Below are 66,128 nucleotides of genomic sequence, written 5' to 3' on the forward strand. Positions count from 1 at the left end.
CAGTAACAGTACAAATAAATATACGATTACGGTTTATATGCAAATTTATTTTTTAATATTTCTTTACTTATAAAGATGAAGATAGATGATTTGGGAGAGTAATGAAAAATTGATAAAGAAATACTATTTTCATAAAATATAGAGGAAAATAGATAATTTGATATGAAATTATTATTATTATTATTTTTTTGAGATAGGAAATGTGAGAGTTTTTGAAAAGTGGTCATGTATAATAAAAAAAAGTAAGTTCTTATATTAGCCTATGAAAATAATATATAATTAAAGATAAATTTTATGCAAATTTATTTATTTATTTTAATTGAGGAATGCATATAGGATAAAGACAAAGATACATAACCTTATTGTAACAGATGATATACAAGAATCAATTTGCATGTAACAGTCGGGAATAATATGGGTTCATTTGGATAGAACTGCCACATGTATTGCCACATCAGCATAAACTTAAAAAAACTTCGTGTATTTCATTTTTCTTTTTTTCCTTTCATTTTCTTTTGCTTTGCTTTCTTGGGAAACAAACATGATTAGAAACCCATAATTGAAAAATTCAACTTCATTTTCCTGCATTTTCCAGAAATCAAACAAGGAAAAACAATATTAATGAAAAAGCAAAAATTGCAAAACTAACAACAAACCCATTTATGAAAGAAACTTCATATACACAATATTTATGTTGATTGTAGAAATTTAAAGGCCCTCCACAAAGTCCACTATTATTTTCATAGCTCACAGGCGTAATTTTATTGATGCTGATAAAGTTTAATACTAGGCATAACAACAAATTGTTAGTAACACTAAAGAATTTTATGGACTATTTTGATCTTTGGGTTGGATTGGGTTTAAAGAAGAAATATAAAATGATGCTAACAAGCACGACACTTTTGTCCATAAAATCATGCTAACAAGCACGACAATTTATGAACTTTTTGTCCATTAGCACAAGTTGGCTATTACCATTACATACGATTATTTTCTTTCTAATTTAAACTAGTGAGTACTCTGTGTAATGCACTTCAAAAAAAAAAAAAAAAAGATTTCTTATCTCCTTTATTTTTGTATGAATATGAATATGAAAATTAATAATTATTGTAGTTATTAATAATCTTTTATTTTTTGTTTAAATGTGAAAGTTAATATTTATGATGATTATTAACTGTCTTTTTTTTTTTTTTTTTTTCAATTATAGAATTTAATAATTATGATAGTTGTTAATATGTAATTATGGTACTTATTAATGTTTTGTGTCAAGATTCTAATGGAGCATTTAAATATAGAATATAATTTAAACTAATTCAAAAATATTTATTAGAATAATGTCCTCTAAAAGAGTTTGGTTTCAAGGAAGTCAATTCCATACTGTACCGGTCGGTACGGTCGATATATATATCGTACCGGTTAGTGTACCAGTACCGATTACCCTCTTATTTCATACCGGAAAAAATACCGGCTGTACCAGCCGCGTATTGGTTGTACCAGCGAAATCTAGCTGTTTCGGCTGGTAAATGGATGCCGAAACACGAAAAGTCTCATTTGTGAGGAAAGAAAATAGAGAAGAAGGAGAAAAGGAAGAAGACAACGACGAATCGGGGGTGGCACCGAGAAGCAACTGCTTCTTCTTCTTCTTCTTCTTTCCTTTTTTTTTTTCTTCTTCTTCTTTGTCGGTCTATCCGTCTCCTTCTTTCTTTTTTTTTTTTTTTTTGCTGATCCTTTTTTTCTTCTTCTTCTCTGTCGGTTTGTCCATCTCCCTCTCTTTTTTTTTTTTAGCTAAACTTTGGCATGTATGTGGTTTTAAAATTAAAATAAAAAAAAAAAAAAAAAAAACAAACAAACAAACAAACAAACAAATAAATAAACAAACTTTTAAAAGCACTTGGATTATCAACAAAAATAAAACTTTTAAAAGTACCATACCAAAATAGAAAGTGTGAGAATTGTGGGTATTCTTCTGAATAAATATTTTCATCTTCTTTTTTTCTTTTCTTTTTTGGATAAACTACATAATTAGTCCTTAACATTTACACTATATCTCAATATAATCTCTACCGTTTCAAATTTGTCAATTTAGTCCCTAACATTTTAGTTTTGTATCAAAATAGTCTCAACTGTTAAGTGATAAAATAGAAAATGTTGACATGGCTAATAATCAATACACATGCATTGTTACGTCAACATAAGCTTTTAAAAAACTAGTTTCATGTGTCCTTCAAATTTTTTTTTTTTTTCCTTTCATTTTCTTTTGCTTTGCTTTCTTGGGAAACAAACAGGATTATAAACCCAGAATTGAAAAATTAAACTTCATTTTCCTTGCACTTTCCTAGCAACCAGACCAAGGAAAAACAAAACTTTGAAACTTAAGCCATTCACCCAATTTCCTTGTTCTTCTTGCTCGTTGTCAACACTATCATGCTTGTTGGAATCAAAATTTTCCTCTTCTTTAATTAAGCTCAACCAATGATAAAATCTTTTACCCTTGCCCTTCCTACACCATCAAAGTGTCGTGCTTGTTAGCATCATTTTATATTTCTTCTTCAAACCCAGTCCAACCCAAAGATCAAAATAGTCCATAAAATTCTTTAGTGTTACTAACAATTTGTTGTTAGGCCTAGTATTAAACTTTATCAGCATCAATAAAATTACGCCTGTGAGCTATGAAAATAATAGTGGACTTTGTGGAGGGCCTTTAAATTTCTACAATCAACATAAATATTGTGTATATGAAGTTTCTTTCAGAAATGGGTTTGTTGTTAGTTTTGCAATTTTTGCTTTTTCATTAATATTGCTTTTCCCTTGTTTGATTTCTGGGAAAATGCAGGAAAATGAAGTTGAATTTTTCAATTATGGGTCTCTAATCATGTTTGTTTCCCAAGAAAGCAAAGCAAAAGAAAATGAAAGGAAAAAAAGAAAAATGAAAGACACAAAGTTTTTTTAAGTTTATGCTGATGTGGCAATACATGTGGCAGTTCTATCCAAACGAACCCATATTATTCCTGACTGTTACATGCAAATTGATTCTTGTATATCATCCGTTACAATAAGGTTATGTATCTTTGTCTTTATCCTATATGCATTCCTCAATTAAAATAAATAAATAAATTTGCATAAAATTTATCTTTAATTATATATTATTTTCATAGGCTAATATAAGAACTTACTTTTTTTTATTATACATGACCACTTTTCAAAAACTCTCACATTTCCTATCTCAAAAAAATAATAATAATAATAATAATTTCATGTCAAATTATCTATTTTCCTCTATATTTTATGAAAATAGTATTTCTTTATCAATTTTTCATTACTCTCCCAAATCATCTATCTTTATCTTTATAAGTAAAGAAATATTAAAAAATAAATTTGCATATAAACCGTAATCGTATATATATTTGCACTGTTACTGTAACTAGAATCTTATTTTGTACAACTTTTCATAAGCTAATATGGGAGTTTTTTGGGGTTGTTGGGCAAATTGTGGGACTCATTCTATTGTAGATGGATTGGTGTGAATGCTTTTAAATACACCTGAATTACATTAATGCACTACTCCCTGTTGTCAATAAATTTGTTTAATGGGATCTATAATCTATTATAATGTGAGAAAAGAGAGTATTATTTTTGTTTCGTGTTCTTCAAGAATAATTACTCCATATAGGGTGATATTTATAAACATACACTCAGATCCTGCACATTTTCATCTTCACCATCTCCAAATGAAAATCATGGCATCTCATCATCACTCGCTTCTCTCTTTTGCTACATTGGCAACTACGTTCTCCATTGTCTTTCTTTGTAGCTTCTCTCTCACTGAAGCTCTCAATGGGGGCTTTAGTGTGGATCTCATCCACCGTGACTCCCCAAACTCTCCCTTCTATAACCCTTCAGAAACTTCATCGCAACGCATAGCTAATGCCTTGCATCGTTCTGTTAACCGTGTCAATCATTTTAAGCCAAAGTCCTCAGTCTCTACCAATTCACTCCAAACAGATTTAATCTCGAATAGCGGTGAATTCCTTATAAAATACTCTGTTGGTACACCACCAGTCCCAATGCTAAGCATTGTTGATACTGGTAGTGATTTGATTTGGATACAGTGCACACCTTGCACCAAGTGCTACAACCAAACAGCTCCACTTTTTGATCCTAAAAAGTCCGAAACCTACAAAAAAGTTTCTTGCTCTTCATGTCAATGTAAGTCTCTAGAAAGAACCAAGTGCTCAAATGATGGAAAAAATTGCCAATATTCTATGTCTTATGGCGATTCTTCATTCACAAATGGAGAACTTGCTATGGACACTCTCACTCTAGGATCAACTGCAAGTCAGTCTGTGCTTTTTCCTAAGACTATCATAGGATGTGGACATGATAATCATGGATCATTTGGTAAAGAAGGTTCTGGCATTGTTGGCCTCGGAGGCGGCGTGGTTTCCCTTGTTTCCCAATTGCATTCTTCTATTGGTGGCAAGTTCTCCCACTGCTTGATACCATTAAATTCAAAAGGCAAAAACTCAAGCAAATTGAATTTCGGTAGCAATGCGGTGGTTTCGGGTTCTGGAGTCGTATCTACTCCCATAGTTCAGAACCCCCAAAACCCGGTCACCTACTACTTCTTAACACTCGAAGCAATGAGTGTTGGCAGAAAAAGATTGGAGTTAAGCGATTCTTCTACGTTCGAAGATTTAAAGGGAAATATTATCATTGATTCGGGCACAACAGTGACAATATTGCCAGAATATTTCTACTCCAAGTTTGAATTAGCAGTAGAAGAAGCAGTTCATTTAAAGCGCAGTGATGACCCGAGTCTAATTCTAAGTCTTTGCTACAAGACCTCAAAAGATGATATAGGTGCACCAAGAATCACAGCACATTTTACCGGTGCAGATGTAATGTTGAGTCCAAAAACCACCTTCATTAGACTAAGTGAGAAATTTTTGTGCTTGGCTTTTGGGGCTGGTGAAACACTTTCCATCTTCGGTAACTTGGCCCAGTCCAACTTGTTGGTAGGCTATGACCTAGTGAAGAAAACTGTATCTTTCAAGCCAACAGATTGCACCAAGCTCTAAGCTGGAAATTAAAATGATTGCATCCTTTTTCTTTGGTTTTTTTTTTTTTTTTTTTTTTAAATAGGTAAAATGCTCGCCCACCCAACCTCCTTCCATAAGGGACCTAAATCACATCAATACCAAAAATCAATTTTTATCGTACATGATAAGAGCAAGTATTATGGAGAAAATCAATTTTTATCATACATGATAAAAGCAAGTATTATGTTGTTGATCCAAAAGTTCAAATCTTTCATTATTATATACATATTGTAGGGTCAAGATTTTTAGCTCAAACCCAAAAGATATGGGATGTAAGCCCAGTAAACCCAATACAATAAATTTGTAGAGAATGGGTGAAATAACTGGGCTGTTTGTGAACTAAGCAACAGTTAATCAAGACTTTCAAAGATGAATAAGTGCAAAAACCAACTTCAAACTTCAATAAATTGATGTCCGAGGAGATTAAAAGCTAATTCAATTCTTAGAGCTATAGTAAATCTTCCTTCTTTCTCACTCTCCATTTTCTCCGATCCCCCTCCCTATGAAAGGTCTCTTACATCTATATAGTTTTCTTTTTAGACCATCTTGATCGTCCACTTGTTCTTTATCTAAGCATTCACTTGAGTACATATCCCATCAGGTACCTTCTTTGGTTCTCCATGAGCGGTGGTAGCTGAGACTACACTATTTAGGAGTCTTCTCCACATAAATGCAGCCAAAAAAGTTGATGCAGTGCATTTAATGCGGTTGTAGCAGCTTTTCCTTTAGATATTTCTCTATTCTTATTATCTTTATACATGCTTGAAGTTCATCCTTATCATTGGAACTGCCAAGAAGGTCACTTAAACTACCCAGGTATTTGCTTGACCGATATCCCTTATATCCGAGGACATACTCCTCGGACTAGATTCCTCTATCATTTCCTTGCATAGTTCTCCAGTCCGGGGCCTTTCCCAATCATTTGCTCCTCCTCGAACGTACTCGTATCTTCAAATAGGGCCCAAGGCCCAATATATAAATTTGGGCTTTTATCCCCACAATAGCCCCTTAAAATTTTAATTTTTCCCTCGCATTCGAGGAAAAAAAAGGGGATTTTGATCTGCCACAAATAAAGGCTAAAAATGTAAAAATTACCTAAGTTTACACGTGTAGGAGCATAGATTTAGGCGCTTCATTATTGCTGCTAACGTTTCGATATTTACGAAGCGTTATTGATTGCTCCAAGCGGCGCTATATCTTTGGCATCCAACAGTGAACCACTGATCCAACGAATGACATTTTTCCTCAGGATTTGGGCGGGATAACTCCCACTCATTTTCTGGCCCCTATATAAAACCTCAAAGGAGATCATTTTTCCTTTACTTTACAAACTCTCAGACTCTCCAACGAACTCAAGCATTTAAACTCACAAAGTTTCTCAAATCATCAATCTCATTTCTTTAAAAACCCACAAGAATCCTTCTATGGATTCAAGGATCATTCTTTAACCCAGTTTGTGTAAGTTTCAATTTCTTCAAACCTTTCGTTCCTCCTCGGCCTTTGAATTTTCATTTCCCAATTATCGCTTTTAGTATTTCTTCTTTTTTACTTATCCGAGATGGGTAGATTTAAGTATTTAGTTGATAGCCCTGCCTTGATAGAAACATTTAAGGAGATGTATCACATACCACAAGACGTAAACTTGCGGTATTGTTGCCTAGAAGGACTACTACTTGACCGAAGAGAGGGAGAAGTCATAATCCCTATGATAGCGTTCATCGAAGGGGGAATGACTCTTCCTATGGGTCCTGTTACGAAAAACTACACAGGCTTTCTCCTGATTAGTGCGCACCTAACGTCTTTAGGATTCTAGGAGTGATTGACACTTTGAATCGTCACTTAGGCTTGGAGCTCACCTGGCTTGATGTAGTCTATATGTACGAGTGTCATAAACAAAAGGGGGTGGGATTTTATCTTAAATCTCGATCTGACATTATTATGCTCATCTCCTATCTTCCTAAGTCTAACAAGAGAATGAAAAACGACTATCTGATCGTCTCGGGCGCATGGCATGACGGTCTTCATTGCCCAACCCAACCAGGAGAGCCAGGTGGGATATCCTAGATTTAGGTTTCCCAACAATAGATGTAGGGCCCTCGTCATTTAGCATTGTTTTTCTTCTCTTTGTATCAGTGTTTTTAAGTTTCTGATTATGCTTAATTCTATTGTGGTGTTAACAGATAAAACACACGTTGCTCCTCGGCTTAGTCTGACTAACATTGCTACACTCAATTATCTACTGAGATTAGAGATTTTTGTAAGTGAAGATGGGCAATTTCGGGCCGCCCATCTTATTCTAGGTTTCAAGCCGCTCTCAGACGCATTCAACTGATTGGCAACGCTATAAGGCAAGGAGACTATCGGATAAACCGAATAGACGTCTCTCGGCCTAATTTTTTAGCTCTGTTCGATCTTTCTCCCGTACCACATCCGAACCTACAGGGTGTACCACTATTCATCCAGCCAGTTTAACAGATTCCCTTTGAAGCAGTCACAACAAGGGAAAGAGTTGCTTCCGCGACCTCTTCACTTGAGGAACAGATTGATAAGTTCCAGTTTGAAGAAGAAGCACCAAGAGAGGTTCAGGTGATTCCTCTTTCGAACGCCGAAGAGGAGACTGACAGACAATCCAGCGTCCACGCTCTTGCTTTAATAACTTCTGTTCCAGACAACTCATCGGAAGAGGAAGAGTAAATGGCTGTGAGTTTAAGAGACCTCATGAAGACAAGGAACAAAGAAACAGTGCCCACAGAAATCACCAAGTCTCAGCCCACTGTTAATATTCCTCCACCCCCTCCTCAGCTCCCTGTTAACCTCGGCCTAAAGCCAATCCCTGAGCTAAAAAAAGAAAAGGCCTAATACAGCTCTTGAGGAAAGTGGGGAGGAGCCTTCAAAAGGAAATAAATAGCAGAGAGTGGCTAAAGACCAACGGGGAAAAAAGGCTTTGTCTGTTGAGAGCCGAGACGACACTCTCATTACTGATGTCCGCTGAGGACAGCGCACTGGTCCCCTAAGCTAGAGTTGGATGGTGTTCCCTTCCCTTGGGACACCACAGTCAAAAATTATCAAGGGAGGAAGGCAGGTCTCATTGCTAAGGCCCTAGAGCAACCACTTCTCCTACCAAAGGATATGGAGGCTTACAGACGCTTCAATCAGCATGAACTCTTCCTATCCCTTAAGAGGGACTTGGCCATGGTAAGGGAATTGATCTACTTTTCCAATTAAATTGTTGGTCCTTTTTATTTGCCCTTTTTCTTTATTTTATACTAAAAATTTTTATTCTGTTATGTAGATTACCCAGTAAATTTATGTGGCCGAGGAATGGAATAAAAATGCTCATAATGAAGCCCAGGCAGAAGCTTATTCTCGGTCTGAGGTTGAAAAATCTCTGGGTAATCTGAAGGAAGACTATTCTAAGTTGTCCAAACAGCTAAAAGAAATGACCAAAGAAAGAAATAGTCTTGATGCAGGCCTTAAGAATGCTGAAAAGCAGGCCAAAGATCAACACAAGCAATTGCACATGACTAAGATTAATCTGGAGACAGAGAGACAAATAGTCAAAGATCTTTGAGCTGAGCTTCAAAAAGCCAAGGATGCTGCCCAATTGTTCAAAGAGGCAGCCGAGGCTGAAAAGCAGGCAGCATACAAGCTTGGGGTGGAAGAGACTCAAGTCAGACTCACAGAGGAATTTTCTACAGTTTGTAGGGATTACTGTGATATAACATGGGGTAAAGCCCTCAATGCTGCTGAGGTCCCTACAGAATCTGACTTAAGGCAACCTAGGAGCGTCTACTACGATCCTGAAATTCATGAACTCCCAGGTCCTGACTCCTCTCCCTCGAAACAACTCCCAGAGGCCTCGGAACAGCCTTTAGTCAACCAAGTCCCTCCTGCCCTTCCTGAAGCTCCCAAGGAGTCTAGTCAAGCTGGTGGTCATGGCAAACAAGCTGAGGATCTTCAAGGTAAGGGTAAGGATTTGGGTAAAAAGAAAACTCCTCTTGAACTTAAAGACCAAGCCCCAGACATTGCTGCCACCCAGTCCAGCCAGACTGTTGACCCAGTTGTCGTCACAAAGAAGGCTTTGATATTTAGGACTTTTATTTCATATCTGTATCAGTTTTTTTTTTTTTTTTTTTTTAGTTAACACTGTAAGGTACTGAAAAGTACTTTCTTTTTTATCAATGAAATTGTTCTTCTTTTATTTTCTATATCTTCATTGCACATATTATAAGATTTATTGTTATTGCAAATAACGCTAACCTATAGTTACTGTAACCTAAGCAGACTTAATAACAATATCTTGCTAATGATACAAATAACTTATACAAATACTGGAAAAAGTGGGTTGTATAAGAATCATTAATAAATATAGGAAGCAATGAATGGTATGAAGGTCTTATATATTTTCTGGTATGTAAGTAAATAATTAAATGCTTTACTTGAGTTGGTTTTTGTATAACACTTACAAAGAATACTACTGAGCACTGATTCCGAACTAAGTACATGACCGAAGAGGCCTATCATAAGTTAGAGTCTATTTAAATATCTCCGAGGGCTTCAGGTGTAATTGAATTTAAATTTAAACACTAATAAGAATTGTGAGAGAGTGTTAACTAACCCATATCATCTGGTCCAAAGACTTCAGGCATGATTAGATTTAAGTTTAAACAATAATAAGAATTGTAAAGGAGTGTTAACTAACCCATATTATCTTGTTCGAGGACTTCAGGCATGATTGGATTTAAGTTTAAACACTTATAAGAATTGCAAATGAGTGTTAATTAACCCATATCATCTAGTCCGAGGACTTCAAGCATGATTGGATTTAAGTTTAAACACTTATAAGAATTGCGAAGGAGTGTTAACTAACCCATATCATCTGGTCCGAGGACTTCAGACATGATTGGATTTAAGTTTAAACACTTACCCTGAAACCTTTATGTAATAGACAAACATATTGATCAAAGAAAAAACTCGATTAATAATAATACCTTTTAAGGTTGTTTACATTCCAGGGGCGGGTATTACATGACCATCTAAGTCTTCCAAAAAAATATGCCACAATGTCAGCCCCTGAGGTAATACGATATGACCCTTCCCAATTGGGTCCTAACTTTCCCCAAGCTGGTTTCTTTGTAGTGCCCACAACTTTTCTTGAGCACTAAATCACCAGGTTCTAAAGGCCTTAGCCTTATGTTGGCATCATAACCCTGCCTGAGATTTTGTTGGTAATATGCCAATTCGACCATTGTATTTTCCCTTCTTTCCTCGATCAGATCCAAACTCTTCTCTAGCTGTTCATTATTGCTAATCGGATTGAATGAGCTAGTCTTCAACGTTAGAAATCCAGGCTCTAAAGGGATAACAGCTTCAACCCCATAAGTCATTGAAAATGGGGTCTCCCCAGTAGACCTACAAGGCGTAGTTCTATATGTCCAGAGTACATGTAGTAGTTCTTCCACCCATTTGCCCTTCGCGTCATCTAGTCTTTTCTTCAGTCCATTTAGTATGACATTGTTAATAGCTTCTGCTTGCCCATTTCCTTAAGGATAAGCAGGAGTGAAATATCTATTTGAAATTTCGAATTCTCAACAATAACTTTTGAACGCTTTGCTATCAAACTGAAGACCATTGTCCGAAATGAGGGTGTGAGGGATCCCAAATCGAGTGACAATGTTTTTTCAGAAAAATTTCTTCGCATCTACTTCTCTAATATTAGTTAAGGGTTCAGCCTCAACCCATTTAGTGAAGTAATATGTGCCGACCAGAAGATACTTCTTGTTTCCTACTGCTTTAGGGAATGAACCCATGATATCTAAGCCCCATTGAACAAAAGGCCATGAGCTGGATAATGGATTAAGGATTTCACCTAGTTGGTGTATGTTTAGTGTAAACCGTTGACATTGATCGCACTTTTTAACATATTCATGGGCCTCCTTCTGCATATTTGGTCACTAATAGCCTTGGGTAATGGCTCTGTAAGCCAAGGATCTACCTACAGTATGGCTTCCACAGATTCCTTCATGTAACTCCTCGAGAAGTGATTCAGCTGCTTCAGAATGCATGCACAACAAATACGGCCCTAAATAGGAACGTTTGTATAATTTCTGATTCTCAGATAGCCAAAATCTAGTTGCCTTCCTCCGAACTTTGTCAGCTTCCAACCTTTCTTCAGGCAAAATATCCTCCTTTAAGAATTGAATTATAGAGTCCATCCAGTTGGGCTCGGCTCTGATTTAATGAACTTGGACTACCTTTCTTCTTATCTCCGTAGGCTTATGCAAGTCCTCGACGAGGATAACCCTAGGCAGATCCTGCGCCAAAGAGGTAGCGAGCGTGGCCAAAGAATCAGCATGTGCATTACCGTTTTTGGGGATGTGTAGCAAATTAAAAGATTCAAATTCTAGCTGCAAACATTTAACTTGGCTCAAGTATCCTTGCATTCTTTCATCTTTCGCCTCAAATTCCCCTTGTACTTGACTGATGACTAGCCTTGAGTCCAAGAACATTTTTATTAACTTTCCTCCCATTCTTTGAACCATAGCCATTCCCATTAGTAAAGCTTCATATTCAGCCTCATTATTTATGGCCGTGAAGCTTAGTCTTAATGACTTTTCAATAACGATCTTCTCTGGAGATATTAACACTAGCCCCACTCCAGAACCTTTCTGACTTACTGCACCGTCTACATACACCTCCCAGAATGAGGAGCCCTGCTGAGAGATCATGCCAACCGATTTTTCATCCATGTTCTATGCCGATTCTAGTTTTTCTATCAAGGGATCAGTGAACTCAGCCACCAGATCCACGAGGACTTGACCCTTTGTAGAGGTTCGACGCATATACTTGATGTCAAAAGCCTCTAGGAGAGTGCCCCATTTAGCTATTCTCCCTTTGTAGTCGGTACTTCTAAGTATGGTTTTAAGGAGGAGTCGGATAAGAACAACAACCGTACGTGCTTGAAAATAATGAGGCAGCTTCCATGTACCAAGCACTACTGCCAGGATAGCTTTCTCCAATGGTAAGTAACGAATCCCGGCTTCATGCAGCGACTTACTCACATAATAGACTGGTCTTTGCACACCACAATTCACTCGTATCAATACCAAGCTTACAGCATAAGGAGCTACAGTAATGTAGGCAAACAAGACTTCATCTGGCTCAGGACTGGACATGATTGGTGGCCGAGCTAGGTAGTCTTTAAGTTGCTGGAAAACTAAAGCACATTCTTCAGTCCACTAAAATCCTTTCCATTTATTGATCAGGAAGAAGAAAGGCCTACACCTATCTGCTGATCGAGAGATAAATCGGTTTAGAGCGGTAGCCATTCCAGTCAATTTTTGGACCTCTTTGGGATTCTAAGGAGGTTGTAAATTGTTGATGGCCTTTATCTGATCTAGGTTGACCTCAATTCTCCTGTGTGTTACCATATAACCCAAGAATTTGCCTGATCCCACACCAAACGAGTATTTGGATGCATTTAAACACAATTTGTATCTTCTGAGAATTTCAAAAATGCTTCCAAGATCTTTCACATGCTCAAAAACAACCTTGCTCTTCACCACTATGTCATCTATATAAATCTCAATACTCTTACCCAGCTGTGGTTCAAACATCCTCGTCATCATTCCTTGATAGGTAGACTCTGCGTTTTTCAAACCAAATGCCATCACTTTGTAGTGGTAGTTCCTAATAGAAGTGACAAAAGCAGTCTTCTCCTAATCATCCAGGACTAGTGGTATTTGGTGATAACCTTAGAAAGCATCTAGGAAACTCATCCGAGGATGGCCAACAGTTGCATCCACTAGCTAGCCTATTTTAGGCATAGGGAACGAATCCTTAGGGCAAGCCTTATTTAAGTCAGTGAAGTCTACGCACACTCGTCATTTCTCATTCTTCTTCTTCACCACCACAGTATTCGCTAGCCATTTAGGATAAAAAACTTCTTTAATAGCTTTAGCTTGTTTGAGCTTTGTTACTTCCTCTTGCACCGCATCAGCGTGCTTCTTGGATGGGCGCCGAGAAGGCTATTTCCTAGGGGTGATCAATGGGTTGACCTTCAAATGGTGACATATGAATTCTGGATCCACTCCCAGGCTTCGTAAGCATTCCAAGCAAATACATCAATATTTCTTTTAAGGAATTCTATAAGCTCTTCCTTTTCCTGAGGAGGTAACTGAGATCCAACTTAAAAGAACTTCTCTGGATCGTCTCCGATAGCAACTTTTATCAAATCTTCACACCTCACACCCTCGGCCGAATCATTGATGGGTAACGCCAGAGGTTTTAACTGCTATAAATCCTTTCTAGTGTGGGCCGAGGATTCAGCTTCGGGCCTATGCTGAATGGCAGCCACTAAGCATTATCTAGCCATAGATTGATCTCCTAAAATTTCATTAACTTGGCCTCCAGATGGATACTTAACCTTCTGATGCAGAGTAGAGGAAACAGCCCCTAGTGTATGAAGCCAAGGTCTAGCCACAATTGCAGTATATGGTGAATACATGTCTACGACAATAAAATCCACATCTACTACCTCTAGACCAATCTGCACAGGTAGTTGTATTTGGCCCTTCGGGATAACAACTCTTCCTTCGAAACTCACCAGGGGGAACTATAGGGCGTTACGTCCTCAGGTTTTAAATTCAGCCCCTTATAGGGATCAGGATACATTATCTCGGCTCCACTGCCCTGGTCCACCATTACCCTCTTCACATCATACCCCCCAATTCTGAGGGTGATTACCAAAGCATCGTCATGGGGTTGGATGGTTCTAATTTTATCTTCATCTGAGAAACCTAGAACTAGTGGAACATCTGTTTTAGCCTTCTTCAGCTTTTAATTAATGTCTCCTGTGGGTAGACGAGCTACGGACATTATCCTAGATGGGTAAGATCCAGTTCTCCCAGGCGCGGTGAAGATAACATTGATAGTTCTCAAGGGGGGTCTTGAAGAAATATCTCTTTGAGATTCTAGGCTTGCTTGACTCCCCTGACCACTAGAATGATGCAAGAGTTGTTTTAACTTACCCTCTCGGACAAGCTGTTCCAAGTGATCGTAAAGACTTCTACAATCTTCTATGGCATGTCCATGATCTTGGTGATACTGGCAGTAGAGGTTATGATTACGTCTTTCAGGACTGCCCACCATCTTGTTCGGTCATTTGAAGAATTGTTCATTTTTAATCTTCTCCAAAACTTGATGCACTGACTCTCGGAATACTACGTTAACTGCTTAAGGATTCGCTGATCTTGACTATCCAACAAAATCTCTCCGTGGTTTATTGTTACTGTAACAATCCGACCTGAAATCCTTCCTCTCCTGAGGGATAATCTTATCCTTCCCTTTTCCCTGCTGTTGATATACTTCAACTCTTTTATACTTATCAATCCTATCCATCAATTGATGAACACTAGTGACAGGTTTTCCTGTCAGAGATTTCCTTAAACCATGGTCAGTAGGGAGGCCGAGCTTGAATGTATTAAGGGCCACTTCATCAAAATCGCCTTCCATCTCATTAAACATCTCCTAGTACCTATCGAGTACGTTTTTAGGGTCTCACCCTCTTGCATGTTCAAGGATAGCAAGGAAGCTAAGGGCCGAGCAACTCTTCGGCAAGTGACAAAACGGGAACCAAATGCTTGAATGAGTTCTTTGAAAGAACTAATGGAATCTACTTTCAAGCTATCAAACCATCTCATCGCAACTGGTCCTAGACTGGAAGGGAAAACTTTACACATCAAAGCTTCATCCTTGGAATGAACAGCCATCCTTTGGTTGAAATAGCTCACATGTTCCACAAGGTCTGTTCTACCATTATAGATAGTGAACGTTGGCTGATGAAAACGACGAGGGAGTCTCACCTCTTCAATCCTACGTGTGAAAGGCAAGTTGGAGATTTGGTTCAAGGCTTTGCTCATAGCATCGTTCCCTACGCCTTTATGTGATGGGCCTTGAGGTTGCCGTTTATGATAATTTTCTTTTTCATAGGAAAAGGATTCACTAACTGGTGTTCGAGACCTCCATCTATAAGTAACATCTTGCTCATCATCAGAGTTATCATTAGAGTTTGAAGAAGTTCGCTTCCGCTTTGCATGGCGTAACTCCCTTTTTATCTGGTCAATTTCTAGTTGCATGTTCTTGTTATTCTCTGCATGAGATACACGACTTCCACCTCGTGGTTGGTTTCAGTCAATATGTGCGCTATGTACACTACCTTCACGATCACCTCTTCGCTCCAGATTGAGAAAAGGATCAAAGTGTTAGGATGCCCTGGACTCCGCTGGTTGTTAACCTAGTTCAACCATCATCAACTGTTGCTTCCACTCTTGCTCAAGCTCTCCCTACAGACGGCGCCAATTGTAGGATCAAGATTTGTAGCTCAAGCCCAAAAGATATGGGATGTAAGCCCAATAAGCCCAATACAATAAATTTGTAGAGAGTGTGTGAAAGAACTGAGCTGTTTGTGAACTAAACAACAGTTAATCAAGACTTTAAAAGATGAATAAGTGCAAAAACCAACTTCAAACTTCAATAAATTGATATCCAAGGAGATTAAAAGCTAATTCAATTCTTAGAGTTACAGTAAATCCTCCTTCTTTCTCACTCTCCATTTTCTCCAATCCCTCTCCCCATGAAAGGTCTCTTACATCTATATAGTTTTCTTTTTAGACCATCTTGATCATCCACTTGTTCTTCATCTAAGCATTCACTTGAGTACATGTCTCATCAGGTACCTTCTTTGGTTCTCCATGAGCGGTGGCAGCTGAGACTACACTGTTCAGGAGTCTTCTCCATATAAATGCGGCCAAAAAAGTTGCTGCAATGTATTTAATGTGGTTGTAACAGTTTTTCCTTTAAATATTTCTCTATTCTTATCATCTTTATACATTCCTGAAGTTCATCCTTATCATTGGAACTGCCAGGAAGGTCACTTAAACCACCCAGGTATTGCTTGACCGATATCCCTCATATCCGAGAAGGACATACTCCTCGGACTAGATTCCTCTATCATTTCCTTGCATGGTTCTCCAGTCCGGGGCCTTTCCCAATCATTTGCTCCTCCTCGGATGTACTTGTATCTTCAAATAGGGCCCAAGATCCAATATATAAATTTGGGCTTTTATCCTCACACATATATATAACTGAAACATTTGACTTTTGATTGACCTCTTCACAATTTTTCATATTAGCATTTTTTATTTTTTTTTTTATTCGATTTAATTCATTCGATTTAATAGCACCAAATTGCAAAAAATTTATTAAATTTCTTTTTTTTTAAATTAAATTTAGTTTTTTGGTGTCATACAATCACTATACTTAAAGGAGGCCAAAATTATCACCTAAGGGAATTTTTAGATAATCCTAACAAACTATATAATAACTCCATTAATATAAATTTATCCCAAAAAACAAAATATATCTCCATTAATTTAATAATTTCTATGTTGATGACATTTTTTTTTAACTCTATCATATTTCTTTATATCTACCAATTACGTTTTCTTTCTCTTCTTTTTTTCATTTTTTTTATATTAACGTTGATTAGAAATTATAATTTCAATAAGGTTCAAACTCTATAATTATATCAAATGAGACTCAACAAATATATATATATATATATCATTTTTAATTTTCAATAGGATTTAAATTTTAATTTTTTTTTTTTTTTTTTTTGGATTATTCTTCCAACACCTCCTTGCTATACAGTCTCTTGCATTGATTTTGGTTCTTGGTGCCTTTAAAACAAAAGGTATGTAAAGTTTTCTTATCAGGTTTAATGTTAACATATATGAGAGATATTTTGGTCAATTAGAAAAAGTTTGATGAAACATAAAAGGAAAAAGAACTACAGAACGCACAATCTAAAAAGATAAATAATAAAAAGTGATTGTATTAGATAGAGGCTTTTGGTGATTATTGTTTTTATTTTTAGAATTCTTTACGCTCATATTTATGTATGTGTTGGGTTTAATTGAATTGGAATTATCTTTGAAACTTTAGTTTTGATTGAATAATGAAAATGGCAGAAGAAGTATGTTCCAATATTTGGAGTCTTCTGTATATGTGTTGTAGTTTAAACTTGGTATTTGCACTATGAAATTGTTAATTCATAGTTCATTGTTCATCTATTAATCATGAATAATAATATTGCTATTTGCAACCATCATGATATGGTATCAATAATGTGATCATTCCAAATGCTTTCCTTTAGAGTTTAGATAGTCTATTTTATGATTAAAAAATTTTACAATTAAAAGGCTTTTGAAATACAATTTTTTTTTAAAATTATTGGATACATTGGATCTTAAATGACTTTTATTAAACTCCATCCTTTATGGCATCATTAAAAAGAAAACTCATATAGCTAGATAGGTATTAAGATATTATTTGGAACTATCATAATGAACTAACGTATTACACATAATATGGATCTAACTGTAACATCCTATACTGTAAAATAAAAATTGGGCCTATGATTATCTTCTCTTTGCAAAAAATGGTTAAATTCTCATTAATTGTGATAGTTCACTTTTAGGTGAAATGGAAACTTTGTTAACTAAGTTTTAAGGAATTTAAAATTTTATTTCAAAAAAATTTCCAAACATTAGATTTTATTTTAATAATTTTATATTGGAAAAAAATAAAATTTATACATTACATACAATCATTACTTCAATTACCTTCTAAATGATGGAGGATATGAGAATGCAATTTGTAAATCTGCTATCAAGATAACATAAATTAGATTGGTGATGGATAGTAGATTTAATTGCAGTTGAGTATTGTGTGAAGTCATCACCATAGAATAACCCAAGCCAAGATGTGTTATGTGTAACCAATAATATGAAAGAAAAATAAATTCTAAACCATTATATTAAACAAAAAATTACTTATTTTCATTCATTTCCAAGTTATACATTTTTTTAAGTCAAATCATAGACCTTAAATAAAATAAATACTTTTTATTTTTATTTAACTATCCCGTGCATCGCACGGGTTAGTGACTAGTAATAACAATAAATAAATAAATAAGTATACATTTCTTCATAAATAAGCTACAACTTTAGTGTATGTTTGGTTGGAGGTGAAATAGGATAGATGAAAAATATAAAAGAGAAAATGGAAGTAGGTCTTGTTTGTTAAGGAGTGAAGGAGATAAAATTTTTTGGATGAGGCCAGGCGTTGCCCATAAAAAAAAACTGCCTCTCCAAAACGGGGAGAAAACAAGCATCATTGTGCCTGTTGTTGGTGAATGACAAAATTGCCACTATCCAAATTTTTGTCCTTTTCTTCTTTTGTGCTTCCCAAACCCCCCACCCCCTTTTTTTTTTGGATAAAGGTCTTCCATTTCTTACGCATGGTATGTTGGTTCTGGTTTGGGTTTTTTTTTTTTCTTTTTTTTTTTATCCTTTTGACATTTGCATATTTTATAAATTTAAAAATAAATAAATAAAGTCTCAGTTGGTTCTGGTTTGGGTTTTTTTTTTTTCTTTTTTTTTTTATCCTTTTGACATTTGCATATTTTATAAATTTAAAAATAAATAAATAAAGTCTCCATACAAATTTTTTTTTAATTAAAAAATGTGTTACTCTTTGTTTATATATTTGGTAAGGACATAATGGTAAGTTTATACCAACTTCATTTTTCATCCTCTCATTTTTCATCTTAACCAAACAAAAAAAATTTCATCTTTCCACTTTTCTACCCCTCCAACCAAACAAAAATGAGGGAAAACTAAATCTTTTCTATCTTCCCACTTTTCTATCCCTCCACAATTTTCTATACTCCTACTTTTTCATCTCGCCAACCAAATGGACCCTTAGAAATGCAAGTTTATTTTTCCTAATAATTGTCTAACACGTGGCATTGCTTGTCCATATCATACCAACTTCATGTAGGAAGTCACTTTTTTTTTTGAGAAACCAACTGAAGCCATTTATTAAGAGAAAACTAACGGCTAAAATCTGCCTGAACTATATTTGAAATGTCTGGTGGTACATCTTCCATCCAAATAGTTAGAAAGGGCGAATTAATAGCTCATCTAGCTAAAGCATGAGCGACCTTATTGCCTTGTCGGCTTTGAGAAATGAACACTTGTCATCATGGTATGCACCTCTAGTTTTGGGATCCAACTTGTATAATATATAAATTTGATGTTTATATTTCTTAGTCGGTCGGATATGTTGGCGTTATAAATTTATTGAGAGTGATATATATATATATATAACGAATATGTTTGACTTATAGTTGATCTCATAATATTTTGCTACATATGTGGACTTAAAATTCTATTCTATATTTAAAACTTTAATTAGAATCTTGACACATCATATTTTCTTTAATTAATTAAATAAATAGTTTCATATACAAATTAAATTTTAATAAATATATATTAATAATTACCATATATATAGTTGAATTTAAAAATACAATCATAATAAATACCTATTAAAAATTGTCATAATAAAATAGTTTCATATACAAATTAAATTTTAATAAATATATATTAATAATTACCATATATATAGTTGAATTTAAAAATACAATCATAATAAATACCTATTAAAAATTGTCATAATTATCAAATTCATATTTAATATTTATTCACAAACACAAACAAATTAAAATAAATGCGTATTAATAACTACCATAAATTTCATATTTCATTTTCTTTTTTTTTTAGAGTTTCAACTTATGGTGTCCATTTCTATATTTTTTTCTCTTTATCAACAAACCAAGACACCAATCGATTTTTAAAAAAAAAAAAAAAACAAACCAAGACACCAATCGATTTTTAATATAAGTGACGATTGAACCACAAATCTCCTATTCAATCATCAAAAACTTTACCAGTTAAGCTAACTAAAAATTCCTCATATTTCATACCTATCTATTTATTATATTATATCTATTAAAAGTTGGATCCTAAACTAAAGGATGCATTCTATGAAGACATATGTTCGCTTTTCAAAGTGTACTATTATAAATTATAAAAATCTGTAGCAATTTCCTACATTTAATTGGTATTATATGGACAAATAATTACTTGTACATGTCATTATTTGCCATGTGTCATTAATAATTAATAAATAGAAATAAAAATATGGACTTAATGTTCACTATTAATTTCATTAATATTTTGCCATATTTTCAGTGATTTGGGTTTAAATTAGGACAATTAAATATGGCCTATAAATGCCATACATGTCCTTTTGAGTTACATATCAAGTAGGGGAAAAAAAACTCTTTTTTTTTGTTTATACAGGGAAAGCTTTCATATTTAAAAGTTGAATCCAAAAACGTACAAAATAATGACACGTGCCCTTTACCAAAATATATAACATGACATATATCGTCTCGTAGAGTGATGTAAACTTACAAAGCCCAATGATAAATATCAATTCGTACACTTCATAAATATTTGATAGTCATAATGAGTCTCATTAAATACTCTTCAATAAATCAATTACTCCTTAAAGTTTGTAAAGTCTATTGCATTTAATTTAAGAGTAAATGGTCTCCTTAAATTACTCCTAAAAAAAAAAACTCTCATTTTTACCTTAACTGGTTTGTCACTAATGCGTAAAAATTACACTATTCCCAACAAAACAAAAGTTTTTTTTTTAAGAGATAATTACAACATGTTACAAAGTAGTTAAATGTTTAAAGGGTTTTTTTTTTTTTTAATCCATCTAATTACTCCTAAAAACCCAATGAAAAAAAAAATTCCAAAAATATTCCATTTTCATTACATTAATCGGCTGGCCACTTCATATAATTATGTAGATATTTCTAATTTTACTTTTAAAAACTAAAAATAAAACTCTCAAAAATATTTGCTTGTCATTATAGCACATGAGTTTTTTTTTTTTTTTTCTTTTTTTGAGAAAGTAGTACATGAGTGTTGAGGTCCAAAATATCACAAGTGTTGAAATCTAAACACTAAAAGGCTCTCAAAGATAAGGAATGCCCAACCCGCCAACCAAGGCCCACTTAAAATAAGTAAAAGGAAGCCTAAACCCATGAATGGGCAAGGTCTAGGCCTTAGAAAATGAAGAAAAAATGAAAAAATGGAGCTTAGCCCAGCCTTTGTGAGAAGAGCTCTTGAAGAGCCCAGAAATGGACTAGACCAGAATACCTTGGAATTACCAAAACCAAAGGGATCCTCGAGAAGTGCAAGAAATGATCAGCTGGGATTTGGATAGCTCAAGGAAGCATACTTGTAGACATAGGGAACAAAGATGGGCATGTCCCATCAACCACTATCATTATTGCTTGGACAATTAGACATCCAACCCATAATCGCAATGACCTAAGAGCGGAGTTCTACTAATTGAGCTATATCCCTCGAGCCAAGTGGGCATCCCAAAAACACCAGGGTTGAAATATGACTTTCAAGTTAAGTTCCGAATTAGTGGATGTTGCCAAAGGAAGTGGCGATGCCCTATGGAAATTGTGGTTAGAAATCCATAATAGAGACCAACCACAACGATTGAATTGATTATCTTCATACATAAGGATACCAGATTACCTAGTATCTTCATGCATAAGGATATTGGATTACCTAGTAATAGTATAAAAGATTTTATAATCATCATAAACCTCCCTTTTTATTTTCTATTGCAATTTTTGGATTCAAAAATTTTCCTATTTTATATAAAATTTTAACTATATTTAGAAAATTAATATAGATTTTTTTTTTTCAATTGGATAATGTGTTTATTCCAACTTATATTTAGTATCATATATGTAAGGATAATAGTAGGGATCATCACTATTAGATACACTATTTAGATAACTAAAATTAGTCACTTCAACAGTCTTCGATGGATATATGGGTATCCAAAATACAAACGAGACGGATCTTTGTCTGTCCCAACCATTCGTCTTAGTCTTGATATATATATATATATATATATATCATTTTTTTTTTAATTTTCAATTACTTATTGTGGGTTTTTATTTTTGATAGTACCTAAGCCCAAGTAGAAACAAGGATCCTGAGCCTTTTACTTATTGTTTGGTAGATTGAGCTTGGTTCACCGTAACTATATTGGGTTGATAACGAATCAAGTTGTGCAAAAGCATGGGCCCTACAACATCTACATGTCCATACATGCAAACATATACATATTGTAAAATAAATAGCTAAAGAAAGCAAGGAAATAAAGAAAAAGCATGCAAGGACGTCAGAGATCCTCATAAAATAAAGTGACTTGTCATTATTTTGAGTTTTAGTACATTGGGCCCTATTCCTTGCTGGGATATGCCATGAGATTCAAATAAGTTCAAAAGTCATAGACTTGGATGGCTCTTTGTAGACTTCGAAGATTTATGAGGTTTGAATTCTCTTGAATCCAAGTGTATCCTCTGACACTTATCTTAGGATTCATCATAGTACTTCCCTAGTCCCTCTATTTTCTGAGGTTCAAATGAGTCTTTTAAAAGCTCTCTTTGCTTTGATTAAGTGTTGCTGAATGCCTTTTGTTGATGACTTGATCCTCCTTTTATAGTACCTTCCTAGGGTTTTTGGTGTGCCATTGATTTCCTCTATTTGCTACCTTGGGTCCTAGAACCAATGTTGTGTTAGTAATATTGATGGCTGTCCTTCTCTTATTTTCTCACTACTTCTTCTTTGAGGTTTTCCCCCAGAAAGTCCCTAGCTAAACTTCTTTTACTGGGGGGGTCCTAAGGGCTGACTTTTAAGCTTATTTTCCCAAAGCTTCTAGGTGGACCTTTTCTGACTCCTACTCTTGGCTGTTTCACCTTTTATCCTTATCTCAAAATGGGCAGATTCCTTCCTGTCATGTTAAAAAATCCCCAGCCACATTCCTTCATGGTTCACCTTCTTGCATTTCTAAGGTACTAGACTTCTTTTTATCAAGTGTTGATTCCTACGTCATCGGCTCTTTTTCTGAGTCATAGGCGGCTGATGGGACATGCCCATCTTTGTTCCCNTTCTATTTTTATAAATCTGACATGGCATTGGCGGTCAATTAGCAATTGACGGCATGAAAAATACTTTTTTATTGTTTTGTTTGATATGTTAGTGTTTTTCATCTAAAAAACAATTTGGACTAAAGTGACATGACATTGAAAATGTTAGGGACCAAATTGACACAATTGAAAGGTTATTGACTAAATTGTGATATGCTGTAAATGAATAGGGATCTATTTTGTAATTTACCCAAAATCTATATATATATATATATATATAATATTAAAAGCAAAGTTTAGAAAAAGTTCAATTAGAATTTGAAATTAGAATCCAATTTTGTGCATGTGTCTAAATTTATGTAGGGACCATATCATAATTACAATCATTTTAATTTGATATACTAATAATTCTTAATTTTGTTAAGAAGTCTTAATTTTGTCAAAGAAACTTGCTTTAGTAGTCAATAATCAATTTTTTCGAAGCCGTTGGATCCTTTTTCTCAAACGTCATAAATTTTCTATCTAGTAGAAATGAATTATACATGTACATTAGACATAAGATAAATCAATAATTTACCATAATTTTCTAATGAATATGCTTTTACTTAGAAAATGTGAGCCATCGGTTTAGGTATACGATACTATCATTATTGCTTGGACAATTAGACATCCAACCCATAATCGCAATGACCTAAGAGCGGAGTTCTACTAATTGAGCTATATCCCTCGAGCCAAGTGGGCATCCCAAAAACACCAGGGTGAAATATGACTTTCAAGTTAAGTTCCGAATTAGTGGATGTTGCCAAAGGAAGTGGCGATGCCCTATGGAAATTGTGGTTAGAAATCCATAATAGAGACCAACCACAACGATTGAATTGATTATCTTCATACAAAGGATACCAGATTACCTAGTATCTTCATGCATAAGGATATTGGATTACCTAGTAATAGTATAAAAGATTTTATAATCATCATAAACCTCCCTTTTTATTTTCTATTGCAATTTTTGGATTCAAAAATTTTCCTATTTTATATAAAATTTTAACTATATTTAGAAAATTAATATAGATTTTTTTTTTTCAATTGGATAATGTGTTTATTCCAATTATATTAGTATCATATATGTAAGGATAATAGTAGGGATCATCACTATTAGATACACTATTTAGATAACTAAAATTAGTCACTTCAACAGTCTTCGATGGATATATGGGTATCCAAAATACAAACGAGACGGATCTTTGTCTGTCCCAACCATTCTCTTAGTCTTGATATATATATATATATATATATATCATTTTTTTTAATTTTCAATTACTTATTGTGGGTTTTTATTTTTGATAGTACCTAAGCCCAAGTAGAAACAAGGATCCTGAGCCTTTTACTTATTGTTTGGTAGATTGAGCTTGGTTCACCGTAACTATATTGGGTTGATAACGAATCAAGTTGTGCAAAAGCATGGGCCCTACAACATCTACATGTCCATACATGCAAACATATACATATTGTAAAATAAATAGCTAAAGAACAGCAAGGAAATAAAGAAAAAGCATGCAAGGACGTCAGAGATCCTCATAAAATAAAGTGACTTGTCATTATTTTGAGTTTTAGTACATTGGGCCCTATTCCTTGCTGGGATATGCCATGAGATTCAAATAAGTTCAAAAGTCATAGACTTGGATGGCTCTTTGTAGACTTCGAAGATTTATGAGGTTTGAATTCTCTTGAATCCAAGTGTATCCTCTGACACTTATCTTAGGATTCCTCATAGTACTTCCCTAGTCCCTCTATTTTCTGAGGTTCAAATGAGTCTTTTAAAAGCTCTCTTTGCTTTGATTAAGTGTTGCTGAATGCCTTTTGTTGATGACTTGATCCTCCTTTTATAGTACCTTCCTAGGGTTTTTGGTGTGCCATTGATTTCCTCCATTTGCTACCTTGGGTCCTAGAACCAATGTTGTGTTAGTAATATTGATGGCTGTCCTTCTCTTATTTTCTCACTACTTCTTCTTTTGAGGTTTTCCCCCAGAAAGTCCCTAAAAATAAATAAAACACCCTCTTCAAAAGCTTTAGCCTCAGCTTCCAACGGGCCCAAAGGAACGTTCAACCTTTTACTAAGAGCACCAACCACCAATCCCATCTCATCCCTTACCACAACACCCACCCCACACATATGTTGATAAGGAAAAATAGCCGCAGCCACATTAATTTTGAACAAAGGAGCAGTGGGTGGATTACAGGCACGAGAGCACACAGCAGAAGCAAGAGGGAGTTTCACATTTACAGACCAGAACTCACTGATAAACTGCCCAACCTACTGCACTAGCAACAGACTCGACAGAAATTTCTTGCCATTTCGTTTCTAATTCCTTCTTGTCCACATAGCCCTAGCAATAGAGATAGCAAAAGATAAGGCATCATCACTACATTGTTGGCTGTCCGAAGAAACCAAAGCAATTCCATAAAGTTCTAAAACTGCATATTAAGCCGAGACTGAAAAGTATCAGTTATCTCCCACACTTCAGCAGCGGATTTACGACTCCAGAACAGGTGACCCGATAATTCCCCTTCACACCACAAAGCTCACACTTATCATCCACCAAGATACCTCTCCTCAGATTAAATAGACAAGGTAGAATATTTTTGCAAGCTCTCCAAGCAAAGTGCTTCACCTTATTAGGAATTTGTAGACACCAAATCTTCCCCCAGAAATTCTTAATCGCCCCATCATTAGAGCAGCTGCCTCTCTCCGATTGGTCACGCAGGTTCAAGGTCACCGACTCACCATATATGCACTTCAAACAGAGAACATTCCATTAGATGTTGCATTCCAGACAGACTTCACCACCTCAGCTTTCCACTCTCCACGTTCACTGTCAATCAACTCAGAAATCCGAGTATGATCCTCCAGCAAATTCTTGGGAGAAGAGACTTTGAAGGTCAATGGATTTGGAAGCCATTTATCATACCAAATCCGAATTTTCTGACCATTCCCCACCCTCGAACTCATACCACTCCTAACAATGCATTGAGTTATTGTAAAAGCCACATTTTATCGTTTTCTATGAATTTTATATCTAAATATTCTACACTCTTTGAGCCTAGAAATGCATCTTTGTTGGAATATCTTTTTAAACCCTTCTGTAATGGTCAATTGCATGAAAGCTGGCATCTTTTCAACTACTTCACACATCATAGCTAAATTAAACCAAGATCCTCGTCCTACATTAAGAAGTATCAAATCAAAAGATCCTAGATATATACCATAATATTCAGATTCGAGTAAAGCTTGCAACTTTAAGCTATGATTGGTCATGAATCATGATAGAGATCAAGGGGTTGAGGAAATCAAGGCCAATGGACACGACTTCATCATGAACTTTATCTAATTTCATGTTGTCTCATGTTTGTTGTCTCAGAGCATTGCCATTAAAAGTACTAAAAATGCTAAGGGTCCGTTTGGATATAACTGAAAACTGAAAAATAATGTAGCAAAATAATTTTTAAATCTGTGAATAGTATCGTGGAACCCATTTTTAATAAAAAAAATTGCTGAAAAGTGAAATTTGTGAGTCTGTGAATAATAAAATTTGTGCTAAAAAGTCAAACTTTGCGGCTACTGTGCATGAACAGTAGCCGCTACAATAAAAATTTGTCTTGGAAAAGCTGCAAACGTCAGACGCAACACGCAAACCAAACGTACACTAAATGCTATTTTTTAGCATTTTTAGCACCTCAAATGATAAAAATACACTTCCATCAAACATGCTAAATCTTAAAAAATTTAGCACCAAACTACAATGAACTATTATCAATAACAGCTCACTGTAATTGGATTGTAAAAAAAATGTAGTTTTTTATTCACCAACAAATCTATTTCTCATTTCTATCTCTCTTTCCCATCTCACTTCTCTCCTCCCTCTTCTCTCTTCTCTCTCCCTTGGTTCATGGTCTGTGATCTGGCGTTGTCTGCTCGTCACAGATCAATAACAACTCTTCGTCTGCAACGTCGCTAGCTTGTCTTTGCCTCCATCTCTCAAGTTCGATCTCTCTAGTCTTAGTCACTCGATCTCTCTACTCTTTGGCCGCAACGTTGCTAGGTTGTCTCTGTCTCCAATTCGCCTCCATCGCTAACATCGCCCACTCGCCCTCACCAGTTCAGATCTATGATTATCTCTTTCTCACACCTTAGGTCCGATTTGCAGGTTGTGGGTTTTTACAGGGGTTCTATTTTGGGCATATTTTGATGGGTTTGTGATTTGGTTTTGGATGGGTATGGTTTGTGGTGGACCGGTGGTGGTTGATGGTGGGTTCATATGAGTTTTATGGTTTGGTTTTGGGTTTGAGTTTGTTTTTGTTTGTAATTTTGCTGGTTGAGGGTTGAGGTTGTGAGCAGTGGTGGCTGTGGCAGTGAGTGTGGGCGGTAGTGGCTAGTAGCAGTGGGTGTGGACAATAACAGAAGGGTGGGTTTTGCAATGGGTTTGAGAGAAGACAAATACATAGAGAAAGAGAGAGGAAGAGATAGATTGAGAATAAAAAATAATAAAGAAATAATATCTTAATGAAATGGTAAAAAAATATAAAACTTTTGACGTTGAGTGTATTGTAAAATGGTATGTTAAAGTAGATAAAGTAAAATTTTGAGATGTTAAATGCTAAAATATTTGCATTCTTTGATGAAAATGCTCTCACAATGAAATCTTTTTTCTTTTTCATAATGTACAAATCCACAAAGAGGGATGACATGGTATATACAATTCGAATACAACCACTCCTTTTTTTTCTTTTCTTTTTTACCTTTTAATTTCCAGCCAACTCATGCACCGACGTTGATGGATGCAATCCTATCTTAATTTATCCATATGTGCATGTTATTTTATATATATATATATATATATATATATCTCACGCCTTTTCCCTTGGACATTACCTGGACAACTAGTTTCATTTGGCTTTAGGGTCCAGCTAAAATTTTCACCAGTTACTGGTCAGATATATAGATACCCCAAGCCCAACATCAACACTCCTTTTGTGGTTAGAGTACTCCTTTCGATGAGGTGAACTTGGAACTAACACAAAAATCTAATGTACTCATCCTTTCATTACTTAGCAATCAAAAATAAATAAATCCTCCCACTATATATATATGTATGACAATAGGTGATGGTGACACCCCTATCAAATACTACATCAACATGCTTTAGATCTAAAATGAATAACTATAACACAGCCAACATCAACTCTCCATAAGTCATTCAAACTAGAAAAACTAATACAGTTTTCAAAATGTCTCCAAAGAATTGGAAGACACTGCATCTAATCAACGCTACATGAGTAACAATTTCATCGTAAATTCACCTCTTCACCTTCCTCACGAGCAATGGAAGCCGAGAGAATTCCAAGGTCACGATTTAAGAATGTTAATGCAGACTCACACTCAGAGATTATTCTCATTACAGAAGAGGGCTCACCAGCAATTGTTTCAGATGATCCAACAGCGAGAGCTGTGTGGGAATCTCTAAGATTCCTCAAGTTCCCTAGGAACTGTAACCAATGCAGAACAATATCCAAATTAGTGATTATGACAGTTGCTTCAGAAGCAAAAATATTTCTTCAAAGAAGTCCATGACAAAAAACTACCAAAGTACAAGATTGACATTGATGTAAACTGTTATGATTAAGCCTAAATTTGAAAAGAATTTAGATATAATGCAATTCTGTTTTTGATAAATAGTACTTTTACTCATAAAGATGAGATTTTATGTACATAAAACTCTTGTAAAGGATAGTACAGAAAAACACTCTTTGATAAGTAATAATGCTTCATTGACTAATATACTTTATAGTAAAATAAATAGAGTATCTACAAGTGAATGCCTAACACTAACTCCAAAGCACCGAGACCACTCAAATAGAGATCTCATAAACAAAGATTTCAGCTCAATAATTGAAACCTCCACCGCCAGAAAAAGTACGATTATTCCTCTCCCTCTAAAGTGTCCACATTAGACATAAGGAGGTCATATTCTACACCAGATAGCTCCATATTTTCTAAACCAATTCCTCCATCCAAATAACTCTACAAACCATATTAAGCATCAACCAATGAACCCCCAGCATAAAAAGAATTAGACCACAGTTTCTGTAACACCCCCAAGTGGTCTATTCACAAACACATCCATCATCTGGATACTCACTAATAAAAGATTCTTCCTACCTACCACATTAGTAAATTCTTATTCCACTGCTTTAGATCCAATTTAAGTGCTTTCAATTTGTTCACCAGGACAAAACTAGGCAAGCCATGAACATGATAGGAATTCCACCACATCTCACCTTGTCAGTAAACCACTCAATTTTCACCAAATATTTTCAAATCTAAAAGGACTGCCCCTTTGCATAAACCAACACCATGATCAAAGGTTTATGGAATTGTCAGCAGGTAGATTGGCCATTTTTGGGATCTGTTGGGGTGTCAAGTGGTATACTGATGATGTGGGATAAAAGAATTGTAGAGAGAGTTGACGAAGTTGTGGAAAACTTTTCCCTTTCATGCAAATTCTGAGTGTATACTGGTTTTAAGCAGGCCTTTCACGGGGGATTATGAGCCAAATATTGATTACGCTTCTTGGATTGTGCATATATCATCAGAATTAAAAAATAAAATAAAATTTTAGGATGGGATCTAAAATTTCAATTTTTGTTTTTCGGGTTAAACAAACTTTTTTTATAGTTAAGTTACACACACCCATTGGGTCTTGAACCCACAAGCTCACCTTTCATCTCATTATTATGGAAGAATGAAGTGCTAGTTGAGCCTCATTAGCGAAAACTAACTTTTTATTCTTTAAGAATTTGGATTTTAGGTTATTTTCATTGGATCCGAGGGATTTAGATTATCTTAAGTAAATGGTATTAAAATAAAAGATGACATTTACTTGTAGAATCCTAAGGATCACTTTGTTATTTTTAAACATTGCACCAGCACCGACTGCAGGTAAATAAGAGTGCAGTTGTACGCATTTTGAAAAAATTTGTGGCTTGTCACAATTTGGCAGAAACCTGAGATCACTTTGTAATTTTTAGACACTGCACCTCCTAGCATTGACTAGTGATTACCCCTCTTCATTAAAAATCTAGATTCTTCTCAATGAAATGAGAGAGTTTCACTTGAGCAGAAACTCAAAAGAAAGGGGAGACAGCACAACCTCAGCTTTCCACTCTCCACGTTCACTGTCAATCAACTCAGAAATCCGAGTATGATCCTCCAGCAAATTCTTGGGAGAAGAGACTTTGAAGGTCAATGATTTGGAAGCCATTTATCATACCAAATCCGAATTTTCTGACCATTCCCCACCCTCGAACTCATACCACTCCTAACAATACATTGAGTTATTGTAGAAGCCACATTTTATCGTTTTCTATGAATTTTATATCTAAATATTCTACACTCTTTGAGCCTAGAAATGCATCTTTGTTGGAATATCTTTTTAAACCCTTTTGTAATGGTCAATTGCATGAAAACTGGCATCTTTTTGACTACTTCACACATCATAGCTAAATTAAACCAAGATCCTCTTCCTACATTAAGAAGTATCAAATCAAAAGATCCTAGATATATACCATAATATTCAGATTCGAGTAAAGCTTGCAACTTTAAGCTATGATTGGTCATGAATCATGATAGAGATCAAGGGGTTGAGGAAATCAAGGCCAATGGACACGACTTCATCATGAACTTTATCTAATTTCATGTTGTCTCATGTTTGTTGTCTCAGAGCATTGCCATTAAAAGTACTAAAAATGCTAAAGGTCCGTTTGGATATAGCTGAAAACTGAAACTGAAAACTGAAAAACAATGTAGCAAAATAATTTTTAAATCTATAAATAGTATCGTGGAACCCATTTTTAATAAAAAAAAAATTGCTGAAAAGTGAAATTTGTGGGTTTGTGAACAATAAAATTTGTGCTAAAAAGTCAAACTTTGCGGCTACTGTGCATGAACAGTAGCCACTACAATAAAAATTTGTCTTGGAAAAGCTGGAAACGCGTGGGAAAAAAAAAAAGAAGCTGAAAACGCAAACGCCAAACGCAACGCGCAAACCAAACATACACTAAATGCTATTTTTTAGCATTTTTAGCAACTCAAATGATAAAAATACACTTCCATCAAACATGCTAAATCTTAAAAAATTTAGCACCAAACTACAGTGAACTATTATCAATAACAGCTCACTGTAATTGGATTGTAAAAAAAATTTAGTTTTTTATTCACCAACAGATCTATTTCTCATTTCTATCTCTCTTTCCCATCTCACTTCTCTCTTCTCTCTCCCGTGGTTCATGGTCTGTGATCTAGCGTTGTCTGCTCGTCACAGATCAATAACAACTCTTCGTCTGCAACGTCGCTAGCTCGTCTTTGCCTCCATCTCTCAAGTTCAATCTCTCTAGTCTTAGTCACTCGATCTCTCTACTCTTTGGCCGCAACGTTGCTAGGTTGTCTTTGTCTCCAATTCGCCTCCATCGCTAACATCGCCCACTCGCCCTCACCAGTTCAGATCTATGATTATCTCTTTCTCACACCTTAGGTTCGATTTGCAGGTTGTGGGTTTTTATAGGGGTTCTATTTTGGGCATATTTTGATGGGTTTATGATTTGGTTTTGGATGGGTATTGGTTTTGGATGGGTATGGTTTGTGGTGGACCGGTGGTGGTTGATGGTGGGTTCTTATGAGTTTTATGGTTTGGTTTTTGGGTTTGAGTTTGTTTTTGTTTGTGATTTTGCTGGTTGAGGGTTGAGGTTGTGAGCAATGGTGGCTGTGGCAGTGAGTGTGGGCGGTAGTGGCTAGTAGTAGTGGGTGTGGACAATAACAGAAGGGTGGGTTTTGCAATGGGTTTGAGAGAAGACAAATACATAGAGAAAGAGACAGGAAGAGATAGATTGAGAATAAAAAATAATAAAGAAATAATATTTTAATGAAATGGTAAAAAAATATAAAACTTTTGACGTTGAGTGTATTGTAAAATGGTATGTTAAATAGATAAAGTAAGATTTTGAGATGTTAAATGCTAAAATATTTGCATTCTTTGATGAGAATGCTCTCACAATGAAATCTTTTTTCTTTTTCATAATGTACAAATCCACAAAGAGGGATGACATGGTATATACAATTCGAATACAACCATTCCTTTTTTTTTTCTTTTTTCTTTTTTACTTTTTAATTTCTAGCCAACTCATGCACCGACGTTGATGGATGCAATCCTATCTTAATTTATCCATATGTGCATGTTATTTTATATATATATATATATATATATATATCTCACCAAAGGAGTGTTGATGTTGGGCTTGGGGTATCTATATATCTGACCAGTAACTGGTGAAAATTTTAGCTGAACCCTAAAGCCAATGAAACTAGTTGTCCAGGTAATGTCCAAGGAAAAGGCNATTTTAGATCCCATCCTAAAATTTTATTTTATTTTTTAATTCTGATGATATATGCACAATCCAAGAAGCGTAATCAATATTTGGCTCATAATCCCCCGTGAAAGGCCTGCTTAAAACCAGTATACACTCAGAATTTGCATGAAAGGGAAAAGTTTTCCACAACTTCGTCAACTCTCTCTACAATTCTTTTATCCCACATAATCAGTATACCACTTGACACCCCAACAGATCCCAAAAATGGCCAATCTACCTGCTGACAATTCCATAAACCTTTGATCATGGTGTTGGTTTATGCAAAGGGGCAGTCCTTTTAGATTTGAAAATATTTGGTGAAAATTGAGTGGTTTACTGACAAGGTGAGATGTGGTGGAATTCCTATCATGTTCATGGCTTGCCTAGTTTTGTCCTGGTGAACAAATTGAAAGCACTTAAATTGGATCTAAAGCAGTGGAATAAGAATTTACTAATGTGGTAGGTAGGAAGAATCTTTTATTAGTGAGTATCCAGATGAGGATGTGTTTAAGGTGAATAGACCACTTGGGGGTGTTACAGAAACTGTGGTCTAATTCTTTTTATGCTGGGGGTTCATTGGTTGATGCTTAATATGGTTTGTAGAGTTATTTGGATGGAGGAATTGGTTTAGAAAATATGGAGCTATCTGGTGTAGAATATGACCTCCTTATGTCTAATGTGGACACTTTAGAGGGAGAGGAATAATCGTACTTTTCTGGCGGTGGAGGTTTCAATTATTGAGCTGAAATCTTTGTTTATGAGATCTCTATTTGAGACATAAGGAGGTCATATTCTACACCAGATAGCTCCATATTTTCTAAACCAATTCCTCCATCCAAATAACTCTACAAACCATATTAAGCATCAACCAATGAACCCCCAGCATAAAAAGAATTAGACCACAGTTTCTGTAACACCCCCAAGTGGTCTATTCACCTTAAACACATCCTCATCTGGATACTCACTAATAAAAGATTCTTCCTACCTACCACATTAGTAAATTCTTATTCCACTGCTTTAGATCCAATTTAAGTGCTTTCAATTTGTTCACCAGGACAAAACTAGGCAAGCCATGAACATGATAGGAATTCCACCACATCTCACCTTGTCAGTAAACCACTCAATTTTCACCAAATATTTTCAAATCTAAAAGGACTGCCCCTTTGCATAAACCAACACCATGATCAAAGGTTTATGGAATTGTCAGCAGGTAGATTGGCCATTTTTGGGATCTGTTGGGGTGTCAAGTGGTATACTGATGATGTGGGATAAAAGAATTGTAGAGAGAGTTGACGAAGTTGTGGAAAACTTTTCCCTTTCATGCAAATTCTGAGTGTATACTGGTTTTAAGCAGGCCTTTCACGGGGGATTATGAGCCAAATATTGATTAAGCTTCTTGGATTGTGCATATATCATCAGAATGAAAAAATAAAATAAAATTTTAGGATGGGATCTAAAATTTCAATTTTTGTTTTTCGGGTTAAACAAACTTTTTTTATAGTTGAGTTACCCACACCCACTGGGTCTTGAACCCACAAGCTCACCTTTCATCTCATTATTATGGAAGAATGAAGTGCCAGTTGAGCCTCATTAGCGAAAACTAACTTTTTATTCTTTAAGAATTTGGATTTTAGGTTATTTTCATTGGATCCGGGGGATTTAGGTTATCTTAAGTAAATGGTATTAAAATAAAAGATGACATTTACTTGTAGAATCCTAAGGATCACTTTGTTATTTTTAAACATTGCACCAGCACCGACTGCAGGTAAATAAGAGTGCAGTTGTATGCATTTTGAAAAAATTTGGGGCTTGTCACAATTTGGCAGAAACCTGAGATCACTTTGTAATTTTTAGACACTGCACCTCCTAGCATTGACTAGTGATTACCCCTCTTCATTAAAAATCTAGATTCTTCTCAATGAAATGAGAGAGTTTCACTTGAGCAGAAACTCAAAAGAAAGGGGAGACAGCACCGGTGCAAGGCAGAACCTATTCAAGTTATACAGATTCTAGTTTCGGTTTCAGGTAAGTGATGATTCCATGATTTTTCTTCTCTTGGCTAAGTCTTGTTCCTATTTCTTGAGGAGTTACTTCTCTGTTCCAGAAATATTTACCTTCCTCTCTTAGTTTGCTGCCTTAGTTCTCAATCTGTTAAGTATGTTCCTGGTGTTTCAGATTTGAACCTCATCCTTAATGCCAAAATCAAGTTGGTTGGTTACAGCTTTGTATGAATTATGGTTGCTGGTGATAACCTTTGATGAAATCCATAGTTCCATACTTGATCGTTTGATTCTTACTTTGTTTCTCAGATTTGATTTTCAAGTATATGAATTTATTTTACTCAAATCATAAGGTGTATGCGGAAATTATGTTTTAACTCTTCAATCCATTGCTGGAACTATTTTCCAGCATCATGTTCAGGCCTAATTCAGTTCCAACATGCTGGGTTATCTCCATAGAAAAGGCAGTTTTGATTTTACACATGTTAATACTTATTTCTAGTTGCTGTTCCACTGTGGGTTCTTGCTGTCCTGTTCTAGTTTTGGTACTGTTATGCTACTGCCCAGCACTTACATGGTGACATTTTTTTTTTTTTTTTGATAGGTAAGAAAAAGTTTTATTGAAAAATGATAAGCATGAAAAAACACAAGGTTCACGATAGTGAACAAGTAGAAAAAAGAGGTAAAAATAAGCAAACAAACACTAAGAATACTAGGAGACAAAAGAAAATCCGTGATAGTAGAACAATCTAAGAGGCCCCAACACCAGGACCAATCAAAAAGGGTCCATCTGCATAACTCCAACAACTGATCCAAAGATTTCCCTGTATCCTCAAAAGAACACCGATTCCATTCAATCCAAATATTCCACATTAAACAACCCAAAACCAGGTTCCAAATATCAGAATTATACTTCCCAAGTCAATGATACCAACAGAAAAATAAGTCTGCAACGGAACCTGGCATGATCCAATCAATCCCAAACAACCGAAACATATACATCCACAGAGAATGAGCAACCAAACAAGAAATCAGAAAGTGATCCACAAATTCCTCATTACAGCAACGCATACAACAACGATTTGCCAAAATGCGATCACAGAGCATAAAATTATCCAAAATAAGGATCTGACCATGAGCTGCTATCCACATAAAAAATGCCACACTTCTAGGAACTTTTACTTTCCAAATGCCCCCAAGGGAAAGTAGTAAGAGTTACATTTCGAATCTTATGATAAAAAGACCGAACATCAAACTTCCCACTTCCATTAAGACACCAAAAAAGTTTGTCACTACCTTCACCCCTAGGAATTCGAGTTTGAATGAAGTGAACATATATGTGAAATAAACCAGATTTGAACTTCAGTCCATTGAATGTATTGGCTAAGCTGATTTCCCTTATGTTTTGGACTCATAGTTGAATAAATTCACTTATCCTTCGTTATCTAGTCAAGAGCTAAATGTGGTACATCCTAAATCCCACAAACCTTGTCTTGGGCATCTTAAATATATTTCTTGTAATCACCTTTGTAGTCTACACATCTTGTGATATAATTATAAACTTTGGCCTCATCTAAATTGATGGCAAGTATTTCATTTGAAACCCTGGCAAATAGTATGTGTCCTGGACCAGGGACAAAGCTACCTTATGGTGCCCCAGGTCCAAAATTTTAAATATGTGCGCGCGCGCACACACGCATGCAGGTCTTCACAAGTCCATACCATAACTCGTTCACCCAAACAAAAATTCCTGGCTCCACCCCTGTTTTGGACCCACTTGATAAAGATATGTGGGAATTTGGCTATGTGAACTTTGGACCTCATCCAACATGGTGATGGGGATATATGAACTTTAGAACTTTCCCTAATTAGTGGTGAGGATATATGTACCATTTTCAAGCTGGATAATGAGAATTTTGAATAACTTCACCCTGTGAACTTATTGCGCATTCTTCCATATGCTAGAATATGTACTACATATGTGAACTTTGTACCCATCAGGTATGACATTCTGAACTTTGAGGTGGCTCCTTGATATACTAAACTCTACTTGTTCTTGAGTCATCTAACCTCCATAATCATTAGAATTCTATTTGATTGTGAGACTCTGAGCCACCATGACATTTGGTAACTTTCCAACATTATTCAATTCTATCATGAGCAAGGAACTTCGGATCATGTGAATTCTGATACTTTAATAAATTTGTTATTTGAACTGTTTTGAACTTCTTACAACTAAATCTTAGATGGTCATAATTGAGATATTAAGTTTTTTTTTCACATATTTAATATATCTTTCATTACTTATCAAAAAATAATTTTTGGCTCTATACAATCATAGACTAAACTACGTTTAGTTGCTTTGTGTGATTGATGTGATTTTGGGCTAGTCAGACCTAGAGATTTCACCGTATTGAGTCTCAGGTCGTGAAAGTTTCTGAGCTATATCACTATGCACTAATAAATGATCCACATTCTCACCATTACATCTACACAAGCAATACCAGTCCACCTGAGTTATGGCTTTATGCTTCCCTTTGTCAGATTGTTACAAGTCAAAATTACACACACAGATGTCCATACAAAAAAGGCCACCCTTCAAGGAGCTTTATTACTCCACAGTATTCCAATGAAAACACACTCCAATAGAACCATATTTAGAGCAAACATTAAATTGACTTGCTAGCCAATCTCCAGGTCAAACAATCAGGACCCTCTTCTCTTGGGACATTAGCATACAAAGTATCAAACAATTAATCCACATATTGTAATTCCCAATCATTGAGAGCTCGTATAAAGCATATATTCCACAATCTCCTCTTCAATCTAAGATGTAATTTTGTCATAAAACTTGTATCCAAGATAAAAGCATAATTGAGACTTTGCCTCAATCAACAGCCTTGTAACCTTATGTTACCCCAATGTCGGGAGACCCTGAATGTGTGATAGTTTCACAAACTGCTAGAGCTGTATACTTATCTCTATGTATACAAAAAGTTTTATAGAGAAAGACAGGGAAGGAGGGAGAGTAAATAGGTGAATGGGTTTTAGATGGAAAGAGCAGGGAATGCTTGCATGCATCACAATGGATCCAAGCAGACCCCACCTCACGAGAAGGTATACCCTGCATCAGGTATATGCTTCTCCTCTCTCACAGTTGGTGGGACCCACCAGCTGTGAGAGAGGGGAAACATATACCCGCAACAGGGTATATTTTCCCCCTCCTCACAGGATGCACTTGTGTGCACGCACATGGAAAGGAAAAGGATTTTTAAAGAAATGAAAAGGGGATCAGAAACTAAGAGGTGAAGTTGTTGATTGAGTGGATGCTTAGTAGTGCATACATCACATCAATAGCAAACACAAAGTATTGACAGAAACAGTTATGGAAGAGATGAGAAACTAGGACAAATTAAATTCATAGATACGTATAATAAGGGAAATGAAAACTCAGGAAAGATGCAATCAGCAATTGCATTATCATATATCCAAATATGCTAATATCAAAATATACAAGTATCATACTATATAAAGTATACTATATTGGTATAGTAAATTGCCATCAGCATTTTAGCTGGGCTTATTTAAGTCTTAGTCTAATGACTCTAATCTGAAAGGAACCTCAAAGAATCCACATAATGAGATAATAAGCATATAAATGGTTTTTTGCATATAAATTTATCAAAACCATATGAAAGGAAAAGCATATAATCAAAGATAAAAAAACATCAATAGATTAGCAGTTAGATACCTTCAAAAGCATCTTGTATGCCTCCAATAAGCGATTTGCAGCTGGGCCAAACCCATGGAGCTGTGGTACCTCCATCATGTGTGTCCAGGGCCGAATTTCCTACCAAAAAACAAAGACATAAATATATTCAATAACTGCAGTACAGTATGCGAATGTACGCATACTAGCATAACAAGATAGTTTGATGGGATGATTCCTAAGTATGCATTTGGATAGTGTCTAAAGGTCACGTTTTGCGTTTGTATATCCATGGGACCCACTGCTACAGTAGCTTCCAATTAAACACAAGACTGAGAACTGAAACACGTAGCGTTTTTTTCCTTCAACGCACCGTTCTTCATGTTCTTCACCGATCAAACCCAGAACATGACTATTCATGTTCTTGAGACCCAACAAACCCATCAAAACAGTGAAACCAAAACCATATGAATCAAACCCATGTGAAAAAAAAAAAAAAAAAAAAAAAACCATGTGAAAAAAAATCAAACCGATCAACCTATCAAACCCAGCAAACGCAACTAATCAAACCCAGCAACCGATCAAACGGATCTACCCAGCAAACACAAATCAAACCCATCACCAATCTCAACCTCACCCAGCACCACCGACTTCCCATATCAAACCCATCAAACCCACTGCCGATCAACCCATCCACCACCACCGAGGGAACCCGATCTTCGCTGGCGTCAGACTGGGTTGTCTTTATCGGCTCTTCACCAGCGTCCAACTAGGTTGTCTTCCTCGTGGATTTACATTCTGAGCTCTTCGTCGGCATCGCTGAGATGTAGGTCTTCCTCTCTTCCTTTCTCTGGTGGGCGTGGAACTCTCTAGACACAAGTGTTAGCTAGGGTGGGTGAGGAGTTAATAGAAGAAAAAACAAAAAAAAAAAAGTAAAAACGCGTTTTTAGCTGAGCTATAGTACTCGGACCCAAAAATAATCAGCACGCATTTTTCACTTATTTGCTACAGTGTTTTTAGTTTTCAGTTTTTAGCAAAATAAGCGGTATCCAAACGGATCCTAAGTATCAAGAATAAACGTCAACAATTTCCATAGGATTGCAGAAGTTCAACAGATTTTAATCTTAGAACCTTTTCAACTAAAATGAGGCTGCAACAAATGGTAAAAGCCAAACCATAATGTGAATGTGCAATTAAGAAAAAAGAATCACAAGTATATAGCACAACCACTCTTTGCTGGTTGGTACAAATAAAATAGAAAAGCAAGATGTTAATGAGAGGAAGAGCATGCCAGACCTTGGTGTAAATCATATTGAATGATCTTGCAGTTTCTAGAAAAGATTCCAAATGTGCCCGCAATTGGGATTCCACCCCTGCATATTCCTCATCTGGGTTGTAAGCATGCTGAATGCACAAGGCAAAAAAACGATCAGAATCAGACAAAAGGAAGAAGCACAAACCATACATAAATACCAGACAAATCTCAGAGTACATAGAAAAAATAGCAAACAAAGTCAAAATTACACGTTGTCAGAAACAGAGTGGATCAGAATGCATCAGAAAGATAAGAAGTTGGTATTAAATAATATATTGAATGCTCAAAGTCAAAGGGAAAAAGACCAAAGAAAAAACATCTTGACTTAATTTTATCTTATTTCCTCTAGCCAAGATCCAATCCTATGCTGTACTACAACCAAAGCCTACCCCTCTCAGACTTGTGCTACGGCCCAAGGGAACGCAAACTTGTCATCAGTAAAGAATTATCTCAAGATTTCAAAAATAATTTATTAATTACAAGTAACAATTATCATCAAACTTATCAAAAAACAAGTAATACTCCTCAAATATTTTCTTTTCTTTTCTTTTTAAGCTAACAGAAATTACTAAATGCACAAACGGGCACAGTTCTTCTACATGGAGAACATTCAAGAGAAATGCCCTGAAATGAAAACAAAAAATGTCAAAACACAAACTAAATTCTGAGATGGTCCAACCCAAGGGAAAAGAGAAGCCACTGGCCGCAGTCATCAACTCAAACCTTAAAACATATGCTTCAATTGAATTACAAAAAGCTATAGAGGTTTTAATGCTACTTGAAGAGGAATTCTTTACACCTTTAAATTAATAAATGTCTAAATTTTGTGCCATAAACTATAAGAAAATGTGGAAGGAATGAGTTAGGATTTCTTTCATCTAAACAAGAAAATTTTGGAAAACTCCATGGATGGTATTTGCCAAAATAGGAATCTGAGGAACACAAGATATGCAATATCCTTACCCTAATATAAGGAGTTCCCATGCCAGAAACAGGTGGGAGAAGAAGAAAATTTAAACTAAATTTTTCCAAGCCATTAAAATTATTTGACTTAATCACTTTAACGTGATAAAAAAATTTTTTTTTTTTGATAAGTAATAAGATATATTGATATCAAAAGGGAAACACCCTAGTACACAGGGAGTGAACAAGGAGCCAAACAGATCAAACACAAAAATTGCAAGAATCTAGGAAAACAAAAAGAGAAGGGAAAGATTTGTTTTGCAAAGCAAACAACCAACCCAACAAAGTTCTAAAAAAGAAAAGCTTAAGGTCCGGAATAGATCTCTCAGAATCTTCGAAACAACGACTATTCCTCTCCCTCCAAAGACACCACATTAAGCCATGAGGAACGATGGACCAAATATAACCATTTTGATGGCGACCAAAGCTGCCTTGCCAGCACAGAGGGTGGTATTTACTAAAAGCACAGAGGGTGGTATTTATTTAATAGTATTAAGTAATTGTTTTATAACCATCAGATATTAAGGAACAGATGTTTGACTAGACGTTACTTTTTTGTAATAGTGATATAAGACAATAACAAGAAATTGTTGGAAAACCATAAATCCCAAAGGCTAAAGCTAAGAAGTGCGCCAACAACAGCAAAAGTGCCTTGAATCAAAGGCCTTAAAAACAAACAGGTTCTTAACCATGTTTTATAATCATCAACTCCAAAATATTAACATAGATATGATGATATCAATTTAGTGACTAGGTATAAATCTTCTTAGTACAAAAAATTCACAAGAAGCTCCCCAAAAATAATTGTGAAAGGCAATTTAGGGCTAAGGAGAAGAGAAAACCTTTGATGCCAAATCATCAACCTTCTGTTGAAGATTCAACAGTATCTTAGATTGTTCTGAAAGCTTAGTCTCCAGCTCAGAAACATCTGGCCTGCAAATGAACTTCGATTATAGGAACAGAATGTTACTAAATCTGAAGGAAAAAGTCACTAAAAGAAATTCCCACCCCCGCCCCCAAAAAAAAATTAAATGATCTATGACATGTAAAAAACAAAATTCTCTTTACTTGAATAACTAAGCTTGCGTTTGGATTGCGTTAGGGATGAAAAAATGGTGAGTCCCACGGTACTGTTCGTGCACTTTTTGGTACTATTCATGAGTCTTATTGTATTATTTCAACTAACTTTCAACAATAAGTTTTTAGTTTCAGCAAAATAAGCTTCCAAACAAACCCTAAGATACAAGGAATTTTTTTTTTTTTTTTTTTTTTTGCTAATATTGCACAATTTAAAGAAAATGAAGAAGCAGACTTCATGTTGCCACATAATAAAGAAAATTCTATATGTAAAATAACAGAAACAGCAAAGCTTTAAAAAAATTTAAAAATAATTATCGAAAAAAAATAAAAAGGAAATATCAAGAGCAGTTGTAGTAGCAAGAGCAATAGCAGAGGCAATACATAGTAGTGGTGGTGATTCTCTACGGGCAAGCTTGTGATAATATTTCAGCAATTTCCAAAAGAATCTTTCTCTCCCCCCACCCAAACAAAAATCTATGTTCTTCTTAAACTTGCCAAGTCCTAAATGAACCCAAGAGAACCCTAATTTACCATCAACATTTGTCATTGCCAACTCCATGCCTAGAATATTCCAAATTTCAAGTGGTACATCTATTATAACAAATGTAAGACATCATCAATGCATTTTCTTATAAAATTCATGACATTTTTTAGTAGTGACAAGACACACAAGCCATCTGAAACTTAAAATAGACTTCCCCATGTAGCAATGATACATAGTTGACATCATTCTTTGATAGTTAAGAACTTGAATTTGTTCCAAAATCATTCTTCATGTTTCTTTGTAACAGAAAGTATTACGTGCTGTATGTACAGGAGCAATATATAAGTAACCAAAAGGAAAATTCTGAAACTGAGAGAATCTGGGATTTTCTGGTTTATATAGGAAAGGAAAATTTTTAAAGTTCATTTATGATGCTATGGTTTTATACACTTCAATAAGTAGATCTTTAGGGGGGGAATGGAAACACAGATGAGATAAGAACATTCTTACAGTGGATATATTGATTGAATTTGAACATCTGCAGGGAACAACTTGCACTCTTCAGAGAATATTTGAGCTTGTTTTTCTGCAATAGAATCTATAAGTTGTATATCCTTTGCTATCTGCTCATCAATGCTGCAATAGAACGCAAACCAGATTTCAGGTTCAAAGAAATTTGAGAAATCAGATAGCAAATATTATGCATTTATTATACAAGTCACTGATAGTTTTATGAAGCATGATTGATCTTCGCCAAACATGAAAACTTAGTTGTCAACCAAACATTTAAGTCAGAATCATCACAACCTCCATTCTGGATTATCAGCATAGATGCTTGCCTCCACAAGATCTACAATAAGACGAAGCATTTCAGTGCGGTCCTCATAGCTTCCTCGTCCCTGAAAGAGGAAAATGTATTTAGCAAAAAAATTGAGGAAATTCACATGACAACAAGGTTTGCCACATTCAAATATAATCTACAGTTCATGATATTCCAATAAAACATATGATCCACACATTTGGTTCTTCTTATGTATTAAAAAAAAAGATTAGAATCTCACCTAGATGCACTGTGCAGTCTGATCCAAATCTTTTGAATCATCATTTTTCTAATCCTTTTTCTCTAATAAAATCTAGTCTATCTTCTACTGCAAACTTAATTTTCCATGAATATGCCAACATAAATATGTTCCACATTTATTGTTTCCATGAAGGCTTGGTCACTAGCCTTTTGGGGACAAAGTTTACTTATCGAAAGAAATGAAAAGAAAAAATAATAAAATTTGTTTCCAAGAAGGCTTGGCGTTAGAAGCTTATATCTTTTCACAGCTCCCCCAGCATTTTTTGCAAAAAGAAATAGAAAATTTTGTTAAAAATTTAGGAAACGCCAGCATTATATGGATTTCAATTTGGTTTCTCCAAAATAAAATCCAATTTTGGTTGTCTAACTTCCATAACATTGTTGACCTAGCCTTGTACAATCTTGAGCTATTTTCCACCCAATTTGCAGGCATTCCATTTTTTGAAAAACTAAGAATAAGATAAGAACATTCTTACAGTGGATATATTGATTGAATTTGAACATCTGCAGGGAACAACTTGCACTCTTCAGAGAATATTTGAGCTTGTTTTTCTGCAATAGAATCTATAAGTTGTATATCCTTTGCTATCTGCTCATCAATGCTGCAATAGAACGCAAACCAGATTTCAGGTTCAAAGAAATTTGAGAAATCAGATAGCAAATATTATGCATTTATTATACAAGTCACTGATAGTTTTATGAAGCATGATTGATCTTCACCAAACATGAAAACTTAGTTGTCAACCAAACATTAAAGTCAGAATCATCACAACCTCCATTCTGGATTATCAGCATAGATGCTTGCCTCCACAAGATCTACAATAAGATGAAGCATTTCAGTGCGGTCCTCATAGCTTCCTCGTCCCTGAAAGAGGAAAATGTATTTAGCAAAAAAATTGAGGAAATTCACATGACAACAAGGTCTGCCACATTCAAATATAATCTACAGTTCATGATATTCCAATAAAACATATGATCCACACATTTGGTTCTTCTTATGTATTAAAAAAAAGATTAGAATCTCACCTAGATGCACTGTGCAGTCTGATCCAAATCTTTTGAATCATCATTTTTCTAATCCTTTTTCTCTAATATCATCTAGTCTATCTTCTACTGCAAACTTAATTTTCCATGAATATGCCAACATAAATATGTTCCACATTTATTGTTTCCATGAAGGCTTGGTCACTAGCCTTTTGGGGACAAAGTTTACTTATTGAAAGAAATGAAAAGAAAAAATAATAAAATTTGTTTCCAAGAAGGCTTGGCGTTAGAAGCTTATATCTTTTCACAGCTCCCCCAGCATTTTTTGCAAAAAGAAATAGAAAATTTTGTTAAAAATTTAGGAAACGCCAGCATTATATGGATTTCAATTTGGTTTCTCCAAAATAAAATCCAATTTTGGTTGTCTAACTTCCATAACATTGTTGACCTAGCCTTGTACAATCTTGAGCTATTTTCCACCCAATTTGCAGGCATTCCATTTTTTGAAAAACTAAGAATATTGTAATCAGACATCCAAACTCCTTATTACTCAGATACACTACAAATATTCCCAACTTCAAATCACTACCAGTAAGACAAACATTCATTGGACAAGCATTAAAAGCATAACCACCCTAAATTACTATGAGAATAAAGCTTGTCCGGGTATTTCAACTTCAGCAAGGCTCACTATCACCCCATAAGCTATTGCACTACCCATAGACCTTGCACGGACCCACAATGTGATGTGAAGGAAACATTCAAGGAATCAGCTTCAACAGGTGATGTCATCAATTCAAGAAAGGAAGATAGACTAGCCAACCAAAGTAGAGGACCTCCTTGAGATCCAGACTCCTTATTACTCAGATACACTACAAATATTCCCAACTTCAAATCACTACCAGTAATACAAACATTCATTGGACAAGCATTAAAAGCATAACCACCCTAAATTACTATGAGAATAAAGCTTGTCCAGGTATTTCAACTTCAGCACGGCTCACTGTCACCCCATGAGCTATTGCACAACCCATAGACCCTGCACGGACCCACAAAGTGATGTGAAGGAAACATTCAAGGAATCAGCTTCAACAGGTGATATCATCAATTCAAGAAAGGAAGATCAACTAGCCAACCAAAGTAGAGGACCTCCTTGAGATAGGGACATAGCAAGGTAGTCAAAGGACAAAAGGTGACTTACGGCACCAAGGCCTTCTACCTGAGGCATGAGGCACCAAAAAGGCACTAGCCTTATTGACGTGAGGACCAAATCCAAAATCAATGTTGCAAACAAACATAAAAAACAAGTCTGTTTTCCAGAAAATGTTCTTTGGAAAACAAATCAATTTCTAGAAAACGTTATCTATCGAAACAAACAGAGCATAAGTATCTTGGGTTTATATAGTTTTGCGTCCAAGTTGGTCTTTTATATATTACTTTATTAGCTTTTTAGTTTACTAGTCAAACTTGGGAATCCTAATACTACTAGTACAAGAATGAGTACTTATAATGATTAATAAATATATATATATATATATATATATAATAAATAGGTGGTGTTGATTAATAAATATATATATATATATATATTATAAATAGGTGGTGTTGATTAATAAATAAAGTATTTTGAGCACAGAGGCATGTTGGACTTCATGAGTTCTTTTCTCCCTCACTCTTCTCTTTATACTTCTTTTCTATCTTGTGCTAATGAGCACCATAGATTTGTCTTTTTTCCCTTCTTCCTTATAATCCCAACTCAAGCTCCTCTTTCAAATGAGAACCCTAAATCCACCACAACTAGAAATAGACAAATTCTGCAATTTTTCCTACATCACTGGTTCTAAAGAACTCTCCCAGATCACAAACTAGAACTGTATTCAATGCCCCTCCAAATATGAGAAGGTTGATTCAGTTCATTTTCAAACAAGGCAAGTCTAGCTATTTCTTCCCTGTTTTTGGCTGAGGGGTTGCTTTGGCAAACAACATTGTGTGATTTAGCTCTTTGCTTCAAATCACAGGAAAAAAATTGGTTTGTCTGAGTAAATGCATGTTTTAGTGCTGGTGAGTTACTCTTGTGTAAACTAGTTCTAGAGGACTCTCCTTGATTACAAACTAAGAAAAAACAATTAAACGTCAGAGGAAGAAAGTGGATACTAAAATCTCCCCCACCCCACCCCCAAAAAAAAGATGCACACTAGAAGAAAGATGCAAAATCTTCCTTAGAATCCAGGTTTTGCAAGAGTTAACAAGCCATAATACAATTTTTTTAAGTGTTTCAAAACATAAAACAGGTTACAATCAACTTTGTTGTAAAACTGAAAAGTTTCAAATAACACAAATTCTTCAAGGAGCTCATCACCTGATGCAGAAGAAACCTATCACAATTCCTACCTAATGCAATCCCTAAAAGAATTATTGTCAAGACAACCATCCACAAGACCAACAAACCATCATAACTAGGCCAATTCATGATTTTATTAGAAAGATTAACTACCTATCAAAAAAAAATAAAAATAAAAATAAAAAATATTAAAAAAAAACGGCTGCAAGATTAACTAAGCCAAGAACTCTTTCTTATATAGATATCTGATAAGAAACTAAGTTTTTGTGTTTGACAAGCTTTTATTTTGGAAGTTTATTTGTTTAAAGGTGAAGAATAAAATAGCTTTAAGCAAATAAGCTAGCTTATTTTCTTAAAGCCATTATCTATCTCAACATTAAGAAAATAAGCTCCCAAAAGAAAAGCTAGCCAAACTGAAATTTGTCATTCAAAGGCAACCAACAATGACTATCCCTTCTGAAAAAATATTTTTTGATAAGTCCCTTCTGAACAAATATTAATAATACCATATTGTATGAAGAAAAAAAAATTCACTCTATGCTTATCAAAAAAAAAAAAAAGCTTTCTTGGGAGGGGAAGTTTTACAGGGTCATCAAAGGAAATGTTTTTTGGAGCTGCTAATATTCAAATATGACATAGTTTGCATTAAATGCTGAAACATGGAGAAAGATTTGATTTTTGGTTCTATCATGAGGCATTCCTAGGGATCAGCACTCCGCCCACCTCCAAATTAATTTTTTTTTCTTAGGGTTAGGCCACCTACCAATCACCTTTTGTAGACTCCACAAAAGTGGGAGTTTTGTGGATTGAGTACAACCTTTTTTCTATTATGAGGCATTAGGTGGTTATAATTTAATGCAATTTCTTGGTAAAACTATTTGGGTTTGTAAATTGCCTAGGGAAGTTGCTTTCTTTATTTGGATAGCCACCTTGAGATTTTTTTTTGTATAACTTGCGGAAAAGGTCATCCTAGTGGACTGGCATGTGTAAGTGTGGTGGTGAGATGGTTAATTACTTGTTAGTTCTCTGCTTAATTGCCAGTGAGTTATGGATGGCCCTTTTTGTTTTTGCGATTTTTGGTGTTCAATGAGTTATGCCTCAAAAAGTAGTTGAGGTGTATTCCATTTGAAGAAGTCCTTTTGGTAGGCATAGAAGCAGTGGTATTTGCAAAGTGGCCCCACTTTGCCTTATGTAGACTGCTTCAGTGTATTTTACCTATTTTTATAATTATAAATGGTGACTTTCTGTTTTTGCAGATTTGGCAGAGATCGCAAAGTTTCTAGGCATTACGACTACCATAGATACAGAAGCCATCCAAGTTAGTTGTTCAGTTCCTTCTATGTGTATTAGTATTTTGGTTAGTTATTGTGTTTGCATTGCATAATGCATTAGGGAAATGCATTTTGTAGGTGGCAATTTTTCTTCTCTTTTTTCTTATCAATTTTTTTTTCTCTTTTTTCTTAAATGGTATGGAGTGAATTTGTNGGACCCATAATTTTTTTTTTTTTTTTGTTATTTAAAATTGACTATTTTAATATGTTGTGAAATTGAGTGTGTAGATAGGACTGTTGCTCTGTTTTATCTGAAAGGAAAATGTTGAGAGTTTGTGTTTGTTTTAGTTAGTTAAAAAAAACTTTGCTAGTTGAGGATCTGAATTTTACTACAAACCCATATTTGATTTATATATGCTTTTGGAGATCAGTGTTGTAGCTTTCTTGGGAGGGGAAGTTTTACATGGTCATCAAAGGAAATGTTTTTTGGAGCTGCTAATATTCAAATATGACATAGTTTGCATTAAATGCTGAAACATGGAGAAAGATTTGATTTTTGGTTCTATCATGAGGCATTCCTAGGGATCAGCACTCCCGCCCACCCTCCAAATTAATTTTTTTTTCTTAGGGTTAGGCCACCTACCAATCACCTTTTGTAGACTCCACAAAAGTGGGAGTTTTGTGGATTGAGTACAACCTTTTTTCTATTATGAGGCATTAGGTGGTTATAATTTAATGCAATTTCTTGGTAAAACTATTTGGGTTTGTAAATTGCCTAGGGAAGTTGCTTTCTTTATTTGGATAGCCACCTTGAGATTTTTTTTTGTATAACTTGCGGAAAAGGTCATCCTAGTGGACTGGCATGTGTAAGTGTGGTGGTGAGATGGTTAATTACTTGTTAGTTCTCTGCTTAATTGCCAGTGAGTTATGGATGGCCCTTTTTGTTTTTGCGATTTTTGGTGTTCAATGAGTTATGCCTCAAAAAGTAGTTGAGGTGTATTCCATTTGAAGAAGTCCTTTTGGTAGGCATAGAAGCAGTGGTATTTGCAAAGTGGCCCCACTTTGCCTTATGTAGACTGCTTCAGTGTATTTTACCTATTTTTATAATTATAAATGGTGACTTTCTGTTTTTGCAGATTTGGCAGAGATCGCAAAGTTTCTAGGCATTACGACTACCATAGATACAGAAGCCATCCAAGTTAGTTGTTCAGTTCCTTCTATGTGTATTAGTATTTTGGTTAGTTATTGTGTTTGCATTGCATAATGCATTAGGGAAATGCATTTGTAGTAACCAAAAAAAAAAAAAAAATGATGAGTCCATGTGAAAAGTGTCAGACATGTAAAAAGTGTCCACCACTCCCAGTCATCCACTTCAGCATGTTATGCTGTGAAATTGGATGTGTGCCTAGATTTATTCAAAACCCGAATCATAATGAATGAGAAAAGAGGGGTTACATTGGATGCGAGAAGTCTCTTCATCACGATCCATGGCGTCCCCTTGTGTGCTTTGTTGTGAGAAAGGTGATTTATCACCCAGTAGCCTGCAATTCATCAAGAATACGAAAAACCCATTTTCATTTTGTAAAAGATAGAAAGAATGGATTCAGAATTTGACGATTTTGCAGCAAATCGATTCAGCAAAAAAAAGATAGATAGAGATCTAAAAGAAAAGAAGAAGAGAGAGAGATGGAGGAGACCGGAAGAAGAGCCACTCGAGAAGAGCGTAGCGTTCCATGCCGGCGAAGAGGAGAGACTGAGCAGGAGCATTGGCTCTTGGGTAATTCAGCATCGCCAGCTTTCTCTGTATGTCTTCCATTTGCCTTGCTGCCATTTTCCCCCACGCACTCTCCTCCTTTTCTCTCTCAGTTTATTTGTATATTTTTTGAATTTTGAGGATAGTTTGTGTGACTTCACTTTAATAAAATTTGCTACAACAAAATTGAAAATCGACTCATGTCTTGTTTTCATTGGCAAATCTTTAAACGCCCTAATTAACTTTTTTTTTAAAGTAATTTTAATGAAAGAGTTTAAAAGTAGTTTAAACCTTTTTTTTATTTTTTTTTTCTAAGAGGAGTATTTAAGGGCCTGTTTGGTTTAAATGTGTTTTGAATTATATCACTCAAAACTCATAACTGAATTATCAAAACACATGAGACCCAAAAAAAAAAATTTTGTTTGGCTTGATTTTCACATTGTATTTCCATCACTCAAAACTCACAAATTTTGAGTTAGAGTGATGGAAACACAAAACAAGAATCCAGTGTTTCCAAAAACTAAGAAACACAACTTAGTGGCACCATTGTAAATTTTTGACCTCTGTGGAGCCCACATCTTCTGTGTCGTCTTGTCAACTCAGACATATTGCTGTTGCAAACAACCACAGCACCACCACAACAAACGCAACGCCACCACAACAAAACACCACTGAAACACAAACTCAACCCCACCTAGCGCCACCACAGCAACCCACCAACAAAACACCACAGACCCAGCCCCACCCAGCGTCGCCACAGAAACCCACCGCCAAAACACCAAAATCAACCCACAAAACCAACCGCCGATCCACACCACCAACACACAAAACCAGCCCCACTAAAACAACCCACCACTTTAAACCTAATAACCACCAATTCAAACCAATCAAAAACAGCTAAGAAAGAAACAGAAAAGAGAAAAAAAAAATCAAATACAAATTGAAGAGGGGAAAGACAGAGAAAGCTGAGTAAGAAAAGGAGAAAAGTGGAAAAAAAATCAAGGGATAATTACACTTTACCCACCTGTTGTTTGCCTCTAATTTGATTTGTCTATCCGTGGTTTCAATTTTGACACTTTACCCACCTGTGATTTCCTCCGTTAAGGCTTTGTTACCCACCTCCGTTAAAAAGGAGGTTAAATATGTATTTTTGCACAATTTTTATGTCTCTCTCCTTCCAAAACATAAAACACATAAAAATTCAAAAGAAAACAAGATCAAAATGCTATTGGTAAAAAATATTATGCAATTTCTCAGAACTTCAACTTGTATTTGAACTTATCATCTCAACCACAAATAAACGAATTATACATCTGAAAGCATAATAAAGCTGTATGAGAAAAATTAGATAAAAATTTAAACTCTTAATCTAACTCAACAACGTTGAAATAAATCAAATCAAATCTCCTGCTCCTCATGTCCAAAAACTAGAAACCCAGAAAAGTTTAAACTTTTTTGAGCTGAGCTGAACTCGTACTTTTATACGGCCTCTGCTTGGGGAGGATATGTGTTCATTATCAATTTAATCCCGCTTTACGTGCTCGTGCTTTTGGTCACTGGACGATATTCCATGAGGTTATATGTTGCCTATAATTCTATGTATGTAGTGGGGATGTTATTGGCTATGCAGATTCGCTTTATGGGCTTTCAACATGTCCAGTCTGGGGAGCTATGACCGCGATGGGTGTCTTCTTCTTTATGCAGGTTTTCTATTTGTTGGATTAGCTTATCTCAGAAAAGTTTAAACTTTTCTAGGTTTCTAGTTTTTGGACATGAGGAGTTTCAATTTTTGTTGTTTAAACTTTTATGGGTTTTCTACTTTTCTGGGTTTCTAGTTTTTGGACTTGAGGAGCAGGAGATTTGATTTGATTTATTTGAACGTTGTTGAGTTAGATTAGGAGTTTTAATTTTTATCTAATTTTTCTCATACAGCTTTATCATGCTTTCAGATGTATAATTAGTTTATTTGTGGTTGAGATGATGTGTTCAAAAATAAGTTGAAGTTCTAAGAAATTGCATAATATTTTTTACTAATAGCACATTTTGATATTGTTTTCTCTTGAATTTTTATGTGTTTTATGTTTTGGGAGGAGAGAGACATAAAAATTGTGCAAAAATACATATTTAACCTTCTTTTTAATGGAGGTGGGTAACAGAGCCTTAACAGAGGAAATCACAAGTGGGTAAAGTGTCAAAATTGAAACTACGGGTAGGCAAATCAAATTAGAGGTAAACCACAAGTAAGTAAAGTGTAATTATCCCAAAAATCAAATATAGAGTGAAGAAAGGAGAGACAGAGAAAGAGAGATAGACAAAAAAATTGATAAAAAAGAGGGAGAGTCAAAGAAATGAAAGGTGAGAGGATGCCACGGTGGGAGAAGTAAAGGAGGAAGATTTTTTGTTAATGAGACGTGAGTAGCAACAGTAGCAACATTAGGTAGTGACAATGGGTGGGGTCCATGGTTTTGGCAAAAAGTTGTAGAGATATGTAACTGAATTATGAGTCCAAATAGGTGTTTCGCAATTTTTGAGTGATGGTGAGATTTGAGTAGGGAGTTATGAGTTTTAGGTTTGAATTATGGGTTTTGAAAATTAAGTTATGAAAACTCAGCTACCTCTAAACCAAACAGGCCCTTAGTAATTTTATTGAAAAAATAATAATAATAATAAAATTACTCTTTCCTGTTTCCTCTCCCTTCCCGTTGTTATTTTAGCCACTAACAAACAAAAATCCACCCGCATCCGGAGTGGGTTTCTATTTATTTATACCAATTGTGAATAGTTGGTTCTCATAGTTGTTCAAAGACATGAGAACCAACAATTCACAAGGATGTACAAAAATGTATTATTTTAATGAGGAAAGAGAGACAAAAAGGTAGAGAAGTAAAAAAGATGGAAGAGAAGAGAGAAAAACAACATTTTTTTTTTTATATTATTTGTTGGTATAGTTTATATTATTTTAATGAAATATAAAAATAGAAACTGTGATATTGGGTAAGTTGTAAAATGGGATAGTAAAATAGATAAAATAAGTTTTGAACATGCAAAATAGACATTTTTTTGCATCCCCGGATGCTAATGCTCTTAGGGAAAAATTACAAATGACCCAATAATTAAAAGGAAAAAAAAAAGGTGAAAAATGACCCAATAGATAAATGCGAAGCAAGTGCTTTTTTCCAAATTTAAAAATAGTCCCCAAATGTGCTTTTTTTCCCCATTAAAAGATAGTCCCCATGTGGAAAATAAATAGTCAACTATCATATCATTTAAAATTTTATGTGTAAATTGTAAATTACTTCCTTAAAGTTTGGAGATGTTTTGATTTTACCTCTTGAAGTTTCAGAATTTGTATTTCACCTCCTAAATTTATATTTTGAAACAAAAATTATGTGGCATCATTTTTTTGATTGAATTAAACATGCATGGCAAACTTATATGGCTCTTAACAGAAAATATAATGGAAAAACTGCTAATTCAAACAGAATATATCTTTAAAGGGTGAAATCCAAATTCTAAAACTTCATGGTACAAAATCCTTAGCACTCCCAAACTTTAAGGGTGTAATTTGCAATTTAACCAAAATTTAAATAACCTAATAATATGTAATTATGTATAGTATTAGATTAAACAAAAAACAAAACTAAACAAATAAATTTTAATCGTGAAATGGCAAAATGAAGAAGATTAGGTTTCCCCTATTGGTTCTTAGGTGTTGTAATCTTACACTACTAGTTGTGTTTTTATTTTTAGTGAGATTATATTCATTTTAAGTAAATAATGTTTTTTTACCTTATGTTGATTGCCACTTTTGACAAAAAGCCCAATAGCAAGAAGAAGCCCAACAATATGAAGAAAATGGGAAGAGAAAATAGTAAAGTAAACCCAGCAAGCCGGAATGGCAGAAATAATGGTCAGCAAACTCACAAGAATAATAAGTGGTAAAGATGAAGTAAATGGGCCTAGGAAACCTAAGGAACGAAGTAGTAAACCCATGGGAACAATAAAAGATAAAGAGGAGGTAAATGGGCCAAGGAAGCCCAATGAATTAGTAAACTCATTGGGTTGGCTTAAAAGCCAATAAGCCCAAAAAGTTATAAGAGGTAAAGATGTGGTAATTGGGTCGAGAAAGTCCAAAGGATTTAGCAAAAGCCAATGGGAGTAAAAGATGTAAAGAAAAAGCAAATGGGCCGAGGAAGCCCGAGAAATGAAGTGGGTTGGCACAGTAGGAATGTTGGCCAATAAAACTCAAAAGAGGTAAGGATATGGGAAATGGGCTGACACAGTAGAAATGCTGGCCAATAAAGCCCAAAAGAGGTAAGAATGTGAAAAATGAGCTAGCACAGCAAGAATGTTGGCCAGTAAAACCCAAAAAAGGTAAAGATATGGAAAGTAGACTGGTAAAAGCATTAGCTCGAAAGCCCACTGTTAATAAGGAAATAAAAAAAAGGTAATGATATAGCAGGAAGAATGCAGTGGCATGGCAAGATCCTTAGCCAAAAGGCCCACAGTCATAGGAAAGAAGTGGGCTAGGCAGGAAGGAGAGGGCCTTCACCTAAACAATACCCAATCCAAAGAAGAGATAGAAGGCAGAAAACATGAACCCCAATGCCCATTTGTCTTTCACACAGCAAGAGTTAAACACCTACTAGAACGTATAATAGAATCAAACAAACATGAAGGCAATAGCAACGGCATAGAGGCCAGAAAAGTAATGGATTCAGACAGAAGTGAAGTATACACACAAGGCCCAGGCACCACCTACTCATACCCAGCTAATACATGGGAGGTGAGTCACAGGTCAAAGATATGAGAGGGTGTAGTCTGGCAGTAGGGAGAAAAAATGAGTCTATTTTGGGGTTCTTGCTCAAACGTCTCTGGGAAGAAATATTCTGCTAAGATGGCATCTCACCCAAAAGAAGTAACTATGAGCTAGAACCACTAGATGCATGCCATAGAGTTAGGTAAGGGAGAGGTTTAATCCTTATCCAGATGAGAGTAGTGAGAACAAAGAGAGGTAAGAGACAAAACAAGTCATTTTTTTTTAGGAATGAGGCATGGCACAACCAACATAATGTATTGGTAATGGCTGGGTAGCCGATAGGCTAGTAAGTAGTCTTAGAAGGACGCCTACAACAAACCAAAAGCAGTTGAGAGGCAAAAATGGTAAATCCTGTCATGGAAAACAATATAAAAGGAAGTAGTTGTGAACTGTGAAAGAAGGGAACAACCACAGCAAGAAATAGAGATAGAACAACAAAGAAAAAGAAAGAAAAGAAAAACACAAAAATCAAAGAAAAGCATGAGTGATAAGAATAGAGACATGCATCAATAGGCTACCCATTTCTCTCCCTCTTGACAAACTCACTCTTTAAGAAGTTAAGAATTAGAGTTTAAGCCCACTAGATGCATGCAATAGAGGTAGGTGAGGGAGAGGTTTAACCCTTATCCAAATGAGAGTAGTGAGAACAAAGAGAGGTAAGAGACAAAACAAGCCATTTTTGTTTGAGAATAAGGCGTGGCACAGCCAACAAAATGTAATGGTAGTGGTTGGGCAACCGACAGTGTGTAATCTCTATGGCAAGAGCCTTCTCTAAGGTTACCCACATTGGAAATCGGTTGCCTTTTTTGGACTTGTGTTTGCTGAAAAGCTAAGCTCATTTCTTTGGCTGACAAGTTTTACTTTTTAGTTGATGAATGATTAACTTGTTATCTTATTATTGAATTATTTGCTGTAATCTTGTTATTCGTGATTGTATTATTCTGTCGCGACCTTGTTATATTCCTTTGTTATGTAATTTAGGCGATAGTGTTATTCGTAAAATGTTTTAGTTATTTTGCCGTATTGTGTTTCCTGCTATAATATTTATAACAATTATTCCTGTCGTGAGCGCACTATACATTTAAGAGTCCTGCCAATGCGTGTCCATATTGGGATGGCCCAACTTGTGTACAAGCTGGCCTAAGGTGTGTTTCACTTAGGCAAGTCCCAACTCTCCTACCTCAAAATCACAGGCCATGGTACAACAGAAGAGATCAAATCCCAACAACACAAAAGGCCCACCACACCTTATCTATTTGCTGTAAACTCAAGTTTTGGACTTGATATGTAAGGAAAAAGGTGTATACCATAAAGTTCTCCTTACTATAATGGATTGATTATATTTACATTACCAAACTGCCCAATCCAATGCTATCCAACCCAAAACTATTTGATTTGTGTGGTGGTCTGGACAACTGCGGGTTTCTAGTGAAAATAACAAACAAAATCAATTCAGATGGCGAGTTAGGGGGTTTGAAAACAAATGGACCCAACCCATCAAAAAACAAGTTCCAAGTTGGGGTTTTTCAACCTTTTTAAGCTATGGTTCCTTACTTATTAGTCGTTTGTCAGATCTTGGGTCTTCACTAATCCTTAGATTGCAAGCCTTAGGTTTGTAGATTTGTCATTCTACCATCATTGTGGTTACATCACAGGGTTGCCACTCGCCAATTCATCTCCATCACTGTAAACTGAATGTTGTGTGAGTATGTGTGTGTGTATCTCATAGGTTTGATTTTTTATTCTCTCCTCTTTCTCTCTCGTGCATATAGATTTGAGGTTTGTGATCTTGTTTGTGCTATTTGGATTATGTTTGTGTTTGTGTATTGTTTTGGTTTGTGTTCTTTGGGTTTGATCTCTTTGTCTCAAGATTTGTTGTTCTCCTTCATACCCAAAAACACCAAATGAATCCAACCATTGTCCACCTGAGCTCAATCCAACTCGACCCATGGTAATTGGTGGTCACCAGCAAGTCTCTCCTTATACTACCCAACATAAGCGAGTCAATTTCAGGTTGAGTCCAAAATTGACCCAAACCAACCTGTGAGCAACCCTAATTTATATCATGATTTTCCCTTTACAGTTTACACTATTAATATTCCATTTTCAAATAAATTTTAGGTATTGTTTATTTGTTATTCTCTTGATACTTGATTCATTATTTGTAGTTTTTATTTTCACTATTGATTGAGTTTATTAGGTTTAATTTATACTAGTTTGTCCCATCAAAGTGTTATCAAAGTTAGCAACTATGATTAAATACACAACATTAGATTATTCAATGTGAAAGTTGTCTTTTACTATTATTGGAGCTTTTTTTACATGTGATCACGTGTCGGTCAATGAAGGACTAGTCTTACTAAACCTAGGTTCAAAGAAGACCGATGACTACCAATGCTTCTCTTCAGTTTATAAGAGAACTCAAGACCAAAATCTAAAAAGCAAAATGTGAGAAATAAGTGAACTTTAATTCTCTCATCAAAATTAAAAGCATCTAGCTATGAGAGGAAAACAAAATAGCGAGTGTCCAATGGTATAATGAGACTGATTATTATTTTTCTACAGGAAAGATACAATATAATAATATTTTGTTAGAATTATGGTTAAATAATTAAATTTACCATTACCTAAAAACTTAAGTTTCTGGGATAATAGGTAATTTAATATGGTATCAAATTTCTCTCTCCCGCCTCCACCGATCTCAAATTTGTGTGCATGTGTGTGTGTGCGTGTTTAAGTTCTCTTCTTTATCTTATTTTGTGAACTCCCGTTGACTAATTCCCTTCCTCTCAAATTTCTTCAAAGGCAATTTAACCCACATTTTTTCTCTCCTCCATGTCTAACCCTCATGTCTATTGATATAACGTTTCTTTTATTTATTTATTTATTTATTTTAACTTTCTTTTACTAATTGTATTTTATGGACAATCTATTAAGCATCAGACATACAACTTACCTTTTACTTGATCTCTTTATAGTAAAATTGTGCATTTTATTGAGCAACAAATCTTCAATATTATTGCTTCTAATTGTCCTCCTATACTTTGGACTTGTGATGATCATTTTAAAATTTTCCTAAGGCACATCCATCATGGCTCTAAATTAGTGTGTGCATAAAATTTAAGTGAAACTCGACGAGGTTCAAGTAAATTTTAAGCAGAGCAGAATTCAACTGTTCAAGTGGATCAAAATTTTAAAAGGCCACATCAGTAAATGTGACATGGAACTCCACCTTTAAGAGTTAAGTTTCACCTACCACTGTGCACCCTTGGTGTGGTGGTCACTCCACAAGTATAAATGCTTGTGGGGTGTGGGGACAAGGATCAAAATTCAAGTCTCTAGGAGGGAGTTTTACACACATATACACACACATATACACTTAGATTAGGTTAGAGTAGAAATTATATCTTGTATATAAAAAAAAAAAAAATAAAAAAAAAAAAAAAGAGTCAAGTTTCACTTAAAACTCAACTCTCCCTAAGTTCAGTTCAAACAAGATTATATTTTTATACAAGTTTCAAAGAAAATAGTTTGGCAAAACAAATTGCCAATTTTTTTTTTTTTTTGGGATAAGGGGGGTGGGGGGGAGCTGGAGAGAGAGAAAGAGTACTTCTATTTATTTTATATAGATTTTTTGTTTTATTTAGATATACATATTTGCTTACTTATTTTTTTTTTTAGGATACTTTATTTGTTTAAAACATTGGACTTTTGGCATGTCTTAAAAGAAGAGGGAGGTTAACTCTTATAAAATATACATAGTAAGAAAAAATGTGATTAATATTTGCTACTTTGGAAGAAAGTGTACAATTTTTATAACTACACAATATTTTAACAATAATGCAATGAAAAAATAGTTTGGGTAAACTCCATTCACATATTATGAGAATTGAGCTAATGACAACGAGGTTCAAAATTTTTTCGAAACTTACAAATTTGGTCTTTAAAGCTAACTTAGACCTAAAAACAGTTAGGTCAATTAGTAATTTTTTTCAACTATTTTAGGGATTAAGTTGACTTTATAGACCAAATTAGTCAATTTTAAAAAGGGTAATGGTAACGAGTGCCCTTAGAATAATAGTTAACTATCTATTTTAGGAAAGTTTTTGACACCACTTTTAAGATAAATGAAAAAAAACTATCAAAACATTAATTGTTTTTTTTCTTGAGTAATGCTATGTCCACAAATTATTTTACAATATTTTTCAAAATATTGATGTGGCAAACTTTTTATTAGTTTTCATTTAAGCTCACTATTAATATCACTTTTTTATTTACTAATAATTACTCATCACATCAGCAGTTTATAAAAAATTTTGTAAAATAGTTTATATCTCTAGTATTATTTTTTTTCTTTTCCTATAAAAACTTTCTCTAAATAAATTGTTAATCATTGCCTTAAAACTTGAATCTTGATCCTTGCTTTCTGCACTCTATAAGTACTTATACTTGCAGAGAGTGACTATCGCACCAAAGATACACTATAATTATTTGAAAACGGCCCTTCAAAACAAAAAGTGGGAGAAAAAAAAAATCCGGAGCAATATCCAAACGATACCTTCATTGAAATTCTAAAGCGTCCTTAGCCACTGAAAAATTTCGTCCTCAATCTTCAGATTCTTGCTTTTACTTGCAGAATCTCTGTCTCTCTCTTTCTCTCTCTCAACCAAAGCTACAACAAATGGTTACTTCGAATCTCATTAATAACCCATCCTCCACCTCCACTGTCACTTTCTCCAAATCCAACCATCAATACCCTATAAATGCTTGTCCACTTCTCAACAACAGAGCTCTACACCACCTATCTGCTCTTCCCACCAAAGTCTCCACCTTTTCCAAATTCCATGGCTACCCACTTGGCCTTTCTTCAACTCACAACTCTCAGGTCCATGATTTAAGCTCCAAGTTCAGCCATTTGAGCACAGTTTATGCGTTCACACCTGGGTTCTCACCAAAACCCATATCCCATATCCCCAGAGCAGCAACAGATCCAGAAGCCAATCCTGAAGCTGAAAGTTCTGTTCCAGAACTCAACACCAAGCCTAAGTCCAAGTCCAATACCCTCCAGCTTGCAGTTGTGTTTGGTTTTTGGTACTTCCAGAACATTGTCTTCAACATATACAACAAAAAAGTACTAAATCTCTTCCCATTCCCATGGCTCCTTGCTTCTTTTCAGCTCTTTGTTGGCTCTATTTGGATGTTCATTCTCTGGTCTTTAAAGCTCCAACCTTGCCCAAAGATTTCTAAGCCATTCATCATTGCATTACTTGGACCTGCATTGTTCCACACCATAGGCCACATCTCAGCCTGTGTTTCATTCTCAAAGGTTGCTGTTTCTTTCACTCATGTCATCAAATCCTCGGAGCCTGTCTTCTCTGTTGTGTTCTCTTCCTTCCTTGGGGATACATACCCTTTGCAGGTCTGGCTCTCAATTCTTCCTATTGTCCTTGGTTGCTCATTAGCTGCTGTTACTGAAGTGTCTTTCAATTTCCAAGGCTTGGGGGGTGCTTTGATTAGCAATGTTGGCTTTGTATTGAGGAATATTTACTCAAAACGTAGTTTGCAAAGTTTCAAGGAGGTTAATGGGTTGAATTTGTATGGTTGGATAAGTATTATTTCATTGCTGTATCTATTTCCTGTGGCAATCTTTGTTGAAGGGTCTCAATGGATTCAAGGGTATCACAAAGCTATTCAAGCTGTAGGCAAACCATCCACATTATATATATGGGTGTTGCTATCTGGGGTGTTTTACCATCTCTATAACCAATCGTCTTACCAAGCACTTGATGAGATTAGCCCTTTGACATTCTCTGTTGGAAATACAATGAAGAGGGTGGTGGTGATTATATCTACCATTTTGGTGTTTAGGAATCCGGTTAGACCTCTTAATGCACTTGGATCCGCCATTGCGATTTTCGGGACGTTTTTATATTCTCAGGCATCAGCTTCAAAGAAAAAAGGGAGTGAAAAGAAGGTTTAAAAGGAATTCAGATGGTCTGCTCAAAGTTTCTGATTCTTTTTTGTCTTGACAACATTTGAGCTACTCTTATAGTTTCTGTTGTCCAAGTTTCCAAGAACTATGAAATTTTAATAATGTCTCTAGTTTCTCTTCCATACTTCCTGTCTATGTTTCTATCATTATGGATATGTTACTTGGGTTGATCTTAGAATTGCTAAGTTGCCAATGATCATTGACAGGAGAGAATTGAAAAATAGAGTGAGAGATGTGCCTCATTCTTTAATGGACCCAATTATAAGAGAGGCTTTCTTGTTTCTTAATGGCTAGTTAATCATGATTTGAGAACTCAATTGACACTTGGTAGTTAGAGTGAGAGATTTGGCTGCATTTTTTTGTAAATAAAATCATAATAGGAATCTATATGAAATGTTAGTACCTTAAAGTTGAATTATTGCTTCTCCTTTCAGCTCCAGGTCTTATTCGTCTGTTTCAGCTTTAATTTGACATCCTGGTGAGCAAAAATTTTCTTATGCTCTATCACATTGTTTTTTACTTTCTGAGACCGTTGGTATTCTTAGGATTGGAAGATCTAATTATTTTTTCTTGTAGTTTTACATTTATGTTGTTTAGTATTTTATCTTATTGGTTTCCCAATGCAAATTTGATTCCTTGTACTTCCAATACTGAGTGAGCATACCTCTTTCTCCCACAATAGTTTCGTTTGGATACCGTGGCATAACTTTTAATTATTTGTAGGAGGGTATTGCATTAATTGATTGTAGCATATAATTACTTTTCAAAAGTCTCTTTTCTATCTGTGTTTCACTCAGTTTGTTTCATTGTAAAATGTTTTCAACTTTTTATCATGTCTGTTTCATTGTAAAATTTGGTCAAATCTGAAAATATTTTATGTTGCTCATAAAATCCTTTGTAAAATATTGTAAAATATTTTACTTTTATGTGACTCTTCTCCCGTCTAGTCGTTGGGTCACTAGTCTGATTGGCTAGACAGCTTGTCCAACAACCAATGCCGGCGGTTCAGTAGCAGATGCCAATGCTGAAGGTCTGACACAGAACCTCCGACACCGGTGGCTTAGTCATCAGTTTTGATGGTTTGTGTTTAAAAAATTTTACACGAAACAAACGCATTGAAAATTGCAAATAAAGGTAGCAGAGGTCACTAGACCTTATTACTATACCTCCTGTTGCTGGTAAGTTTCCTCGTAGCAATTTTTAGGGGTGTGTATGGGTCGGGTTGAGGGGATTTTTTGACCCAACTCACCATGGTGGGTAAAAAAACAAATCAACCCAACCCATTACATAAGTCCAACTCAATCTAACCCAACCCACATGAGTCGGGTTGGGTCAGGTTGAACCCATAGGTTTGACAAATTTTTATTATTATTATTATTAAATTTATTAAATATATTATTATTAGTATATATTGTATATATTTTAAAATATATAATAATATTATTAGTATATTATATATATATATATATAATATTATATATAAGCACTTATAGTATATAATATTGTTATTAGTATATATTAAATTTACAGCTGATTTTTAAAAAAAAATTTATTAAATATATAATATATTTTAAATATATATTAAATATGGGTGGGTCGGATTGGGTTTGGCGGGTCAGTGAGTTTTTTGCACACCCCTAGCAACTTTCATGTTTGCCTTTAAACGAGGACACAAATTAAGTACTATTTTTCTATTTTACTCTTTAGGCTGTATTTCAATAGCAACTCCAAGAATTTCTTTTAGGGGAGGCATTAAGAAAATATAATCTAATTAAAAAAAGAACTTGAATATATAAAGTTATCGACAACAAATAAAACACGCAAATACATGAATTTTACAATTTTTTTCTACGTGTTTTTGATTGTTTTAAATTATTATAAGATAGTTCATAATCATTTATCATTATTTATCGGCAATGTGAATAAATGTGACCATATTATTTTGTTAAGTTTGTTAGTATTTTATTTTTACTCAATTTTCATTATTTATTTGTCCTTATTTTTATAAAAATATTTTAAACTAAATGGCAAAACTCAACCCACGACTATTATATTAAATTCGCTCACACAGCCACACTCATCTTTATATATATATATATATATAATGAGAAACTATTACATATTTTAAAAATGTACGATTTAAATAAAGTGTAAACTAATACTATATATAATTTGAACCTCTTCTAAAAATATATATAATTTGAACCGAATAATTGTGATTGTTTTTAATTGTACTCATACATATGCATGAGGCTACACACTAGTATAATAAGGACAAAATTTATGTGTTGTTTCTTAAGTTTCCATATTAAGATTCAGCCATGTGGCTACTTAATTAAAAAATACACTTCCATCCCATAAAAAAAAATTCACATGGCAGAATCTTAAAAGATAAACCTAAGCAAACAACATCTAAGTACAGTACCTAAGTCTTGCCCTTAATATAATATATATAAATAATACACTAAATGACTACTTAACCAATCAAATGTTTAATCAATCACTAACTTTGCTTTTTTTTTTCCTTGAATCACTAATTACTTTATAACAAAAATTTATTTTAATATGATAACAATTAACACACATTTACTATTTCCTAAATATTAAATTATATAAAATTATATTATATTTATACTGTACATGCACGCACACATTCACACACATCATATTTCACACAAATAGCAGTATAACCAAATAAAAAATAAATAAGGCAAACAATCAATATTAGGCACACTTTCATGCATATAATATAAATTTATAATAAAAAGAGACACTCACAACTCACAAATATTCACTGTTTACTCTTAGTGCCATAGATGTCGAGATAGAGATAAAGAAGTTAGAGATTAGAGAGAGAGATTTGTGATATGTGTTGTTTGATTAATTTTGGGATACGTTGATGAATGTTGTTGTATGGCTTTAGGCTGGACTGATATGTGATCAGGGTGTGTAAGATTTAAGTCAAAGTGCACAAATATATTTTAGAGGTAAATTAAACTAATAAAAAAAATTATCTATACTATTTTGTAAGGTCGGTTTTTGTAGCCTAAGCCCAAAAGAGATTGGTTATAGGCCCAACGAACCCAGAACAATGAATTTGTAGAGAGTGGGCGAAAGAACTGGGCTGGTTATGAAGCACAAAACAATCAGCTAGGTCACGTGCAATAATGATAGTGTGAACTAAAGATCGGATAACTCCATGAATGAATGTCCGAAGAGGTGTTTTATTGAATAAACAGCGATTACAACATTCAGAGCTATAGTGAGGCTTTTCTCTCCACTTCTGTTTCTTTTTTCCCCCCCCCCTCTCTTTTCAGGGACCCTTCTTCTTTATATAGCATCCCTTCCTATAATCTCCATCGTCCACTTGTTCTTCATCCACGCATCCACTTGAGTGCATGTCATGTTGTGTGTCTACTTTAGTTTTTTGTGAGTGGCGGTAGCTGAGGTTACACTGTTCAAGGGTCTTCTCCACATAAATGCGGCCAGAAAAGCTGTTGCAGCGCATTAAATGCGGTGGTACCTGCCTTTTCTTCAGATATTTTCTAGTTCTGATCATTTCTGGATCCACCCAGAGTCCATCATCACCGTTGGGATTGTTGGGGAGGTTAGTCGGACCTTTCACACATTCGTTTGATCAAAGCTCATCATAGCCGAGGAGGAAGGCATCCTCGGACAAATGGTGGCCTCCTCGGACGACACTCCCCTTCTGCTTGAGGGCTTTCTGCTTTAGGTGGGCCGCCCCAGCCATCTGTTAATTCTCGGAAACACCATGGCCCTTAATCAATGGGTTCCAGGCCCATTAAGTAGCTTTGGGCTTTTCCCCCCACATATTTATATCAGGATTCTTTTTTTTTTACTGGACTTTTATGTAATTCAAAAATATCTCTACACCTTAAGTTTAAGTAATAACAAAACTCTTTTTTGAGAAGGAAGTAATAACAAAACTTGGGGACAAATAGGTAAAATAAAACCCACTACAGCACTTTAAATTTTTAAATACACGTTCAAATCCATAAATAAATTTTAAAATGTTAAAAAAATTTGTTTACCTCACGATTCATTCCAATTCAATGTTAATGTTCTATTTTTTTGACTGAAAAGGTAGAATGTTTATGTTCTATTTAAATTCAATCCATTCCAATTCAGTGTTTGTGTTCTATTTAAATTCAAATACTAGGCTACTGCTTCTTTAAAAAAAGTTCTTATCATTATCCTTATCTCAATCTTTTCTTTATACCTCTATATAAAAATAGATTCTTGCTACACCACTTTAAATTTTCAAATACACGTTCAAATCCATAAATAAATTAAAAAAGGTTAAAAAATTTTGTTTACGTCACAATCCATTCCAATTCAGTGTTTGTGTTTAATTTAAATTCAAATACTAGGCTACTGCTTCTTAAAAAAAAAAAAAAAAATTTATCCTTATCATTATCTCAATCTTTTCTTGTATCTTTATATAAAAATAGATTCCTACAATCCAGCACTACATTTTTAATCCCTCATCTAAATAAAAAAGAGGAATTAAAAAAAAAAAAAAATCGAACAAAAACAAGGGTAAAAAAAAAAAAACCTCCCTAAATTCTTTCACCTATTTTATTTGAATTGAAATTTCTTACTCCCCCATCTAATCCCGAAAAAAAAAAAAAGTTATTAGCTACTACGAGCTTTAAAATTCTTGCTCTATTTGTATATATTATATGTTTCAATTTTTACTTTTTTTGCACAAAGACTTTATTTTCCTCAATTTTTTTTTCAATTCATCACCATCTCTTCATTGAGAAAGGTACGTTTCCTTTGATATTGTTTTAATTATTACTTTGTTTTTTCATAGTATTTTCCTTTTCTTTGAACTAATCTTATACGTTTGATTTAATCTCCTATTATCTATTTCTTTCTTATAACTCTTATCTCTTTTCCAAGTCCTTCCCATAACTCCATCAATTTCCTCTAATTTTATCTTACTCTACACCATCTCCCCTTTAAGAAATGTTTTTTTTTTTTTTAAACATTCATCACTCCTCTAGAATTTGGTGAAAAGTTTTTTTTCTATAAAATAAAATAGAAAAACCTTTGAGCACACGCAATACGCGTACATAGAAGCTAGTATGTGTGTATAAAATTTCAAGTAAAGGTTTCAATTGAACCCCCTAAACAAAGAGTAGCGCTGCCCATGTTGTATTTGCTTCAACAAAAATTAATATTTGAAAAATATTTTCCACATTTATAGGTGTTTTGAGCAACGAAAAATATTGCTCAATTGGAAATTGTTTTTGTAGGAGAGAGAGAGAGAGAGAGAGAGAGAGAGAGAGATCATTTGAATCATATGATAGACATTCTTATGGTTTAAGGGGAGGGTCATTCTATGGTAAACACGTTTGTTTGTTTGTTTTTATTTTTTTAACTTTTCTTTTTGGGAACCGTACTGACTAAGTTTTGACCATAGATTTTGCTTTTTCTTTTTTGAAGACATAGATTCACCTATTTAATCCTAACCGTTTTTTATTTTTAATGAAAACCAATTATCGGTCATGTAGGGTTGTTATAAAACAAAAAAGAATAAAAAAGAAACAAAACTACATGTTGATCTCTAAAATTTACGTTGTGAGCACATTGCCCTCAAGTTCCAAATGAACACTATTGGTCTCTTAAATTTAAAATATGAATGTTGTTAGTCCTTTTTGTTAACTGTCATCAGTATTATTGTTAATGTGGCTAATGGACAATGACGTGGTATCTTTTTATTGACATTGAAATTTATTTTTATTAAAAGAAAAAAAAAATAGATTTTACATGTATTATCATGTAAATTAACATGTAATTATTATTCTTCATCC

General features: G+C 34.8%; 3 protein-coding genes across 3 annotated transcripts; 2 read left to right on the forward strand and 1 right to left on the reverse strand.

Moving 5' to 3' along the window:
* The first annotated feature begins 3,737 nt into the window (after positions 1–3,737).
* LOC112017402 (aspartic proteinase CDR1) lies at positions 3,738–5,078 on the forward strand. The gene has a single exon (XM_024049851.2). It carries the CDS (start codon positions 3,738–3,740, stop codon positions 5,076–5,078), a length of 1,341 nt encoding a protein of 446 aa, XP_023905619.2.
* Positions 5,079–28,114: 23,036 nt separating this feature from the next.
* On the reverse strand, positions 28,115–49,652 carry LOC111983158 (AUGMIN subunit 7). The gene is made up of 9 exons (XM_065774921.1): positions 49,422–49,652; positions 49,180–49,265; positions 49,062–49,129; positions 42,855–43,024; positions 42,558–42,683; positions 41,326–41,416; positions 39,502–39,609; positions 38,248–38,346; positions 28,115–28,581 (listed from the first exon to the last, which is right to left on the reverse strand). The coding sequence occupies exons 1-9, from the start codon at positions 49,553–49,555 to the stop codon at positions 28,381–28,383; spliced, it is 1,083 nt and encodes a 360-aa protein (XP_065630993.1). The 5' UTR covers positions 49,556–49,652; the 3' UTR covers positions 28,115–28,380.
* Positions 49,653–58,828: 9,176 nt separating this feature from the next.
* Positions 58,829–60,408, forward strand: LOC111998150 (xylulose 5-phosphate/phosphate translocator, chloroplastic). The gene has a single exon (XM_024030253.2). The coding sequence runs from the start codon at positions 58,978–58,980 to the stop codon at positions 60,274–60,276; it is 1,299 nt and encodes a 432-aa protein (XP_023886021.1). The 5' UTR covers positions 58,829–58,977; the 3' UTR covers positions 60,277–60,408.
* The last annotated feature ends 5,720 nt before the right edge of the window (positions 60,409–66,128 follow it).

Source organism: Quercus suber, unplaced genomic scaffold, assembly GCF_002906115.3.
Source record: "Quercus suber isolate HL8 unplaced genomic scaffold, Cork oak 2.0 scaffold_7, whole genome shotgun sequence".
NCBI lineage: Eukaryota > Viridiplantae > Streptophyta > Magnoliopsida > Fagales > Fagaceae > Quercus > Quercus suber.

Coding starts and splice junctions, on each gene's coding strand:
- LOC112017402 (XM_024049851.2), top strand. CDS start 3,738: ATGGCATCTCATCATCACTCGCTTCTCTCTTTTGCTACATTGGCAACT.
- LOC111983158 (XM_065774921.1), bottom strand. CDS start 49,555: ATGGCAGCAAGGCAAATGGAAGACATACAGAGAAAGCTGGCGATGCTG. Junction 49,266..49,421: donor CTCGAGTGGCTCTTCTTCCG/GTCTCCTCCATC, acceptor GATGAATTGCAG/GCTACTGGGTGATAAATCAC. Junction 38,347..39,501: donor TCAATATGATTTACACCAAG/GTCTGGCATGCT, acceptor GTTTTTTGGTAG/GAAATTCGGCCCTGGACACA.
- LOC111998150 (XM_024030253.2), top strand. CDS start 58,978: ATGGTTACTTCGAATCTCATTAATAACCCATCCTCCACCTCCACTGTC.